At 55.0% G+C, this 69,492-nt stretch overlaps 1 protein-coding gene across 2 annotated transcripts; it reads left to right on the top strand.

The window, feature by feature from the left end:
* Nucleotides 1-13,218: 13,218 nt before the first annotated feature.
* On the top strand, nt 13,219-68,656 carry PCGF3 (polycomb group ring finger 3). Of its 2 annotated transcripts, none has more exons than XM_068975005.1 (11): nt 13,219-13,366; nt 29,538-29,575; nt 29,911-30,058; nt 33,469-33,586; nt 34,438-34,534; nt 35,124-35,179; nt 39,270-39,380; nt 40,202-40,290; nt 54,856-54,993; nt 64,461-64,541; nt 64,931-68,656. In XM_068975005.1, exons 4-11 carry the CDS (start codon nt 33,478-33,480, stop codon nt 64,976-64,978), a joined length of 729 nt encoding a protein of 242 aa, XP_068831106.1. In that variant the 5' UTR covers nt 13,219-13,366; nt 29,538-29,575; nt 29,911-30,058; nt 33,469-33,477; the 3' UTR covers nt 64,979-68,656. The 2 variants fall into 2 exon arrangements, with proteins under 2 accessions (XP_068831106.1, XP_068831105.1); XM_068975004.1 differs by having other exon boundaries at nt 29,434-29,575.
* Nucleotides 68,657-69,492: the final 836 nt, after the last annotated feature.

Genomic DNA, 69,492 nt, shown 5'->3' with positions numbered 1-69,492 from the left:
ATGGTGCTTATTTCACATGCTAGCGAGGTTATGCCCCAAATCTTTCAAGCTAGGCTTCAGCAGTACTTGAATCAAGAACTTCCAGATATACACGCTGGATTTAGAAAAGGCAGAGGAACCAGAGATCAAATTGCCAACATTTGTTGGATCAAAGAGAAAGCAAGGGAATTCCAGAAAAACATCTGTTTCTGATTCATTGATTGTGCTAAAGCTTTTGACTGCGTGGATCACAACAAACTGTAGAAAATTCTTAAAGAGATGGGAATACCAGACCACCTTACCTGCCTTCTGAGAAACTTGTATTCAGGTCAAGAAGCAACAGTTAGAACCAGACTTGGAACAACTGACTGGTTCAAAATTGGAAAGGGAGTAAGACAAGGCTGTATATTGTCACCCTGCTTATTTAAATTACATACAGAGTACATCGTGCAAAATACCTCAGGCTGGATGAATCACAAACTGGAATCCAGATTGCCAGGAGAAATGTCAACAGCCTCAGATATACAGATGCTACCACTCTAATGCCAGAAAGTGAGGAGGAACTAAAGAGCCTCTTGATGAGGGTGAAAGAGGAGAGTGAAAAAGCTGACTTGTAACTCAACAGTCAGAGAACTAAGATCGTGGCGTCTGGTCCCATCGCTTCATGGCAAATAGAAGCAGGAGAATTGGAGACAGTGATAGATTTTATTTTCTTCGGCTCCAAAAATGACTGTGGATGGTGATTGCAGCCACAAAATTAAAGGATGCTTGCTTCTTGGAAGGAAAGCTATGACCAACCTAGACAGCATACGAAAGAGCAGCGACAGAACTTTGCTGGCAAAGGTCCATACAGTCAAAGCTATTTCTGTCCAGTGGTCATGTGCAGATGTGAGAGCTGGACCATAAAGAAAGCTGAGTGCCAAGGAATTGATGCTTTTGAACTGTAGTGCTGAGAAGACTCTTAAGATCTCTTGGACTGCAAGGAGATCCAACCAGTCCATCCTAAAGGAAATCAACCCTGAGTACTCATTGGAAGGATTGATGCTGAAGCCGAAGCTCCAATACTTTGGCCACCTGATGCAAAGAACTGACTCATTGGAAAAGACCCTGCTGCTGGGGAAGATTGAAGGCAGGAGAAGGGGACGACAGAGGAAGAGATGGTCGGATAGAATCATCAACTCAATGGACATGAGTTTGAGTGAACTCCAGGATTTGGTGGAGGACAGGGACGCCTGGTGTGCTGCAGTCCGTGGGGTCACAAAGAGTGGGACAGGACTTAGCAACTGAGCGCCAACAACGAGTGTCTTTTGTGACTGCCCTCCTCACCGAGAGCAATGCTTTCAAGGTTCATCTGTGTTTCTGCATGTTAGTTCTTCCTTCCTTTTTATTGTCAAATGATATTTGATTCATTATGTGGATTTACCACATTATCCATTCATCAGCTGATGGACTGTTTCCACCTTGAGACTTTTATCAATAACAGACACTTACACGTCAGTTTTCGGTGGACATTTGTTTTCATTTCTCTTGGGTCTGTACCTAGGTGTGAAACTGCTGGGTCATATGCTAACTTCACGTTTAATTTTTTTGAGGAACTGCCAGACTGTTTTCCAAAGTGGCTGCACCATTTTACATTCCCATCAACAGTGCCTGAGGATCCCAACTTCTTCACATCCTTGGCAACACTTGTTTTTGCCTGTCTTCCTCTTTTTGGCCTCACCACGCAGCACGTGGGATCTTAGTTCCCCGACTAGGGATCGAGCCTCTCCCCTTCCCACAGTGGAAGCATGGCGTCCTAACCACCAGACCACCAGGTCAGCCCCTTGCCTGTCCCTCTGACTCTAGCCATTCTAGCGGGTGAGAAGTGGAATCTGCGGTTTCGGTTTGCATGTCCCTGTAGGCGGCTGACGTTGGGCATCTTTCCGTGTGCCTATTGGCCGAAGGTGCATCTTCTTAGAGAAATGCCTATCCAGGTAACTTGTTCCCTTTCTGACTGAGTGTCTGTCTTTGTGTTGTTGAGTCACGAGTGTCTATGCATCGTCTGTATTCTTACATATTCTCTTTTTGAGGAAGATGTGTTGATAGTTCTTTATTTTTGGTTGTGTTGCTATGTGCAGGCTTTCTATAGTTGCAGGGAGCAGGGCCTACTCTTCATCGCGGTATGGAGGCTTCTCATTGTGGTGGCTTTTCTTGTGGTGGAGCTCAGGAAGGAAATGCATGAGTTAATGGGCGTTAGCAGCTGTGACAGGTCGGCCCCGTGGCTGTGGCATTCGGGATTAGCTCCCTGCGGCATGTGGGATCTCCCCAGACCAGGTATCTGCCTGCGTCCCTGCACGGCAGGCAGACTCTTACCCACTACGCCACCGGGGAGGTCCTCTTACATACTGCTCATGTGTTCTAGGCACAGAGCTCTGACCAGATTATGATTTCCAAGACTCTGAGCTTCTCTCCACTTTCCTGATGGTGCCCTTTGACACGCACGTCTTTCATTCTGACGATATTCAACTTATCCGTTCTTCCTCGTGTTGTTTGTGCCTGTATCCTGTCTAAGCAACCGTTGCCTAAGCCAGGATTTATACCCATGCTTTTTCCAAGAGTTTGAAAGTTTGAGCTCTCACAGTTAGGCCTTTGGTGTCTTTGAGTTAATTTTTTATACATATGTGATAGCAGTCCAAGTTCATTCTTTTGCATGTGAATATTCAGTTTTCCCAGCGCCATTTCTTAAAAAGACTATGCTTTCTCCATTGACTTGTCTTGGCTTCCTTTTTGAAAACCAGTTGACCACAAATGTGAGGGCTCATTTTTGGACTCTCAGTTCTAGTCCATTGATCTGGATTTCTGTCCTTATGCCAGTACTAACTGTCTTGATTACTGTAGCTTTGTAGTAAATTTTGAAATCAGGAAATGAGAGCACTCCAACTTTGTTCTTCTTTTTCAAGATTGTTTTGGCTATTCTGGGTCTTGTGAATTTCCACACTCATTTTAGGATCACATTATCAATATCTGTGAGGAAGCCATCTGGGTTTTGATACAGGTTGTAGATTAGCTGTGAGAACATTCACATCTTAACAACTTTGTCTCTGAACCTTGAACTGTCTCCACATTCGTTCAGGTCTTCTTCAACTTCCTTCAAAAATGTTTCCTAGCTTTTGGAATATAAGTATCATACTCTCATTACATTGATTAGTAATTTGTTTTTTAATTAACACACTATACTTTTTGGAGCAGACTTAGGTTTACAGAAAAATTGGTCACAAAATACAGAGTTCCCACATGTCCTCTGTCTTCCAGCCGCCACACATTACGTCCCCTATTATTGACATTGGTATGTTTGTTATAATTGCCGAACCAATATCGATACATTGGTATGTACTGGTATATATCAATACTACACAAAGTTCGTAGTTGACACAGCTTACATTCTGTGGGCCTGACAAATGTGTGATGACGTGTGTCTACCATCACAGTCTCACACAGAGCTGTCTCACTGCCCTGAAGGCCATCTGCACTCCACCTGCTCACCCCTCCCCACCCAGACCCCTGGCAACCACTCATCCTTTCTTTATCTCCACAGTTTTGCCTTTTCCAGAATGTCATAAAGTTGTAATCATACAGTATGTAGCCTTTCCCACTGGCATCTTCGACTTAGAAATACACACTCAAGGTTTCTCCATGTCTTTTCAGGGCGGCTCAGAGGGTAAAGAATATGCCTGTCTTTTTATGGCCTGAACTCGTTTCTTTTTAATGCTGAGTCATATTCCATTGTCTGGGTGGATCACACTTTATCCATTTACTGAGGGTATTCTGCTTGCTCCCAGTTTGCGCAGCTGTCATTAAAACTGCTGTAAACATCTCTGTGCGAGTTTCAACCCTTTGGGTAAATGCCAAGGAGCACGACTGCTGAACCTGATGGGAAGAAAACTTATTTTCTCAGAAATTGTCAGGCTGTCTTCCAACGGGACTGCTCCATCCTGCATCCGCACCAGCAGTGACGAGAGTTCCTGGCAGTCCGTGCACTCGCCAGCGATCGGCGCCATCAGCGCTCTGGGTTTTGGCCGCTCGATGAGGTGTGCGGTGGCACCAGGATGCTGCTTCGGTTCGCGTTTCCCTGATGACCTATGATGTGGTCTCTCTTTCCTCATGCGTATTCGCCATTGGTGAGTCACTTGGTGAGGTGTTTGTTCGGGTCTTTTGCCCATCTCCGACTTCGGCTCCCAGAGGTACAGGCCCCCTGCAGCCCCACCACTGGGGGCCTGGCTCCCGCTCAGGAGCTCACGGGGGCTCCTCTTCCCCTTGCTGGAGACAGCCTGGGGCAGAGACTGGACAGACTGTGCTGCCCACTTGAGGGTGCTCATGGGGGTGGTCAGCAGGGGACACACAGGCCTGGGCTGAGGCACAGAACACCTGCTGCAGCTGGATGAAGCTCGGGTTTTTAGGTGACACTGCCTTTGGTCAGGAGGCACGGGTGTCTGGCCATCTCTCTTTGAGGTCGGCACTCCCACCGCTGCTGTTGTTCAATCACTAAGTCACGGCGGACTCTGTGACCCCATGGACTGCAGCATGCGAGGCTTCCCTGTCCTTTATTATCTCCTGGAGTTTGCTCAAACTCATGTCCATTGAACCAATGATGTCATTCAACCATCTCATCCTCTGTCATCCCCTTCTCCTCCTGTCCTCAATCTTTTCCAGCATCAGGGTTTTTTCCAATGAGTCAGTTATTCACATAATGTGGCCAAAGTATTGGTGCTTCAGCTTCAGCATCAGTCATTCCAATGAATATTCAAGACTGATTTCCTTTAGGATTGACTACTTTGATCACATGGTAGTCCAAGGGACTCTCAAGAGTCTTCTCCAACACCACAGTTCAAACGCATCAATTCTTTAGTGCTCAGCCTTCTTTCCGGTCCAGCTCTCACATCTATACATGACCACTGGAAAAACCATAGCTTTGACTGTATGGATCTTTGTCAGCACAGTGATGTCTCTGCTTTTTAATAAGCTGTCTAGGTTTGTCATAGCTCTTCTTCCGAGGAGCAAGCATCCTTTAATTTTGTGCCTCCAATCACTGTCTGTTTTGGAGTTCACGCACATAAAATCTGTCACTGTCTCCACTTTTTCTTCCATCTATTTGCCATGAAGCAATAGGACCAGAGGCCGTGATCTTAGTTCTTTGAATGTTGAGCTTTAAACCAGCTTTTTCACTCTCCTCTCTCACCCTCCTCAAGAGGCTCTTTAGTTCCTCCTCACTTTCTGCCATTAGAGTGGTATCATCCATCCGGTTCTAACTGTTGCTTCCTGAACTGCATACAAGTTCCTCAGGAGGCAGGTAAGGTGGTCTAGTACTCACATTTCTTTAAGAATTCTCCACAGTGTGTTGTGATCCAGACAGGGAACAATGGACCGGTTTCAAATTGGGAAAGGAGTACATCAAGGCTGTATATTGTCGCCCTGCTTATTTAACTTCTATGCAGAGTACATCATGCAAAATGCTGGGCTGGATGAAGCTCAAGCTGGAATCAAGATTGCTAGGAGAAATATCAATAACCTTAGATATGCACATGACACCACCCTTAAGGCAGAAAAGTGAAGAACTAAAGAGTTTCTTGATGACAGTGAATGAGGAGAGTGAAAAAGCTGGCTTAAAACTCAACATTCAAAAAACTAAGATCATGGCATCCGGTCCCATCAGTTCATGGCAAATAGATGGGGAAACAATGGAAACAGTGAGAGACTTAATTTTGGGGGCTCCAAAATTGCTGCAGATAGTGACTGCAGCCATGAAATGAAAAGATGCTTCTTGGAAGAAAAGCTATGACCAACCTAGACAGCATATTAAAAAGCAGAGACATTGCTTTGCCGACAAAGGTCCGTCTAGTCAGAGCTGTGGTTTTTCCAGTGGCCATGTGTGGATGCGAGAGCTGCACTATAAAGAAAGCTGAGCCCTGAAGAATCGACGCTTATGAACTGCGGTTCAAAAAGAGTCTTGAGAGTCCCTTGGACTGCAAGATCCAACCAGTCAGTCCTAAAGGAGATCAGTCCTGAATGCTCATTGGAAGGACTGATGCTCAAGCTGAAGCTCCCATAGTTTGGCCACCTGATGTGAAGAGCTAACTCATTTGAAAAGACCCTGATGCTGGGAAAGATTGAGGGCAGGAGGAGAAGGGGATGACAGAGGATGGGATGGTTGGATGGCATCACCGATTCGATGGACATGAGTTTGGGTGAACTCCAGGAGTTGGTGATGGACAGGGAGGCCTGGCGTGCTGCAGTCCATGGGGTCACAGAGAGTCAGACCTGACTGAGCGACTGAACTGAACTGAACAGCATTGGGAAGTGGCTTCTTTACCACTAGCACCACCTGGGAAGCCCAAAATCTTTGACTGTCTTCAGTTCAGTTCAGTCACTCAGTCATGTCTGACTCTGTGACCCCACGCACTGCAGCACGCCAGGATTTCCTGTCCATCACCAACTCCCAGAGCTTGCTCAAACTCATGTCTGATGCTATCTAATCATCTCACCCTCTGTCTTCCCCTTTTCCTCCTGCCTTCAGTCTTTCCCAGCATCAGAGTCTTTTCCAAAGAGTCAGTTCTTTGCATCAGGTGGCCAAAGGATTGGAGCTTCAGCTTTAGCATCAGTCCTTCCAGTGAATATTCAGGACTGACTTCCTTTAGGATGGACTGGTTGGATCTCCTTGCAGTCCAGGGGACTCTCAAGAGTCTTCTCCAACACCACAGTTCAAAAGCATCAATTCTTCAGTGCTCAGCTTTCTTTATGGTCTCACTCTCACATCCAAACATGACTATTGGAAAAACCATAGGTTTGACTAGATGGACCTTTGTTGGCAAAGTAATGTCTCTGCTATTTAATATGCTGTCTAGGTTGGTCATAACTTTGTGACGCTATGGACTGTAGCCCGCCAGGCTTCTCTCTCCGTGGGCTTTCCCAGGCAAAAATACTGGAGTGGGTTTCCCTATCCTTCGCCAGGGAATCTTCCCGACTCAGAGATAGAATCTCTGTCTCCTGTATTGCCGGTTAGACATTAAAACACACTGGTTCGAACCCTGGGTCAGGAAGATCCCCTGGAGAAGGGAATGGCAATCCACTCTAGTATTCTTGCCTGGAGAATCCCATAGACAGAGGAGCCTGGCAGGCTACAGTTCATAAGGTCACACACGACTGAAGTGGCTTAGCATGGCACGACATAGTCAATGAAGCAGAAGTATATTTTTTTTCTGGAATTCTCTTGCTTTTTCTGTGATATAACAGATTTTGGCAATTTGATTGCTGGTTCCTCTGCCTCTTCTAAATCCAGCTTTTACATCTAGAAGTTTTCAGTTCACATACTGTTAAGCCAGTCTTGAAGGCTTTTGAGCATTACTTTGCTAGCATGTGAAATGAATGCAGTTGTATGGTAGTTTGTGGCAGCATTCCCATTAGGGCTTTGAAATGATAGTATTTTAACTCTGTACTTCTTCATTAATCAGCTGGGATATTCATAAAGAAAACTGATCCCACATCAGGTATTCGGTTACCCTGAGACGCAGTTTGTATGCAAGGCCAGGAAGATAACTGATTTTCTCCCATCATCCCTCAGGTTTGAAAATTATGACTTGGTTCCTCAGGGCCTTACACTACCGCCGTGCTGGGTTTTTAAGGAGCATCATGTATCCATAGTTTAGGTACTGTAACCCGTTGCTGCTATTATTCTTTTTGATGCTCAGTGGCCCACATGTGGCTCTTGGCTCCTGTCCACAGGGGTCTGTGCCACGCCTTTGCTTTCTGGCCCCCTTCATTTCCTGATCCATGCCCAAGAGTGCCCAGCCACCTCCCTGCCTTTGGACACGTGGATAGGGTATAACACCCACGGTAGAGCCTGTTTTCTGGCTCTGGCGCTGGCATCAGCTGCACGTTGGCCCCGGTGATTGGCGCTCTCTGCTGCTCGCTGGCCAACCTGCTGGGCCCGACCCAAGGCGCTGCCCTTGTGGAGTGCTTTCTGCCTGTGCTTTCTCCTCGGCAAGGTCGGACTCTGAGCCCCCTGTTGTTCCCTCCACGCATCTCCGCTGTAGGCTGGTGGGGGCTGCCTTCCTGCTGAGGATTAGGTTGTCTGGCCTGGGGCCTGGCCCGTGAGGGCTCCTGGGCTGGTGGGAGATGCCCCCTGTCATGACCTCCCAGAACATGTCTTGGTGCCTCTCAGAGCTTCTGTGCAGCTCCAGACAGCTTCCTCCACGTGCATCCTCATCAGGGCTCAGCCCAGGAGTCAGGTTCTCCACCCAGTTCTGGAGCGCCCCTCTGCAAGGCCCTCCTCTCCTTTGCCCTCCCCGCAGCCTCGGCACCCTGGCCTCCGAACTGTGGCTTGCCCCATTTGTCCATTTCTCGGGTCACGGCCTGCACTGCCTGGCGTGGCCCCGTTTCCGGTTGTCTCTGGTGGGAGGGTGGCCGCAGTCCCTCCACGCACGTGCTGGCCTTAGGAAGCAAGGCGGGAGGTTGTCTCTACCTGCTTGTCATGGGGCCTCGGGGTCGGTGTTGGCCACCTGACTGTTTCTGGGCTGCTGCACCACCCTATGTTTTATGAGGGGTCCAGGGAGACTGAAGCCCCACTGCCACCACCATCTGCACAGATTTCTAGTCCAGACAGATACGTGGAACAGGCAGTAACCCCCACAGTCTGGGTGCCCTTTTCTCCTGCTTGGCCACCTTAATGCTATGCCCTGGACACCATCCTGGAGGCAACCCCATGACAGCATGCACAGGTATCTGCACCCTTACTGCAGACGCAAGAACCCCTGTGTAGAGGGTAATGGTTGATTAAGTACTTGCATCCATTACGGACTGTTCCAGCTTTTCTGTTATAAACTACGTTGCAGTTAGCAGCCCTGTTGTATCTTTTGTACTTTGTATCTTTGGGACTTCCCAGGTGGCTCAGTGGGTAAAGAATCCCACTGCAATGCAGGAGACACAGACTCAATCTCTGAGTCGGGAAGGTTCCCTAAAGAAGGATAAGGAAACCCACTCCAGTATTTTTGCCTGGGAAACCCCATGGAAAGAGAAGCCTGGAGGGGACAGTACATAGGGTCACAAAGAGTCGGACACCACCGAAGTCCCTGAGCACGTACACACACAGTGTCTCTTTAGGGTATTTTCCCGCCTGGGGCTCTGAGCCAAAGAAGATGCCCACATTGTTCTGCTCAATATTGCCCCTCCCCTCTTTCTTGCCACCAACAATACCTGAGAGGAGAGTCTGCCAACAAGATAAGTTGTCAGGCGCTGTGTTTCTATTGCCAGATTGGTCAAGAGAGGCCTCAGGAGATATCCGAGCACAGGTCTCGGGGCACAGTGCCACTCAGGCCTGGGAGCAGCTCAGCCGTGCCCTTGAGGTGTGAGGGCCCAGCATGTCCCGGAGGGCCAAGGAGGCCAGGCCAGAGTCAGGGCTGGACCCAGGCCCAAGGCAGGACCTCTGGGAGCTGGAGCAGTGACTGGGGCTGAAGAGAGGCCTGGCGCACTCTGACCTGGACGCTGGGGGTCAGCTTGTCGGCTCCTCTGTCCAGGAGAGACCAGGGCTAGTGGGGTATGGCAGCCACGTAGACAGGACAGGTGGGCCCAGGCCAGGAGCCGCGGAGGCTGAGAGCCGTGGAGGCTGAGAGCCGTGGAGGCTGAGAGCCACGGCCGCATCAGGCACATGTGCAGACGGAGCCGAGAGGGCCTCCTCATGAGCCAGGTGTGGGGAAACAGCAGTGGAGGGGTCAGGTGCGAACCCAGGTGCTTGTGCGCCAGTAGCAGAGAAGATGGAGCCCTGCGGGCCGAGATGGGGAAGCTTGCCACCTGCAGTCACCGAGGGACAGGTGGTGCACAGGCCCAGGAGGGTCACGCGCATCGGGACAGAGCTCAAGAGCACGGGGCAGAGTGAAAGCACTGGCCAGTGTGGCCGCAGAGAGAGGAGATGAGGATGGCCAGGGTCCGAGAAGGTGCCAGTTAGAGGGCAGAACGCGGGACGGCCAGCCAAGGGGCTGAGCTTCCAGGAGCAGAGAGCAGCGTGGCGGGTCAGAGGTGCTGGCAGACGTAGCTCACAGAATCTGGGGTGACCTGGGCCACAGCGTTTTTCTGGGGGAGGGCAGAAGCCTGCAGGGTTAAGAGACCAAACAGGAAGGGAAATTGGGTGGGCCAGCGTAGACGGCTCTCCTGAGGAGTTGTGTTACGAAGAGAGCAGAGAAGCGCATGTCAAGAGAGCCCATTTCATTCTGTTCTGTTCTGTTGTTCAGACAGACAGCCTCACTGGGATGGTTCATCAGGGAAGAGGAGGACATTCAAAAGGAAGGGAGCGGGCCAGGGGGAGCCCGGGCGGGCTGTGGAGGACGGGCGTCTCTGGGGGTGGCTGGGAGGCAGAGGAGAGGGGACCGCTCACCTCTGGGCAAAGAGGAGGCATGGGCGAGGTGGGAGGGTGGTCTCCTCTCCCTCCTTGTGTCCTGGCTTCTGGTCCCTTCTTTCTCTTCTGCCCTGTTGAAGCAACCACACAGTGTGAGCCACACATGCCAGTGATTTGTGACCTATGTGCACACTCAGGAGCTCACACCACCATCAACACAACACACAGGGCCTTCACTCTAGGTGTCCTCAGGCCCCGTGACCTCTGCTCTTGTGAGGTCTGCTCTGAGTGAGGCCCCTGGATGGTTTCGGGCAGAGGAGGGGCATTCTGCAGCGAATGTGTTATGAGAGTTACCATTTCGTGTTGAGAATAGATTTGGGGCCTAAAGAAAGAAGCAGAAGGCCAGTCCTGAGATGATACACCAACTGGCGAAGTTGACGGCCTTGGACCAGGGTGGGGCGGGGGGGCTGCAGCAGATTCTGAGGGGTCCACTGACAGCATGTGTCAGGGTGGCAGGAAGGAGCCCACCTGCGATGGGGCTGTGGGAGGGTCAGGTGTGGACCTTCTGCCCTCGGAGCCTGGGCTTCTCAGGCACGGCAGCAGAGATGCGGCTGGGCAGCTAGACACAGGAGCCCAGGGTTCAGGTCAAGGTCTGGGCTGTTGTCATCAAGGAGGTTACCCTGGAGAACAGGCGGGCAGCCCAGATGTCTGGTCTGCACCCTCAGCAAGAGACCCCAGGCCTGGAGCAAATCTGGGACTGTTGCTGTGCCTCACACGCCTGCCACGGGCTCTGCACAGGGTCCGAGGGCGGTCAGATGCCTTGGAGTCGCCTCCCCTCAGTCCAGGGCTGATCCCAGTCTGCTGTCGCCTGGGCCCCCTCTTCCAGCCTGGGTCGACTGAACTCCCATTTCTCGGAAAACAGAAGCATCTAGAATAGACCATGCATTGGGGCAGGGTGTGGACCACCCCCATGTGAAGGGCTGCCAAATGCCCCCACATCCAGGCCCCAGTCCTAGGTGGGGACTGGGGTTCACAGAGCACGCCACTCTCCCCTCTACCCCGTCACCACTGCCGAGGTACCACACCACGCACTGTAGTCACGATCCTCTTGTACCCAATCACTACAACCGAGGTAGGAAACTGTCTTCTCACACAAGTGGTCACTGTCCCCTTGTCTTTTCCTTCTGGCACCCAAACTCCATGTGTGGCTTCAGTCTACAGCCTTGAAAATTTGTCTTTGCCCTCTTCCGTTGAGCAAAGCTTTCCCCAACAATGTGTCCCCACTGCACTGGCCGTGGCCCCAGAAGTGCCTCGCCACCCTCATGCCTCCACCAGCCAGATCACGACACCCACTTGTGGGGGCCTCCTCCTCAGTCTGCCAGACCCCCCAAGTAGGGTTCTTTCTCACTGGCTCCTCCTGGACTCCCTAGTATCTCCACTGGGAGGGCTGCAGGGGGCTTGGTCCCTCGTCCCCACTCACCCCCTTAACCGTTTCCTCATCTCCAGCCGCTGCAAGCTCCGGTTGCACTCCTGTAGCCCCCAGCCTCAGGGCAGTTCCAGCTGGGGTCAAGTGACATCACCCTCCCCAGATGGTCAGCAGCTGTCCATCCCTGCCTCCTCTCATGCCAGCTACCCCAGCAGTCCCACCCACCCTACAGCTCCCCACCTGGTGCGGCACCCTGGCTCTCCCTTGCTCTGCCTCTCACCCCAGCCCCGCCCCCACAGACACAGGGCGGCGGGAGGCCAAGCCCAGGTGGACAGCCCTCTGCTCAGACACGCCAGGAGCCTCTCCATCTGACCTGGTCGCCGACCTGCGCCCTCTATCTCCCTTGGTCTCTGGAAGCATTCTCCACACTCCCTCCCGCCCCGAGGCCTGAGGTTGGCTGGACTCTCCCCGGGCGAGCCGCCCCCAGCCGGTTACTTGCAGGGCTCGCTGCTCCTCAGGACCCTTCCCGTGCCGGTTCACTCTAAGGTAACTATCTCCGGACACCCGCTGCCTGCCCCAATCGGCTTGTTTCCCACAGGACACCATATTTACGCTGTCCTTTGTGATTCTCTCCCCCCACTGCAGTGTGGACCCCACGAAGGCGTGGACGTCATGATCACCGCTTTACAGCTCCAGGGCAGGGCCTGCAGAAAGGCGGACCCACGGACGGGTGGCGGGGTCAGCCTTGCTGCCTACTGTCTGAGAGCCCAGAGGCCGCGTTTCTGTCTGTCCGCGGCTCCCCCGTTCCTGCCTGATTCCCAGGAAAACAGGAATGCAAGAACGAGCCTGCCTTCCTCGGAGGAAACCCTAGGTCCGGGGGCGGGGTCCTAACGCCTGCTGTCTGCAGGACCCAAAGTTCCGCAAGCCGCGCCTCCGCCCCGCGCTGCGCCTGCCGGCCCCGCCCCGCCCTCGGCCCGGCCCCGCCCCGCCCTCGGCCCGGCCCCGCCCCGCCCTCGGCCCGGCCCCCACGCCCAAGCAAGGTCCCGCCCATATCTGGCCCCGCCCCGGCCCCGCCCCTCACCGGGCCTCCCACGCCCCGCCCCACGCCCCTCAAGGCCCCGCCCCATCTCTGGCCCCGCCTTCCCAGCCCCTCAAGCGTCTCACGACCCGGCTTAGTCTCTGCACGGAGCCCGGCCCCGAGGCTCCCTCTGACCCCGCCCTGCGTCCCCACCCACAACCTCTCACCACGCCCCCGTCCTGGGTTCCGCGGCAACCCTCGCCTCTTCAGGCCCCAGAGCCGCTCCAGCCCGGACGCGCCTGCGCCCTCTGGCCCCGCCCTTGCCACGCCCCGTACCGCCCCCTCCAGGCCCCGCCCCTGCCCCGGCCGCCGGGTGGGAGCCGGGCCACGCAATGCGCATGCTCCAGGCGCGGCGCCCCCGACTCTGCGGTCGGCTCCGCTCGGGCATTTCCGCCTCTTTGTTTTAAACTCCGGACGGGTTTTTTTCTCCTGCTCCTGGGGGAGACCCGGAGGGAGCGGCGCCCCCTCCCCCTGCCCGCGCTGGCCCCGCGTGCGCCCAGCTCGCCCGCAGCTGAGACGGCAGGTCAGTGAGTCCGCGCCCCGCCTGGCCTGGCCCGTGGCGCCCGCCCCACAGGCCGCGGCCTCGGCCCGTGTCCGGGCCCGGAAAGCTCCGAACCCCGGCCCGCGCCCCTGCACCCTCGTCGGCCCGGCCTGCGGCGCCCCGACTCCGCTCGGCAGGCCCAGGCCCGGGCCGGACCCACGGGAGCCAGACCTAGGGCAGGGCCCGACCTCGGGACGGGTCTTCGGGGAGCGACCGGGGATGACTGGATCCCAGGACCGGCCACTGGGGGGGGACCAGACCCTTGGACAGGTCACCGGGGAGGACCGGACTCCTGGACGGGCCACCGCAGAGGGGTCAGGGAGTATCTAACCCCAGGGTGGGTCGTCAGGGAGGGCCGGACCTTAGGACCCACCGGGAAAAGACTAGGAAGCACTGGATGCCAAGACAGATCCCTTCTAAGAGAGCCCGACCCCGATGTGGGCCATGGAGGAGGGCTGGGACCTTAAGGCTCAGCAAGAGTCAGCTGGACCCCGGGACAGGTCACCGAGGATGGCCAGGACTTAGGGACAGTTGGGGCTAGGACAAGTCACTGAGGAGCCGTGGACCTTAGGGTGGGTCACCTGGGGGCGTCTGTACCCCAGGACTGGCCCGTGGGAAGATCAGGACTTGAGTAACCCCACTGGAGAGAACTGAGACCCCAGGACCGCTCTCCAGTAGGGCCAGGATTTCGAAACTGGCCTGTGAGCGCTTCTGGGACCCTGGGACAGCCCGTCCTTCCCAGGAGCCAGGACCCTGGGGCTGTGCCACGTGGAGGCCTCTGTCTTGCGACAGGCTGCAGGGATGACCCAGGTAGGTCGTGAAGAAGAGCTGGACGCTGGGCAGTCCTGGAGAAGGCTGGCTCTCAGACAGGACCGGGACTGCGATGAGAGCTGAAACTTGGAGACAGGCCCCCAGGAAGGCTGCGACTCTTGAATGAGTCGCTGAGAAGCACCCAGGCTTCAAGGGTGGTCTTTGAGGAGTGCTGGGACCCCAGGCTGGGCCCCCAGGGGCCTGGGCCCTGGGGCAATTTCCAGAGTGCCTGGAATCCACTCAGCTCACTCGGCTGGACCCCAGCTGCTATAAAGGTCTGGATCCTCAGGGATCCTGGGTATGTAAGCCCCACAGGTGCAAACCAGCCCTCTCTGTGAGGCCCCTGAGCGCCTGGGCCCCACAAACCTTCTGACCTTCAGCAGTTGCTGCCTGGGCTGGCCCCGGGGGTAGGCTGGGTTGAGACTGATGGAGCTCCTACTCCACCCTGCCCCGTGCCCCGAGCCAGCAGGGCGCCCCTCCCCAGACTGAGGAAGCTGCCCCCACGCTGCTCCCCCAGCCTCTCTCCAGGGCTGCCATCTCCTTGCCTGCACCCAGGCCAGTGTCGGTCGTCCGCAATCACTCCTGCCCTCCCTGCCCTCCGGGGGTGTCAGAAGCGCCCCATTCTCCAGGTCTGGAGGTGTTTTTGGTGTCCAGGGGCTTCCAGGAGGGATGGGATCCAGACGGCCGTGTGGGTTGCGGGGAGGGTTTGGGGGCCGTTGGTCCAGTGTGTGTCAGGTGAGCCATCAGGCGCCTTTTCCACTCCAGGAAGAGACCCTGGGGTGGGGTCTCTGCTTCTCCAAAACCTTACGTCTGACCTCACCCAGACCTTGCCTGCGGTGTCCTCTACTTTGAAAGTAGGGATGGAGATGTGCTGCCTTTGGGCCAGGGAAGGCTCCAGAGTGTCCAGTGGATGAGGCTGCCCAGGTGGGCACTGTCTGCTTGGCGTGGGGCCAGCCTGCAGCGAGTACATTCGGAGAGGTTGCCCTGTGTTAGCATGGGGCGTGACTCTGGAACCCAAGGGAGACGCTGGAATGATCAGCTCACTGTTTCATTTTGTGCCGTAGCTTCTCTTCTTGGTTACTTAGGAGAAACCCCCTTTGCGTTTTCAGTGTAACATTTCATAGGACCTAATCTTAAATGGAGTCCATGAATAGTCCAGCCTAGAAAGTTTTATTTGTCAATTGGAGAAGGAAATGGCAACCCACTCCAGTGTTCTTGCCTGGAGAATCCCAGGGACGGGGGAGCCTGGTGGGCTGCCGTCTATGGGGTTGCACGGAGTCGGACACGACTGAAGCGACTCAGCAGCAGCAACCATGCTTGGGACCTTCTTGCTCAGTGCTTGCTTCTGATTTTGTTTGTTTGTTTAAACATACACTTTACTTTTTAAAAAACTTAATTTTCTTTGAAGTTTTGGAAAAGGCTTGTGAAGCTGGGCATTCAAGTTTGAGTAGGCTCTTTATTTTCTCATTTTTGGATTTTTGAAGGTGTGATAGCACTGGATGGTTGTATTATTTATACATTACTGTCCTGCAAGTTACCCCAAAATGTAGTGCCTTAAAACCACATCGGCTATCTCCCTGTCTGAGGTCAGGAGTCTAGGCCCAGCTTAGCTGCATCCCCAGCCTCAAGAGTCTCACAAGGCTGCAGACAGGGTGCTGGCTGGGGCTGTGGTATCTGTCTGTAGGCTCAGCTGGGGGTATCTGCTTCCAGGCTGCTTGCTGGAGACATCCATAGGGCAGCTTGAGGGAGCCAGTGACTGACTGGGAGAGTGAGCAGGAGGCCACAGTGTTCATGACCTAATCTTGGCTGGGATATCCCATCCCTTTTGCCATGTCCTTTGTTACCACGTTCTGTGTTTCTTAGTTGCCAGGCCCTGCCCATGCTTGAGCAGGAGGAACGCCACCGGTGATTCCTGGGAGGGGCTGGGGGCCGCTGGGCCATCCTAATGCCTGGCCTCCATTAGGTGTTAGCTCCTGAGAAGTGCCCTGCAGGGTGAAGGGACAGGACTGTGCGGAGCAGTGAGGTCAGCCCGCGGGCGCAGCAGCTCAGCTGTCTCGAGCTGCCCGGGCTGCTCTCATGTCACCGCTGCACTGCTGGAGCGGTGCTGGAGCTTGCACGTGCTGGGAGAGAAGTTACAAATAGGAGAGATGTCTAGGGTTAGCCTAGAACACGTGCGGCAAACCGTAAGCCCCCACCCCACACCCAGTTAAACTGTAGACATGTGTATCAGAGATGTAGTTTGAAGCTTCAAGGGCAGTGATTTCAGTTGTTTCTAGAACTTTGATTCCTGCCAGTTATTTTGCTCTGTAATTATAAACTGATGTTTCTAAGACATTTTTGAAGTGTGAGGTCCAAGATGTTGTGCATATTTGACCCTCGAAGGGAAGAATGCTCCAGGCACCCGTGTGCTGGAGCCTGGTTCTCAGCCCACACCTCCCCTCCTGGGTGCCTCGACCCCAGTGCCTGGGGCAGCGCCACAGCACTGTGAAGGCTGTGAAGGGCACCCACGTGGGGCCACTGCCCTTGACTGGTCACCATGTGGAGGGGGTGTCCTCTCTGCCACCCTGCTCTCTGGACCTGCTAGGTTTCCACCTGGCTGGGGTGAAGCAGGGTCCTTTCCAGTGATTACACTTACTTATTTGAATTATAACCAAAGTTTGTGTTAGCCTATACTATTACTCTAATTTACTGAATGACAGGATTTGTATTTCATAGTTTCATTTGGTTAATGGTCAGAATCGAACTTGAAGTTGAAAGTTAATTTTCTTTTCTGTTGCAATATGTTGAGGTTTGAGGACAGTTTCTTACTGCCTTTCTGACATTTGCTGTTGCAAACATGCTGCACGGTTCATTGTGCTTCAGAAATGGAGCCATTCTTCCGTTCTGCAAGTTGATAGCTTTTCACTGTTGTAAAAAAGTGCAGTATTTTAAAAGTAACTAGACTGTCTTTAAAAACTAGTTATTAGGCTTATTTTCTTTTTTTGAAGAGAACTTCTCATGCTTAGGTGAATTTAGAGAGTGGAGGTTAACAGGACTTTTTTTTTTTTTGCAAACACATCAATATTTGCTGGACTTTGCCACACTAACAGCAAATTCCAGGCATTTGACACGAAAAAGCAAAGAGTAGGAATGTGTCCACAGACCTCCCTGAAGTTCCTGGCCAACTTGTGGGTCCTCTGTGCGTCTCATGGCAGCCCAGTGGGTTTGGTGGGGGGCGGCAGGGGGGTTTCTTGTCAGCTGCTATGTTTGCTTATTATCAGCAGGGCCTGGCCTGTAGGAGGTGCTCAGCTAACTAAAAGCTGGCCTGCTCCCTTCTGTGGCCCTGTTCCGGAGCTGCTGTGTGCATTAACGCCCTCCATGGATCTCCCAGGAGGACCTGCTTGCTTGCAGCTGCCTGGTGAGAACACGCAGGTGCAGGCGCGGTCACAGGTGGTGAGGGGCCAAGAAGGGTCAGCCTCTTCTGCTCTTGTTTTAAGTGATTTAGTTTTACTTTAAAAAAAAAAAGTATATATTTACAGCTGTACTGGGTCTTTGTTGCTGCGCAGGCTGTTCTCTGGTTGTAAACGGGGCCCCCTCTCCCGTCGTGGAGATTGAAGACCACTCTCCCAGCGTAGGGCTCGGGGCCCGCTCTCCCGTCATGGGGTGGGGCTTCTCCATGCAGGGGCCTCTCGTTGCAGGCCGTCATCTCCAGCGCGCAGGTGCAGCAGTTGTGGCCCACGGGCTTATTTGCTCCGGGGTGTGTGGAATCCTCCCGAATAAAGGATCAACCCTATGTCTCCTGCGGTGGCAGGTAGATTCTTTACCACTGAGCCACCAGCAAAGCAACTTTAATTTTTAACAAAGTTTCTGAGGAAGAAAGAAACACAGTGGAGAAAGAACGAATGAGACAATGAGCTCCCTTCTACCCTAACCATTATACCCTAACCTTAACCCTAACCCTAACCCTAACCTTTCTACCCTAACCATTCTACCCTAACCCTAACCCTAACCCTAAACCCTAACCCTAACCCTAACCATTATACCCTAACCCCTAACCCTAACCCTAGCCCTTGCTCTACCCTAACCCTTCTACCCTAGCCCTAACCCTAACCCTAACCCTAACCCTAACCATTATACCCTAACCTTAACCCTAACCCTAACCCTAACCTTTCTACCCTAACCATTCTACCCTAACCCTAACCCTAACCCTAAACCCTAACCCTAACCCTAACCATTATACCCTAACACCTAACCCTAACCCCTAGCCCTAGCCCTAACCCTAACCCTAACCCTAACCCTAACCCAACCACTAATCCTAACCCCTAGCCCTAACCCTAGCCCTAGCTCTACCCTAGCCCTTCTACAGTAGCCCTAACCCTAACCCTAACCCTTCTACCCTAGCCCTAACCCTTCTACCCTAGCCCTAGCCCTAACCCTAACCCTTCTACCCTAGCTCTAGCCCTAACCCTAACCCTTCTACCCTAGCTCTAGCCCTAACCCTAACCCTTCTACCCTAGCCCTAGCCCTAACCCTAACCCTTCTACCCTAGCTCTAGCCCTAACCCTAACCCTTCTACCCTAACCCTAGCCCTAACCCTAACCCTTCTACTCTAGCCCTAGCCCTAACCCTAACCCTGACCCTAACCCTAGGCTCAACAATTACATATGTTTTGCCACATTTGCTTATCAGTTTCTCTAAACACAGTTATTGTTGAATCATCTGATGGCTCAGATGGCAAAGAATCTGCCTGCAATGCAGGAGACCTGGGTTCGATCCCTGGGTTGGGAAGGTCCCCTGAAGGAGTGCTTTGGCCTGGAGAGTCCCGTGGACGGAGGAGCCCGGCAGGTGCTCACAGCAAGCGCCCTGCTCCCCTGACCCCAGGCCCAGCGGTCATGTATGTTTTGCCACATGTGCTTGTTGGTTTCTCTAAACACAGTTTCTGTTGAATCATCTGAAGTAGCTGCAGACCGTCTGCCTCGCTGCTCAGGTGACTCACAGCACAGGACGCTGGTGAGAAGATGGTCTCCACGCAGCTGCGGCATCGCGGTCACACCGAGAAGTGGACGCCATTCCGCGTACCGGCTCGCTTCCTGTCCCCTCTCAGCTCTCCCCGCGTGGCTCAGGAAGGTCTTCCTGAGCGTTTTCCGTCTGGGAGGCGGGTAGCTCCCCGCGTGGCACTGGGGTCCTCCCACCCTTTCGGGCTCCCCACGGCACAGACTTTTCCAGCCCACCCATCACTTGTGAGTTTTCCTGGTTCTTCACTCAGGGTGCCATCCACCTTTTCTGTGTCCCCTGTTCACCCCGAGGACGGGGCCTGGGCCCCTCCTGGGTTGAGAGGTGCCTCGCGGAGGCTGTGGGGACTCCGTGCCGTGCTGGCGGGCCGTGCGTCCCGCACTCAGCGCCGCCGGCACTCCTGTGCCCGTGGACGGGGCCGAGCTCTGCCCTGGGAGCGGCACCCGCTCGTGCCTGGGGGGCTGCCTCGGCCGCCCCGTCTGTGTCTGACGGAGGTGTCCAGGCACGTTTTGTCGCCGTCACGGGCGCACGGTGGCGAGTCCCACTCGGGTCAGCTGTGTTGCTTTTAGCAGACTTTATGAAAGGTTTAGTGGGTGGAAGGTTTTTGAAATCGTCAGGGGAAATATGAGTTTTGCCATGGAGGAGCGCTTCCTCTGGGTGGAATAACTTCCTCCGTACCCTGGAGATGGGAACTGCGAGAGGCAATTGTCTTCCCTGTTTCACAGCAGCCGCCCCAAGAAGGAACTGGGAGACAGGGTCTCCACACCGCTGCCGGGATGAGACCCATCAGACAGGGTGGTTCAGGGAGGCTGAGGTCCAAGCTCAGGGTGCCAGTGGGCTTGGTTCCTGGCCTGGATGGGCCTTCTCGCCCTCACAGGCAGACTGGCAGCAGGCTGGCCCCTTCCCGGCAGGATGCTCACCCGTCAGCCCCGACTCATGAGTCAGCCTCACAGAGGCCCCACGTGTGGAGACGGGATTGGGGCTTTAACACATGAGCTTGAGGGGCACAGTTCAGCCCACACCACGGGGCTCTCGCCTCTTCCGCTTGTTTACTAACCTGGTTCTCGTCTCTGGAGCTGGGAGAACGGGTGCCGGCTGAGAGCATTCCCAGAGGTGGTGGCTCCTTTGATTTTCATGTGTGTGGGCAACTCGCCCTTTCTGCTGGAGGCTAGCAGCTGTCATTTCTCCAGACCCTACTGTCTCATTTTCTATTGCTGGAAAACCAATTGCCACGAACTTAATGGCTTGAAAGGGCACCCACTCAGGTGTCACGGCTCCCTGGGTCAGAAGTCCGGCAGCACGCCGCTGACTCCACTGCCCAGGGCCCAGGCCGAGGTCGGTGTGCGGGGCGGCCCTTGTCAGGGACTCACCAGCAGGCCCGCCCTGGCCCGAGGCCCCGCGGTCCTTTGCCTGGGGGCCGAGGGTTGCCAGTGCGTGCTGCCGTGACCTGCCCTTCTGCCACTAGCTGAGAAAACTCGGCTCTGAAAGACGGCGCGGTTTGATCAGGCTTCTGGGTACTTGCCCTGTTGTAAGGTCAGCTGATCTGAGGCCTTAATTACATCTTCAGAAACCCCTTTAGCAGTAGGTGGGATAATTAGAGCAGAGGTGTGTGTCTCGTGGGGCCCAGGATCTTGCGACCATCTCAGAATTCTGCCTTTCATAGCCTTCCCTCTGGCCCCCCAAAATTCATACTCCCCAAATGTGAAACCCACTTGCCACTCCCTTCCAAGGCTCCCAGAGTCTCAGCCCCTGAATCCCCTGTCTGGTGTGACCCACCAAGGGCACCTGTGAACCGAGTGAGGTGGTGTTCTCCCTGGGGCTTCCCGGCACCTCGGGCAGGCCGGCTGGCCGTTGTAGCTCAGACGTGGGCTGGGGTGACGAGGAGTCGTGTTGAGGCACAGGTCTGAGACCCCATGGGGAGCTCAGCCCGGTCCCTGATTCCGCCTGAGGCGGTCTCTTTGGTGGAGGGGTCGCGTGTCTGCCCCTGAGCCGGGTTTGCCCAGCCGCCTGCCGGTGGGGTCTTGGGGCCTCAGCCCTGAGCCGTGCTTTCTGTGCTCCTGTGAAACTTGGACCTGAGTGGGCGGCGGGCGAGACTGTGAGCCAGGTCGACCCTCTGGCTGCACCTCCCTCCTGCCCCATTTTGCCTGCTGTCCCTGTCCTGGCCCACGTTCTCGAGGGTCCGGCCCGTGCCCTGCGCCCTCCTTGGTCCCCTGTCCGCATCCCTGGTCCCAGCTGGAGGCCGCATGCTGGGCTTGTGGGGCCCCTGCCCGTCTGCACGGCTCCGCCTGCCCAGGTCGGAGCGGGGACGTCTCTCCACACGCCGTTCCTCGGTCACCGCCAGAGCGGCCGGCCTGCCAGCGCCCCGGCGCTCCCTGCACTTCTGCTGCCACGCAAGCCCCTGCTGGCTCATGCCGTGCTTCAGGGCGCCCTGTGCACGCTCCTGAGGCCTCTGTCAGCCAGCGGGGTTAGTCGTGGCTGACTGGATGTAGAATTCTACGTCCCAAGTGTCTTTCCTTGGACTCCTTGGAGTCGGGCGCTGCAGGTGAGGAGGCTGGTGCCGGCGATCCCTCCTCCCGGCTCCTCCTGTCCCAGCGCCTTCAGCACTCTCCCTCGCGCCCTCGATGTCTTCAGGTTCGGGGACCTGCGTGCACGTGGGCAGCACCGGGGCCCTTGCCGTCTGACTCTCCCAGCTAGGGAGACACGCGAATCATTTTCTCCAGGTCGTGAAGTGTCGCCTGTGAGTGAGTGCGCGGATGACCTAGGAACGTGCGTGCTCCCGGCTCCAGACTGTCAGAGCTTCTTGTCTGTTCCCCTTTTCTGGAGCACCTGTTGGTTGGACGTGGCAGTCCTTCTATATCCCGTCTTTTCTACCCTTCGGACAGATTTTCTCAATTTCATCATACAGCCTGTCTGTTGAATTTTCAGCGTTCCTGGTCACGTGCCTGACAGTGTAATCTAGGTGTGAGTAATAGCAAAGTGGTCAGTTGAAGGTTGGAGGGGTAAGGCTCGGAGTCATTCGTGTGGGTGTGGATCTTAGGATGGTCTCGAAGAGCTTACTGGGGAGGGGATGCTCAAGACAAGACTTGCTGGGAGTGAGCCAGCACGTGGGCCCTGGAGCGGGAATATTCCGGCTGAGATTGCAGTCCTGCAAGGACCCCAGGCGGGACTGCAGGTAGAGTGTCCTAGAACTGCAGGGGCCCGCGGGGCTGTGGAGCTCCCTGAGCTTCGCAGGACTTCACCGTGGAGGTCCCCCGAGCCGCGCTGAGGGGGGCACAGCCAGCGTGGACGACCTGGGCAAGCAGGGCTGCTGTGAGTGCACAGCCCTGGGCTGGCCGTCCTACGGGACTCCCGCAGACGCCTTGCTGCCGCCAGACAGCGTTTGGGTCCCATGACCAGACATGTGCTTGCCTGGTGACAGTTGTGTGAGTGAGGTCACCGGGGCCCGGCGTGGACAGGCCAGCCGTGGGGAGAAGGCCTTGGGGGACCCGACAGAGCAGGGCTTTTCCCAGGCACGTGCTGGGGACTCGGTGCAGGCGGCCTGGCCTGCTCCCCCAGGCGGAGGGGTGGGAGCTGAGTATAGGGCTCCGCTTGGCGTGGCTGTTCAGGAGAAGAGGGCATGTGCAGGGAGCAGGGGCCACACTTGGTCAGCTCTGCGTGAAGATAAACGGATAGGTTTCCTGGAGTTCTTAGAGGGCGTCAGGAGTATTTCAGGCTGACTGGACACCGGCTCTGGGGCGGGCTCCCTGCTGGACGTGGCGTGCTGCGGTAAGGAACACACCCCTGTGGGGTCACAGGGCACAGACCTTGGGAAGCTGACAGCAGGGGGACGAGATGACACACGGGCTCAGCCTCGAGCGTGGGTGGCCCGTCCCAAAGCCTCGCTGCTCTCTGATGGCCCTTTGAGGGTGGACTCCCGGGCATGCACACAGCTGAGAGGTGGGCGAGGCCACTGGGGACGGAGCTGGACACGGGTGGGCCCCGACGTGGATGGAGGCCCTGGCGTGAACGGGGAGACTGACAGGGAGCGTGGGGAGGGCTTGGCTCATCCGCAGTCGGGCTCCTGCGATTGGTTTCTGGGGGGCATCGGGGTTGCTTTTCTGAGGTTGTCAAGCGTGCCTGTGGAGAAAGAATTGGTGGTACACGTGGTTGGGGGCGTTCTGGTGGCTCTGCCGTCCATTTGGGAGCCACAGTGATGTCCAGGGAAGGCCCGTGGGCACAGAGGCTGGTGGGGGCTCTGGTGTTGGGATGAGGATGAAGTGAAGGGGCGGAAGACTGGCCCCCCAGCGCAATGGAGGCTCGGACAGGGCAAGCGGGCACAGGTGACGTCCTCAGTGGGTGTTTCCCCAGCGGGCCATCCACACAGAGCTGTGGCCACTGCTCCTCACGGCACCCTTGGTCCCACACCCCCGAGGGACAAGGGCAGGTGTCTGTGGGCAAGGGGGCTGAGAGTCGGGGTGGGCACCACTCACAACAGAAAGGGTGAGCTGCCCATCCATGTGGCTGCTCGGTGAGTCTCAGGAGGCTGCCTGGCCCTGTCTACACAGCGTTCAGAACCAGGGCCCACGGGGCCCTTTAAAGTATGTGTCACTTGTCAGACATTTCCCAGGGAAGCTGTTTTATACATTTTCAGGCTACTCTGAGCAATTCTGTGACAATAAATTTGATGACCAGTTTCCTAGGAAAGTAAAGCTTAGCAGCACTAACTGCAAAATAAATTAAAAAACAGTAAGGTTCTCATAAGGTATGTCAATAGAAGGCAGCATGACCAGGGTGGGCTTGTATGGGGAGGTGGTTCTTTCTCGGGGGTCCTGAGGGCAGGGAGCAGGGTCCGGCTGTGGCCAGAGCCTCCAGGAGAAGCCATGGGAGGCCCCTGGTCACACCCGGCCACAGACACAGTCAGAGAGCCTGGACTGTGCTTGTCTTGGCACTGGTGTGGGGAGGCATCCTCACAGCAAAGAGGGTCTGAGGATGCCTGTGAGTGTGGATGAGGCTGTGTGTGTTTGCAGTGTCGGCAGAAGTGAGGATGAGGGTGTGTGTGTTTGCAGTGTCAGGCGGAAGTGAGCACGAGGGTGTGTGTGTGTTTAAGGTGTCAGGCGGAAGTGAGCACGAGGGTGTGTGTGTGTGTAGTGGAAGTGAGGGTGAGGGTGTGTGTGTGCAGTGTCAGGCGGAAGTGAGCACGATGGTGTGTGTGTGTTTGCAGTGTCAGGCGGAAGTGAGCACGAGGGGGGGTGTGTGTTTGCGGTGTCAGGCGGAAGTGAGCACGAGGGTGTGTGTGTGTGTGCAGTGTCAGTGGAAGTGAGGCTGAGGGTGTGTGCTTACAGTGTCAGGTGGAAGTGCGGATGGGGGTGTGTGTGTACAGTGTCAGTGGAAGTGAGGATGAGGGTGTGTGTGTTTGTGGTGTCAGTGGAACTGAGCATGAGGAGGTGTGTGTGTGTTTGCAGTGTCAGGCGGAAGTGAGGATGAGGGTGTGTGCTTACAGTGTCAGGTGGAAGTGCGGATGGGGGTGTGTGTGTACAGTGTCAGGCAGAAGTGAGGATGAGGGTGTGTGTGTTTGTGGTGTCAGGCGGAAGCGAGGATGAGGGTGTGTGTGTTTGCGGTGTCAGGCGGAAGTGAGCACGAGGGGGGGGGTGTTTGCAGTGTCAGGCGGAAGTGAGGATGAGGGTGTGTGTGTGTGTGCAGTGTCAGTGGAAGTGAGGGTGAGGGTGTGTGTTTGTGGTGTCAGGCGGAAGCGAGGATGAGGGTGTGTGTGTTTGCAGTGTCAGGCGGAAGTGAGGATGAGGGTGTGTGTGTGTGCAGTGTCAGTGGAAGTGAGGATGAGGGTGTGTGTTTGCAGTGTCAGGCGGAAGTGAGGATGAGGGTGTGTGTGTTTGCGGTGTCAGGCGGAAGTGAGCACGAGGCTGTGTGTGTGCAGTGTCAGGCGGAAGTGAGGATGAGGGTGTGTGTGTTTGCGGCGTCAGTGGAAGTGAGGATGAGGGGGTGTGTGTGTGCGGTGTCAGGCAGAAGTGAGGATGAGGGTGTGTGTGTGCGGTGTCAGGCGGAAGCGAGCACAAGGCTGTGTGTTTGCAGTGTCAGGCGGAAGTGAGGATGAGGGTGTGTGTGTGCAGTGTCAGGCGGAAGTGAGGATGAGGGTGTGTGTGTTTGCCGCGTCAGTGGAAGTGAGGATGAGGGTGTGTGTGTTTGCGGCGTCAGTGGAAGTGAGGATGAGGGGGTGTGTGTGTGCGGTGTCAGGCGGAAGTGAGGATGAGGGTGTGTGTGTTTGCGGTGTCAGTGGAAGTGAGGGTGAGGGTGTGTGTGTGCGTGGTGTCAGGCGGAAGTGAGGATGAGGGTGGGTGTGTTTGCGGCGTCAGTGGAAGTGAGGATGAGGGGGTGTGTGTGTGCGGTGTCAGGCGGAAGTGAGGATGAGGGTGTGTGTGTTTGCGGTGTCAGTGGAAGTGAGGGTGAGGGTGTGTGTGTGTGGTGTCAGGCGGAAGTGAGGATGAGGGTGTGTGTTTGCGGTGTCAGGCGGAAGCGAGCACAAGGCTGTGCGTGTGCAGTGTCAGGCGGAAGTGAGCACGATTGTGTGTGTGTGTGCAGTGTCAGGAGGAAGTGAGCGCGAGGCTGTGTGTGTGCGGTGTCAGGCGGAAGTGAGGATGAGGGTGTGTGTGTGCGGTGTCAGGCGGAAGTGAGGATGAGGGTGTGTGTGTTTGCGGTGTCAGTGGAAGTGAGGGTGAGGGTGTGTGTGTGTGGTGTCAGGCGGAAGTGAGGATGAGGGTGTGTGTGTGCGGTGTCAGGCGGAAGCGAGCACAAGGCTGTGTGTGTGCAGTGTCAGGCGGAAGTGAGCACGATTGTGTGTGTGTGTGCAGTGTCAGGAGGAAGTGAGCGCAAGGCTGTGTGTGTGCGGTGTCAGTGGAAGTGAGGCCAGTGGATGTGCCTGGCATGCCGGGAGCAGCAACGAGTGCTGCCGGTTAAGACTAGGAGGGCTTTCTCCTGAACTACACTCAGTGAAGAGCTCCAAGCTGTGGCTAGTGGCTGTGCTTGCTGCTTCCATGCTGCACGACAAGCCTGGTGTGTTTTCCTGGAGGAGGAAAGGGGCTATGTGTGTCACACAGGCGTATCGTGGGGCTGTGGCGTCCGGGGTGTTGCAGACGGGTGGACAGGTCTGGGCAAGGCAGTGGTCCGAGGTGCGTGGTCAGAAGAAGGGCCTCTTCGTGCAGGAGTGACTGCTGCTGAGCTCTGGAGTGGCCGAGAGGTGTGCGGCGTGCGGCCTGGCCCTTCCGCAGTGTCCGGGGCTGAGGCCAGCGGCTGGCCCCTGCTGCTTCCCCCGGTGGCAGGAGCCGTATGGGAGGGGTCAGTGGCTGCAGGTGGGCAGTGGCCTTATATCCTGGGGGGCTGGCGATGTCCTTGTCGCCGGGACTTTGTGGAGTAGAGGACAGAAGCCTGGGCGGGGAGTGACTGAGTCATGGGGTGGGGTGTCCTGTGGAGGCAGGTTCTGTCAGGAGGGAGGTGTGGAAGGTTCCAGATGAGAAGGGCTTGCTGGGACCGTCAGAGCCCTTGAGAAGCAGGAGGGTGGGGCCTGGATCAGCCTGGAGCCCAGGGAAGGGGGTAGAGGTGCCACCGTGCCCTGGGGGAGCAGCCGAGGGGATGAGGCCACAGCAGGATCAGGGCCCCGGGGGCAGCCAGGCCTCAGCCACCGTCTCCAGCCTGGACGGGCTTGTCTGGGCAGACACGTAGACGCTCGGCAGGCCCGGGGCGTTGAGAGGCTGAGGGGTGTGCCCCAGGTGTGCAGACACACGGATGGACTCCTCAGGCGCAGGGCTGTGGGTTATTTCAGCCAAAGGTCACAGCAGAATCTGTGGAGGAAGCGGCAGATGGGACGAGCCTTAGGGGACCCGGCACCGCGTCCAGAGCCCTCTCCCCAAGTAGTCAGGATGGACGTGCTCAGCGACGGGAAGGGCTGTCGCCCCAGAGACCAGGGCCCACGAGCTCTCACGGAGGCACCTGCTTGGCAGGCCCTCAGCTCCCGAGGACCCCGCTGAGCTTTCAGGGAAGCTTTAAGTCACTGGTGGAAACTGTCACCAGCCAGGTTCCCAGGTGCCAGCCACGGCCGTCCCCACTGGCCTCTCCCTGCCGAGCCTCAGCGGTCAGCCTGGGAGCGATACGAGTCAGTGCCCCGGCCACGCTGCCTCCGCTCGGGACAGCCCAGCGGACGGCGCCGGTGTCGAGGGTCATGGGGCCAGAGGACGGCGCCCCGGGGCCCCTGGCTCGAGGAGGGGCAACCGACGGCCTGAAGTGTTGCACTGTCGTTTGGTTTCATTTTATAAAGCTAAAGATCTTGTGTTCACACATATCGAGAAGGCGATGGCACCCCACTCCAGGGTTCTTGCCTGGAGAATCCCAGGGACGGGGGAGCCTGGTGGGCTGCCGTCTATGGGGTCGCACAGAGTCGGACACGACTGGAGTGACTCAGCAGCAGCAGCACACAGACAAGGCACTGTATCTGCCACTCGGGACACCCTGACACAGCGGACTCAGGAGGTGTCAGCAAGACGGGTCGGGGCAGGGACCCGTGCGCCGCGGCGGAGCTGCCCGGCGGGACGGCAGAGCTGGGGTCGGCCAGGCAGGGCGCGTGTGTCCTCCCCAGCTCGCGTCGTGCCTCACATGTCTGGTCTCCATCCGCCTGGAGTCGGCTGTTCGGGGATGCTTGTCAGGAGATGCCTGGGATAAGGGAGAATTCTCACCACGAGGAGTGATGCTTGTGTTCGGTGGGTTTTTGGAAAAGTGTGCTTTTCAGGGTGGCGGTCACCGCACTGAAGTGCCCGGTTTCATGGTGCAGTTGCTGTCTTGGAGCACCTGTCCGGTCATGCATCCTGCTGGCGCTGACCTCGGGTTGCCGCTGCGTCGAGGAGACACACAGCTGCAGCTGCTCCCCACAGGCGGCTGCTGGGAAGAGCACTCTGCAGTCAGACATGACCCTTCCAGTGGATGGAAGTGTTAGTGTCACTTAGATGGAGAGCTTTGTTCTGGCGGGGAAGTTCCTTCTGCTCTTAACTTGCGGAGAGTGTGTGTCTCTGGGGAGATCTTAGCATCTCACTCCTTTTAGCTTTTGTCAAGGATGGCATTTGTTTCTTACACGGAGCCCCTCAGGTTCCAGGGCGCCCCCCCACACTCTGCAGGCGATGCTGCTGCTGCCGGTGGCCTGTGCCCCCCAGGGCCCTGGCCTGTGCTGTGCAGCCTCGCCCCCAGTCGGGAACACCACCCGCTGTGTGCTCGGGCGGGTCCTATCTGGGGCAGGCTGCCGCACGCAGGTTTGGCGGAACCCGCCTGGCTCAGCGTCCTTAGGGGTCCAGAACTCTCAATTCTGTTTCCATTCACCTCAGTTCTGGTGAGCTGTTTTCAAGCAACTTGTCAAATTCCTCAGGTGTCTTCACCTCTGTTAGCGTGAAGGTATTCCTGACATTCTAACGTTGCTCAGAGGTGACTGTAGGGAGGTGTTCTGGACCCCCGTTCTCCCGACCTCCTCCGCTGCTCGGTTTGTCCTGTTTGTCACCTGCGGTGTCTGAACGGTGTGCCTGCTCGTGGCGTTCATCACTTACTGTCCACCTTCTCGAGAATGTCGGCTCTGGGGATCTGTGTCCCTTGCCCACTGACCTCTGAGGTCGCACGTGCAGCGTCCGCGCCTGTGTCACTGGCCGCGTCTAAGCGACGCTAAGTGCAGGCCCCCTCCCTGCCTCCCCCCAGAGCTCCGGGAACGACTCCGGCCTCCTGGCCCTTCAGCTCCGTCTCCCCGACGGTGGCTGCATCCTGCAGGGCCTGATTGCCCGCTTCTCTGCTGCCGCTTGCCCCAGCCCCCACTGTGCTCGCTGTCCGTGGGCCTGGCGCCACCGTCCGCACACACACGTGCCCGTTGGCATGTCTGTCCCCTGCGGTGACCCAGAACCCACGTGGAGCCTGTGGGCATCCTCGTGTGGCTTCCCCGGGTGAGCCGCCCTGGGGACACCTTCCGGGGCGGGAACTGCGAAAGCAGCCGAGGAGTCACATGGCTGCTCTCCCAGCCTCCCGCCAGGTCACCCAAAGCCCACCGCCTCCCCGGGAGCGTCTCTGGGCCCCCGGGCACATGGGGCAGCCCCAGCTGTCCCCGGCCTCCCCACCACCACCAGCCCCCAGGCCTCGAGCTGCCAGGCTCCTCCCGGGGCCTGCCCGCGTCTCCGTGGTTCCTGCGGTGCTGGGCCGTCCACCAAGCTTGCTTTTCTTTCTGTTGCTCCAAGCAGGTAAAGGAGAGACCTGTTGGCCTGAGCCGCTGAAGCTGCCTGTGCGGGGCCAGGCTCCGTGGAACGGCGCACGTGGGTGACGCCCCATCCCTGTGTCTCCACAGGCTTCAGAATGTAGCAGAAGACCTGGCTCTGTGTGCAGGTAACGCTGTGTGAGCTCTGAGCCTTTGTGTTCAGTGCGTGTGAGTTGATTAAGCTAACCTCGAATTACACTTTGTTTTCCACTTACTCTATTGTAGCCGTAGAAAAAGTCAGTGCCTTGTAGCTCCTTTAAATTTCGTCTCTGACGGCTCCAGAGCAGGTTCGAACACAGTGACTCACATACATTCCAGTTTTTTCTGATCAGTATTTCTGATCAGCTCCGTTTTGCTGTCTGCTGTGGGGCTCTTCATAGCTTCCGCCAGAAACGTAACTGCAGGGCTGCGTACGTCGCATAAGTGACGTGACCTTGAACAGCAGGTGCCATTTCTATGCTAGAAAATGGAAACCCCGCAAGAGACGCAAGGAAGGCGCAGACGTGAGGAGCCACAGCGCGGAGGGCGCGGCGGACAAGGCGTGAGCGCGGCGCACCCGTAGGCGCACCAGCCGATGCAGAGGCAGCAGGAGGGACAACGGCCTCGAGGAGGTGGGCACGGGCCTCCCGCGCGGGCCCCCGGGTCCTGGCCGAGGCGGGGCGGCCGCGGGCGTTGGCTGCTCGGGAGTGTGGCTGGCCACGCACCTCACTGGCGTGGGGGGCCGCAGGGGCAGAGCTGGAGGCCGGGCCCCTCGTGGGGCTCAGGCTCTGGTAGGGGCCTGTCAGACCTGATGCCAGGGGCGCCGCTGCAGGGGGGTCCTCGCCGGGGTGTCACCCGTCACGCCTTCGGGGACACACAGGGCTCTCTTCCTGAGGACCCTGCCCTCCTCGGGGGCTGCTGAGTGTTGGGAGGCCTCATGTGCCTTCGCCCCCTCGGTGGAGCCGTCCCCCCCTCGGTGGAGCCGTCCCCCGCTGGCCCCGCTGAGGCTTCCTGAGTCAGTGTCCCTGCAGTTGTCCTCGGGTGGCGACCCTCACTGCCAGGCTGCCTCCCACTTACCAGCTCACGTTCTGTGAGGAAGTGCGCCCCTCCCTTGCCTGTCTGTCCGTGTGGCCTCACAGGCTCCGGCAGTGCTCCGCTGGCCACCAGCAGTGATGGTTGCTGTCCCGGCTGTAAGCACAGGCCCATCAGTTCCTCGCCCACCCGGGCCGGCGGAGCGTCCAGGGGCACTGGCTCCTGTGGCAGAGGCAGGGTGGGCCCTAGGCCCAGGGCTGCCCCGCCGCGGTCACTCCCGGGGGGGCGGGGCTGAGGGCGAGTGGGCGTGTCCACGCATGCGCACACGTCTGTAAACTGGGCATGCCCACACTCGTGCACACACGTCTGTAAAGTGGGCATGTAGAGCAAGTAGGCATGTCCACACTCATGCACACATATCTGTAGAGTGGGCGTGTCCACACACACACATCTGTAGAGTGGGCGTGTCCACATACACACATCTGTAGAGTGGGCGTGCACACACACGCACACACGTTTATAGTATGGGTGTGTCCACACTTGTGCACACGTCTGTAGAGTGAGTGGGTGTGTCCACACTCGTGCACACACGTCTGTAAAGTTTGCGCGCCCACACTCATGCACTTACGTCTGTAGAGCGGGCGTGCACACACACGCACACACGTTTGTAGTATGGGTGTGTCCACACCTGTGCACACGTCTGTAGAGTGAGTGGGTGTGTCCACACTCGTGCACACGCGTCTGTATCTGTTTGCCTGCTGCCGCTAAAGATGAGTTCACGCCGACCTTGACCCTGGTCTGTGTGACTTGGAGCCGGTTTTGGCCTGGCTGTCGGGCTGGGGGCACGTGTGAGCCTGTCAGGCGTGTGAACAGTGCCCAGTGAGTCAGAATGCTGTGCTGGGTTTGGTCAGGCAGGTGGTAGACTGCACCCCGGGACCCGGCGTCCAGCGGAGTTCTCAGTCGGTGCCTTCCTGTCTCTGCTTCGCTTTGCTGGGCAACGAATCTGGTTCCTCCCACCTTGCGTTACCACCCGTTTCTTCCAGCCACACGGGCCTTTCTTCATGGAGCCGGTCTCAGCAGGTCCGAGCAGTCAGGCAGGCTCCGCTCAGCACCTGGTGACTGTGACACCGAGTGCCTCGCCCCTCAGACTTCGGTTTGCTTCCTGGGGCCCACGGAGCCCCTGTGGGAATGACCCTTGTCTCTCCTGACAGCTCGGAACCACTCGGGGCTGCGGGAGAGGGCTCGCTGGTGGGGACCCCATGCTGGCTCTCGCCTGCGAGCCTCCTGTCCTACATGCTGTGACGATCATGGGCGTCCTTGCTGGTGCAGCAGGCCTCGTGTTTCCAGGTGGCCTGTGCCCGGTGCCCCAGGCTGTGTCGATGGTTGCTTCTGGGCCTGGTGTAAGGTGACGGTTTAGTCTGGTCGGGGCCTCCCCAGGGTCCAATGTGGCCTCATCTGCCCACCCAGCTGTCTCCTTCCCTCTGCCTGTCCTCAGACAGCGCTGAGCCGGGAACATCTGCACGGGAGCCAGGAGCCGTGTGCTCTCGTCTGCAGGTGAGGCCTCGCTGTGCCAGGCCAGCTCAGTGCCCAAGGCTGCCATGGGCCTCCTGGGCCTTGGCCTCCATCTCCCAGGGTGTTTCTGCCTCTGGGCAGAGTTGTCAGTGATCCTAGTTGTGGAAGCTCCTTGCACCCTGCACAGCATAGCATCCAGATGAGTGTCCTGCTCGAACCACAGCGAGTGTCCCGGAAGCTGGCGGCTGAGTGAAGCCTCAGGGTCTCAAGCTGGCTGGTGCTATCGCCTGGACACCCAGGGCTGCAGTCCAGGCGTGGGCGGCGCTGCTCGTGTCAGAGCTTCCGCTCCTGGAAGCCGCTTCCCACTCACAGCCTGCAGGCGGCTTCTCCCACATCTCCTCTGAGGCTTTTGCGCCCCAGAAGGGCCCCGTGGCAACACGGTCGCCTGGGGATTCCAAGGGGGATCCCGTCTCAGGAGCCCTTTGCTCTGTGAGGTGACACACAGGTTTGGGGAGGACATCGTGTCTTCAGGGCTGTTTCTCCCACGCAGCCTGCTGTCAGGGCGGCGATGACAGACCCTGCCCTCGCGAGCCGGTGGTCTGAGAGGGGAGCCAGTCAGAGCCGCTGCGGCGCTGGGGTGGAGCGGCGCGTCCTCACCCCGACACGGTCACGCGCGTTTGGACTTAGGATGCTGTCGTGTGCTGTGCTTCCTTGGGTGGGGCACGGGCCCCGACCGCTCACCTGTATCATCTTATCGGAGGAGCCAGAGCTCCAGACGGACCCTGTCCTGCCCCGCACAGCCCGCCAGCTCCCTGGCCTCCCCTCCCGCAGCTCCAGAAACCTCTCCTGCGCCACCTCACCAGCTGACCTCGCGGGTTCCGAGCAGGAGGAGCGGTCGGGCGGCCTGGAAGGAGGGGAGGAGCACGTGTGCGGCCTGGTGCTGCCCCAGGAGGGGGGACCTGGCCCACTGGGGGCGACTGCCTGTCTCATGGCGGAAGCAGGGTTGCAGGGTGCGGCCCTGGCCTAGTGGGAGCAGGGGGACCTGACCTGGTGGGAACAGGGGGACCTGGCCTGGTGGGAGCGGGGGGCGGGACCTGGCCTGGTGGGAGCCAGTCGGGGGGGGACCTGGCCTGGTGGGGGCCGGGGGGCTGGACCTGGCCTGGTGGGAGCCAGTCGGGGGAGACCTGGCCTGGTGGGAGCGGGGGGCGGGACCTGGCCTGGTGGGAGCCAGTCGGGGGGGGACCTGGCCTGGTGGGAGCCGTGGGAGCCAGTTGAGGGGGACCTGGCCTGGTGGGGGTGGGGGGGGACCTGGCCTGGTGGGAGCCGGGGTTGGGGGGACCTGGCCTGGCGGGAACCGGGGTGGGGGGGACCTGTCCTCAGCCCTCCTCATGCTGAGCTCCTCCTGGCCACACTGGAGCTGGATTTACGTTGAACCTGAACCTTTGATGAAACATCAGACTACACCATACTTTGGTTAATATGCTTTTTTCTGTTGCAGAAGCCAAAGATGCTGACCAGAAAGATTAAACTCTGGGACATAAACGCCCACATCACCTGCCGCCTGTGTGGGGGATACCTCATCGACGCGACCACGGTGACCGAGTGTCTGCACACATGTGCGTGCAGAGCGTTCCGTCCTCTAACACTTGGGCTTCTTTCCCCAGAGCATTTACTCAAGCACAGAGCAAGACCCGGCAGCAGAAATAAAGGAGACCCTGAAAATGAATGAGAAGAGTTATCTGAAGTTAAAACACTGGGGGTAGTTTCAGTATAAGAGGTATCATTTGAGAAAGCTAAATAAAAGCAAGGGAAACTCAGTTGTTTGTATGTAACAGCTAAAGCACTACGTGTGGTGTGGCAGAATATCGGTCTCTAGTGGCCCAGAGTGTTTATTTTTGCCGTTTGCAAACGAATTCCTTAAACCTTGTGCTCCCTGCCCACCACGGCCGCTGGCCTGTTGCAGGCTTTAGCTTGCAGCTGGTGCTGAACTTGGGTGTCCTCCTCCTTCAAGCGCCGCCCCTCTCCCCCCGCCCCACCAGTCTTTACCAGCAGGCTGGGTCCTGGAGGGCTGGCCCAGGGTGCTGAGGGCACTTCCTAAGGTTAAGCGAATCCTCTGACAGTGAGGATCTTTGATCTTGTATTTCTCACTTTAGAAGATGCTTGCCAGTTTTGATAAAAATTTTATTTTAAAGGTAATTGTATTTTAGATATTGGCTTACAGTGCTTTATGTTACATTCACTGAATCTCATCCCATTTGGTCACGCAGAGAAGTTCTGGTGCTCTCTTAGGCTAACGTAGAATTTACCTGTTCCCTGCTGTGACGGGCGCCCCGTGATGGGCATGAGGGCGCCTTCCCCCTCCGGTCTGTGTCCTCCGTGGGAGGTGGGCCCAGGTGACGGGTGGCCCGGGACAGGGGGCCAGTGGGAGGAGGGCCCCCGCCCACTGCGGACGCCCGCCCCCCCGCAGTCTGCCGCAGCTGCCTGGTGAAGTACCTGGAGGAGAACAACACCTGCCCCACATGCAGGATCGTCATCCACCAGAGCCACCCCCTGCAGTACATAGGGTGAGCGCCTCGGGGCGGGGGGCCGTGCCGGAGGGGCTCTGCAGGAGGCGCGCCGGGCCCATTCCGCCCCCGTCCTGTCCTTGCGGCTCCACAGAGCTTTAGGAGAAGGCGGGGGGTCGGGGAGTAGGAGGTGCAGAGGATGTCGTGGGTGCTGGAGGCTGGCTCTGGGGTGTGTGTGTGTGTGTGGTCCACACGTTCACATCAACAGGAGGGTCCAGATGGGAGAGGTGCTCCTTGCACAGGTCCTGGCCAGGGACGTTTGAGAAAGCCCCCCTGGTCTGGCACAGCCCGAGACTGCCTGACCCCTGCAGGGCTTGAGAAGCCAGCGGGTGGGGGCGCTGGTCGCCAGTGGGTCCTGCCTGTGTCCTTCTCTGAGTGTTCTCAGCATCTGGAGTCCACACTCTGGTGTGTCAGCTTGGACCCAGTGTCACTCTTGCTGGCACAGACATTCTATGAGTGCAAACTAGAAGCAGAATTCAACTGAAGTTCCAGTTTGTGATTGCGGAGTGTGTTATTGTTACATGGAAAAGGTTTGAGAATTGGAGGATTGACGTTTCTGGCTAACCCACCTGTTCTGTTCTTTTGCCAGTCATGACAGAACCATGCAGGACATTGTTTACAAATTGGTCCCAGGCCTCCAAGAGGGTAAGTGTCAGAACCCCCCCCTGGACCCCCGTGTCCTCAGTAGGGCCTCCAAGGGCCTTTTCACTTGGGGGTCCTGGCTTTGGACGTCTTGCTTGGCCTGGCCTGAGCTCCCTGCCATCTGCTCGCTCGTCTCGTCCACCCTCGCTCACGCGTCTCTCTGCGTTTGGGGGGCACCCAGTGCCCGGCATGTGTGCAGCCCTGGCCAGGCCCGGAGGTGCAGAGCGGGGGGCGCCTCCTGCTTGTGCTGCCCAGAGGTGAAGCCAGGAGCCCTGTGTCAGCCAAGTTTAACAGGATTTAAACGTTAAATACAAGCTTTAAGTCAATCTTACGAGACTTGAAATACTATGTGGTATAAGTACCCTGAGAGTGGGAATGGATATTCTCTCCACAGTTCTGAGCCCTGAGACTGTCCTGTCCTGGGTGAAGGGTGGTCCACTCAGAGTGGGTGCTGGCTGGTGGGGCGGTGCCAGCTGATAAAACCTAGCTTTCTTTCCAGATACGAGGCAGCGGTTCATTAGGGAGTGCTTTCTCACCGTTGTGTTTCAGAAGGTTATAATTTAAAGAACAGGCTTCCTCTGTTAGCTCAGTAGATGTCACATCTGACTTTTAAGACACAACTTAGGAAGCAATACTGTTAGAGTTTTCTTCCACTGTTCGCAGAATTCATTCAGGAAAGAACTTAAGTTTTCTGAGTAAATATTTTTAGAAACTGTCATCTTTTTGATATTTGAAGGGTTTTCTACTTCCATGGTGCCTCAGATGGTAAGGAATCTGCCTGCAATGCAGGAGACCCGGTTCCGATCCCTGGATCAGGAAGGTCACCTGGAGAAGGGGATGGCTACCCACTCCAGTGTTCTTGCCTGGAGAATCCCATGGACAGAGGAGCCTGGCAGCTGCAGTCCATAAGATCACAAAGAGTCGGACATGACTGAGCAACTAACACTTTCTTTTCTAGTGCTGGGGAAAGGCAAAGAATACATGAAAATAAAATACTGATAGTGTTAAAAATTATTCTAGGGTGTCTTAAACACGCTAAGGTCTCATAAAGCACCCGGTGTGCTTACGACCTGGAGTCCAGAGCTGCCGGCTTGGCCCTTCTCCCTGTTGTTTCATCTAGAGAGGTTGCCATTTGTTCCCCAGAGAGGAGTCTTCTTGAAGCAGCACCTCTGTAAGCTGGGAGAGTGGTGCTGACTCCGTGTCAGCGTCAGGAGCTCGTGGGCGTGGCCGTCCTGTCTCTCACGGTTTGGCTGATCCCAGGCCCTCGGTCCCCAGCTTCCCGTGTGCGGGTGGGATGGAGAGGCCCCTCCCAGGGGGGACAGTCCACAGGACTTCACGGGTGTGGTCCTGCGGAGCTGCAGCTCATGAGCCCCGGTTTCTCAGTGTGTGTCCCTGCGTGTGTCCCAGAGTCTGTCCTAGGGTGCGTCCCAGCATGTGTCCTTGCATGTCACTGGTGTGTGTCCCTGCGTGTGTCCCTGCATGTCACCACCGTGTGTCCCTGTGTGTCCCAGCGTGTGTCACCTGCATGTCATCGGCATGTGTCCCTGCGTGTCACCTGCGTGTGTCCCCGTGTGTGTCCCTGCGTGTGTCCCCGTGTGTGTCCCTGCGTGTGTCCCCGCGTGTGTCCCCGTGTGTGTCCCTGCGTGTGTCCCCGCGTGTGTCCCTGCATGTGTTACCGGTGTGTGTCCCTGCATGTGTCTCCGGCGTATGTCCCTGCGTGTGTCCCCACGTGTGTCCCTGCGTGTGTTACCGGTGTGTGTCCCTGCGTGTCTCTGGTGTATGTCCCTGTGTGTCACTGGCGTGTGTCCCCGCATGTGTCCCTGCATGTGTTTCAGCGTGTGTCCCTGCGTGTGTTACCGGTGCGTGTCCCTGCGTGTGACTCTGGTGTATGTCCCTGCGTGTCACCAGCGTATGTCGCTGCGTGTGTCTCTGGTGTATGTCCCTGTGTGTGTCCCTGCGTGTCACCAGCATGTGTCCCTGCATTTGTTACCGGTACGTGTCCCTACATGTGACTCTGGTGTATGTCCCTGCGTGTGTCCCTGCGTGTCACCAGCATGTGTCGCTGCGTGTGTCCCCGCGTGTGTCCCCGTGTGTCCCCACATGTGTCCCTGCGTGTGTTTCAGCGTGTATCCCTGCGTGTGTTACCGGTGCGTGTCCCTGTGTGTGTCTCTGGTGTATGTCCCTGTGTGTGTCCCTGCGTGTCACCAGCATGTGTCCCTGCGTGTGTCCCCGCGTGTGTCCCCACATGTGTCCCTGCGTGTGTTTCAGCGTGTGTCCCTGCGTGTGTTACCGGTGCGTGTCCCTGCATGTGTCTCTGGTGTATGTCCCTGTGTGTGTCCCTGCGTGTCACCAGCATGTGTCCCTGCGTGTGTCCCCGCATGTGTCGCTGCATGTGTCCCAGCACAGCAGTTAGGTTAGATTTCTCTTGTGCTTCCGCGATTGGGAGGGGTGGTGGTGTCTCACGTGTGCTGTTGAGCGGGGTTCTGAGGCTCTACGGTCCCCCTGGACATGTCTGCTGCACAGGAGGAGGCTGGCAGGGAGGCACGCTTCTGATTGGCCTAGCCCACATTACCCGGTGCTACGCATGCAGGTGGTTTCTGATACTTCAGTGTTGGAAATAGGCTTTATCTCCTTAGGCACTTACCTGATTATTTCTTTGGGATACATTACTAGCAGTTTATGTAAGTCACCTTGATTCTGGGAAATATTGAGGGCAGGAGGAGAAGGGGGTGACAGAGGATGAGATGGTTGGATGCCATCACCGACTCAATGGACATGAGTTTGAGCAAGCTCCAGGAGGCAGTGAAGGACGGGAAGCCCGCAGGCTGCAGTCCATGGGGTCATAAACAGTTGCACACAGGTTAGCTACTGAACAACAACCTTCCTGAAAAGTTACCCCAATAGACATTTCTATACCTGTGTGTATCTGACATCGAGTCTTGTTATTTTCAATTCTTTTTCATTTAGATAGGTAAAAATTAAATAGGAATTAAAACCAGGTACAGACAGACCTCAGAAATACCGCAGGTTCAGCTTCAGACCATTGCGATAAAGCAAGCATCGCAATAGGGTGAATCACATCAATCTTTTGGTTTCCCAATGCATATAAAAGTTATGTTCACATTATACTGTGGGCTACTGAGTGTACAATAGCATTATGGCTAAAAAGTAGTGTACATCTCTTAGTTTAAAACACAAAACGAAAAAAACTAAAATAATAGCATCAAAGTCCCGATCACCGCTATCATAACAAATATTATCACAATGAAAAAGTGTAAAATACTGTGAGTGTTACCAACGTGGTGCAGACTGGGTTTTGTGTGTTTGGTCCCGGTGCCCCCCCGCTCTGCGCTGGCCCTCACGCGTCAGTCAGTTCTGAGAGGCCTCCCTGCTGCCGTCTTAGCCCGCTGCCGCACACGTTCGTGTTTTTCCTGCACAGTCAGGTGTTTTGCAGCGTCTGCCTGGCTCTAGGACGTGACCAGGGCATGTTCCTGGCCCTCACAGAGCTTGTGGTATTTAGGGAGAGAGACGTATAGTGACTTGAGCTCTACTGGGTCACCGGCCCGTAGGTCTTTTCCACAGTGCGCCTTGCGGTTACCGGTCTGGGTTAGATGTCCTTTGCTCCCTGCCACATGGCCCTGAGCAGCGGCTGCCGCTTTGTTACCTGGGTGTGACCCGCCCCTCAGTAGCCGCCTGTGTCAGAGTCGGCCCTTCCCAGGGGCGTGCGAGGACTCAGCCTGGACAGCTGTCCTCTCGCCGCCCGGCCCCACTCGTGTCTGAGGCCGCCGGGCAGGAGGCTGTGTGCTGCCCGCCTCCATCGCCTCCATCCAGTGGAGACTCCTCCCCTGTGGGGGGCGGCTCAGGCACACCTGGAGGCCTGTCCTGGGGGAGCCAGTGGCACCTACACTCACGGGGCCCGGGCCACACAGCTGGCAGCCTTCCTGGGGCACGGTCTAAAGTCGTCATTTCTCATGGGTAGCAGCCTTCAGACCTTTTCATCCAAACCTGCCCTTTTTTCATGTGATTGTGTGCAGAATTTTAATATAATCCATCACCTGCCTAAGATTAAGGATTACATGTTGACTTTTCATAGCGGAAATGAGAAAGCAGAGGGAATTCTACCACAAGTTAGGCCTGGAAGTGCCTGGAGATGTCAAGGGGGAGGCGTGCTCTGCAAAGCAGCACCTGGACCCCCACCGGAACGGTGAGTGCCTGTCTCCCCTGCACGCGCCCCTGCAGGCTGCTGACGGGCGCGCTGGCACCAGCGCCCGCGCGGCGCTGACGGGCGTGGGGGCCGCTGAGAGGCGGGCGCCCGGTCCCAGGGCTTATGTGCTGGGCCGCAGCGGGGACCTGCGGGGGCCCCGGCGCTGCCTGGAGGTGGGGTGTACGGGACCACATGAGCACGACGGGCCCCCAGGGCTCTCTCCCGGTTTGCCTGTTTGCTTGCAGAAAGGCCAGCTTCTCCTTGGCTTTGACAGAAAATTAATGGTGCATTGAATCTGTACGTATTGTAACAGTTTCTTCAAACCTTTGACTCCATGGGCCGCACAGGTGCCTAAGCACTGTGGTCTCTTCTGTGCACCTCTGAACACCTGAGAAGGGGAGGCCTTGGCTGCTGACCCAGAGGAGCGGGCGCTGCGCACCTGCAGGCTCGGGGCCCGGGGGTGAGGCCCCGAGGCAGCTCGGGGGCCAGGAATCCCATCTTTGCCGAGCTGGAGGCCAGACTTTTAAAGCCGTGCGGGACCAGCGTGAGCTCTGGGAGCCGTGCTGTTGGGCAGAGGTGAGAGGCGCCGCCCGGGTGGTGCCCGGCCGCCAGCACCCTGCCCAGGAGCCCCGGCCGCGCCTGCCCCCGCCGCAGCCTCGCGAGCGCGGCGACTGAAGCCCTGCCGACCGGCGCTCCTCCGACTCGGGCGCGCGTGCCTCCCGTCCCCGTGGGGCTTCACAGCGCGTGAGCGTTCTGTCGGGAAAAGCAACAGTTTACCACTTTGCATGTTCTGATTCAGTCTTTTCTGTTTCTGCTGAAAGGAGAAACCAAAGCGGATGACAGTTCGAACAAAGAAGCAGCAGAGGAGAAGCAGGAGGAAGACGGTGATTACCACCGGAGCGACGAGCAGGTGGGCGCGCGGCCCGGCCTCGGGGGCTCCCCTGACAGGCAGGGCCGGGAGGAAGGGAGCCGGCGGGCTCCCCTGACAGGCAGGGCCGGGAGGAAGGGAGCCGGCGGGCTCTCCTGACAGGCAGGGCCGGGAGGAAGGGAGCCGGCGGGCTCTCTCCTGACAGGAAGGGCCGCGAGGAAGGGAGCCGGCGGGCTCTCCTGACAGGAAGGGCCACGAGGAAGGGAGCCGGCGGGCTCCCCTGACAGGCAGGGCCGAGAGGAAGGGAGCCGGCGGGCTCTCCTGACAGGCAGGGCCGGGAGGAAGGGAGCCGCCGCCTCTCTCCTGACAGGAAGGGCCGGGAGGAAGGGAGCCGGCGGGCTCTCCTGACAGGAAGGGCCACGAGGAAGGGAGCCGGCGGGCTCTCCTGACAGGCAGGGCCGGGAGGAAGGGAGCCGGCGGGCTCTCCTGACAGGCAGGGCCGGGAGGAAGGGAGCCGGCGGGCTCTCCTGACAGGCAGGGCCGGGAGGAAGGGAGCCGGCGGGCTCTCCTGACAGGCAGGGCCGGGAGGAAGGGAGCCGGCGGGCTCTCCTGACAGGAAGGGCCGGGAGGAAGGGAGCCCGCGGGCTCTCTCCTGACAGGAAGGGCCGGGAGGAAGGGAGCCAGCGGGCTCTCCTGAGGGGCAGGGCCGGGAGGAAGGGAGCCGGCGGGCTCTCCCCTGACATGCTCTCCCCTGACAGGAAGGGCCGCGAGGAAGGGAGCCGGCGGGCTCTCCCCTGACAGGAAGGGCCGAGAGGAAGGGAGCCGGCGGGCTCTCCCCTGACAGGAAGGGCTGAGAGGAAGGGAGCCGGCGGGCTCTCCTGAGGGGCAGGGCCGGGAGGAAGGGAGCCGGCGGGCTCTCCCCTGACAGGAAGGGCCGGGAGGAAGGGAGCCGGCGGGCTCTCCCCTGACAGGCAGGGCCGGGAGGAAGGGAGCCGGCGGGCTCTCCTGACAGGCAGGGCCGGGAGGAAGGGAGCCCGCGGGCTCTCCTGACAGGCAGGGCCGGGAGGAAGGGAGCCGGCGGGCTCTCCTGACAGGCAGGGCCGGGAGGAAGGGAGCCGGCGGGCTCTCCTGACAGGAAGGGCCGGGAGGAAGGGAGCCGCCGCCTCTCCCCTGACAAGAAGGGCCGGGAGGAAGGGAGCCGGCGGGCTCTCTCCTGACAGGAAGGGCCGCGAGGAAGGGAGCCGGCGGGCTCTCCTGACAGGAAGGGCCACGAGGAAGGGAGCCGGCGGGCTCCCCTGACAGGCAGGGCCGAGAGGAAGGGAGCCGGCGGGCTCTCCTGACAGGCAGGGCCGGGAGGAAGGGAGCCGCCGCCTCTCTCCTGACAGGAAGGGCCGGGAGGAAGGGAGCCGGCGGGCTCTCCTGACAGGAAGGGCCACGAGGAAGGGAGCCGGCGGGCTCTCCTGACAGGCAGGGCCGGGAGGAAGGGAGCCGGCGGGCTCTCCTGACAGGCAGGGCCGGGAGGAAGGGAGCCGGCGGGCTCTCCTGACAGGAAGGGCCGGGAGGAAGGGAGCCGGCGGGCTCTCCCCTGACAAGAAGGGCCGGGAGGAAGGGAGCCGGCGGGCTCTCCTGACAGGCAGGGCCGGGAGGAAGGGAGCCGGGGGGCTCTCCTGACAGGCAGGGCCGGGAGGAAGGGAGCCCGCGGGCTCTCTCCTGACAGGAAGGGCCGGGAGGAAGGGAGCCAGCGGGCTCTCCTGAGGGGCAGGGCCGGGAGGAAGGGAGCCGGCGGGCTCTCCCCTGACATGCTCTCCCCTGACAGGAAGGGCCGCGAGGAAGGGAGCCGGCGGGCTCTCCCCTGACAGGAAGGGCCGAGAGGAAGGGAGCCGGCGAGCTCTCCCCTGACAGGAAGGGCTGAGAGGAAGGGAGCCGGCGGGCTCTCCTGAGGGGCAGGGCCAGGAGGAAGGGAGCCGGCGGGCTCTCCCCTGACAGGAAGGGCCGGGAGGAAGGGAGCCGGCGGGCTCTCCCCTGACAGGCAGGGCCGGGAGGAAGGGAGCCGGCGGGCTCTCCTGACAGGCAGGGCCGGGAGGAAGGGAGCCCGCGGGCTCTCCTGACAGGCAGGGCCGGGAGGAAGGGAGCCGGCGGGCTCTCCTGACAGGCAGGGCCGGGAGGAAGGGAGCCGGCGGGCTCTCCTGACAGGAAGGGCCGGGAGGAAGGGAGCCGCCGCCTCTCCCCTGACAAGAAGGGCCGGGAGGAAGGGAGCCGGCGGGCTCTCCTGACAGGCAGGGCCGGGAGGAAGGGAGCCGGGGGGCTCCCCTGACAGGCAGGGCCGGGAGGAAGGGAGCCGGCGGGCTCCCCTGACAGGCAGGGCCGGGAGGAAGGGAGCCGGCGGGCTCTCCTGACAGGCAGGGCCGGGAGGAAGGGAGCAGATGGGCGCATGGCCCGGGCCTCGGCCGGCTCTCCCCTCAGAGAGACGGGCCGGGAGGAAGGCACAGCAGAGATGGTGGTGTGCCAGTGGTTCTCCGAGTCTCCCCCCGACCATCCTCCTCCTCCCCTTTCTCCTCCTTCTCCGTTTGGCTGCACAGCTTGTGGGATCTTAGTTTCTAGGGGCTGAACCCGCGCCCTCAGCAATGAGAGCACCGCCTTGCAACCGCTGGACGGCCGGGCACGTCCCTTCTATGGCTAATTGCCAGAGTGACCCCTGCCCACTGCAGAATGCTTTAGGAACGAAACAGTTAAAGCAGATGTCTTCAGTGGGGAGTGGGGGGATGGCGTCTTCCACACAAACTGCAGTGAAAATAGCCAGGACACAGCCTGCTGCTGGTGGCACTCACTGCCAGGGGTCAAGCGAGAATCACGGGGCCCTCCCGGCGATCCTGGTGGGAGCGTGACGGTGTCGCACCTTCCCGTCGCGGGCTTCTCTTAGCGCACCTTGACTTGGCGCCTCCAGTGGTCCTCACACGCCCTGATGGAACAGTTGTCTCATCAGCGTCAGAATAAGAAAATGTCAGCCCTCACTGTCCCTCAGCGTGATTTGGGAGGTCCCGGCCCCAACAGTGAGGAGACGGGAACGTGAGCTGGGCGTGCTGTGACTCTCGGGCGCACACCTGTGACTCAGCTCCTCGAGGTGCTGAGACCCCTTTTCCAGTGGTAGGACCAGCGTGTCAGAGTCAGAGGGTGGGTGGCTTTGTTCAGAAAATTAATAAGAACTTTAATGCAGCCTAGCAATAAATGTGAGAGACCAAAACAAAGATGCCAGAACCTTCTGGAAGAACACAGAGAGAATTGCATAACTGGGTGTTCCTGGATGGAAGGTTGACCTTAGGATTCGAGTTCTCCCGAAATTAATCTCAGTGGTTGTGATTGTAATCAGTTTTATAAATAAGAATGTAACCAACTGCTTCTGAAGCTCATCTGAAAGAGGAGAAAGTCAGCAATCGCCATGAGAACTTAGGGTCTTGGCTGTAGCAGAATATATGTGTAACATATCCGCACACACACATTTATACATATAGGCTCCTTAGGAGACACTGAGATTCAGCTCCAGACCATTGTAGTAAAACAAATCATGAGTTTTTTTATTTCCCAGTGCTTATAAAAGTTATGCTTCCACCGTATTGTGGTCTGTCAAGCGTGAGGTTTTGTTATATCTAAAAAACGTTGTTTAGTCGCTAAGTTGTGCCCGAGTCTTTTGCAACCCCATGGACTGTAACCCTCAAGGCTCCTCTGTCCATAGGATCTCCCAAGCACAAATACTGCAGCCAGTTGCCGTCTCCTTCTCCAGGGGATCTTCCCAACCCAGGGATCGAGCCCACGTCTCGTGCATCTCCTGCATTACAGGCGGATTCTTTACCACTGAGCCACCCAGGAAGCCCTCAGTTCAGCTCAGTGCAGTGCAGTCGCTCAGTCGCGTCCAACTCTGTGCGACCCCATGAACCGCAGCACGCCAGGCCTCCCTGTCCATCACCAACGCCCAGAGTTCACTCAGACTCACGTCCATTGAGTCAGTGATGCCATCCAGCCATCTCATCCTCGGTCGTCCCCTTCTCCTTCTGCCCCCAATCCCTCCCAGCATCAGAGTCTTTGCCAATGAGTCAACTCTTGGCATGAGGTGGCCAAAGTACTGGAGTTTCAGCTTCAGCATCATTCCTTCCAAAGAAATCCCAGGGCTGATCTCCTTTAGAATGGACTGGTTGGATCTCCTTGCAGTCCAAGGGACTCTCAAGAGTCTTCTCCAATGCCACATTTCAAAAGCATCAGTTCTTCGGCGCTCAGCCTTCTTCACAGTCCAACTCTCACATCCATACATGACCACAGGAAAAACCATAGCCTTGACTAGACGGACCTTAGTCGGCAAAGTAATGTCTCTGCTTTTGAATATGCTATCTAGGTTGGTCATAACTTTCCTTCCAAGGAGTAAGTGTCTTTTAATTTCATGGCTGCAGTCACCATCTGCAGTGATTTTGGAGCCCAAAAAAATAAAGTCTGACATTTTCTGCTGTTTCCCCATCTATTTCCCATGAAATGATGGGACCAGATGCCATGATCTTCGTTTTCTGAATGTTGAGCTTTAAGCCAACTTTTTCACTCTCCACTTTCACTTTCATCAAGAGGCTTTTTAGTTCCTCTTCGCTTTCTGCCATAAGGGTGGTCTCATCTGTATATCTGAGGTTATTGATATTTCTCCCGGCAATCTTGATTCCAGCTTGTGGTTCTTCCAGTCCAGCATTTCTCATGATGTACTCTGCATAGAAGTTAAATAAGCAGGGTGACAATATACAGCCTTGACATACTCCTTTTCCTATTTGGAAGCAGTCTGTTGTTCCATGTCCAGTTCTAACTGTTGCTTCCTGACCTGCATACAGATTTCTCAAGAGGCAGGTCAGGTGGTCTGGTATTCCCATCTCTCTCAGAATTTTCCACAGTTAATTGTGATCCACACAGTCAAAGGCTTTGGCATAGTCAATAAAGCAGAAATAGATGTTTTTCTGGAACTCTCTTGCTTTTTCCATGATCCAGCAGATGTTGGCAATTTGATCTCTGGTTCCTCTGCCTTTTCTAAAACCAGCTTGAACATCAGGAGGTTCATGGTTCACGTACTGCTGAAGCCTGGCTTGGAGAATTTTGAGCATTACTTTACTAGCATGTGAGATGAGTGCAGGGAAGCCCTCAGGGGAAAAAAAAAATTAGGTACATTCCTTAATTAAAAGATACTTTATTGCCAAACAATGCTAGCCATCATCTACGACAAACATTCAATTCATAAAAAACGCAGTATCTGTGAAGTGCAATAAAGCAAAGTCTGCCTATATATATTTTCTGTCATTTCGCAGCTCAGTGGTAAAGAACCTGTCTGCAGTGCAGGAGATACACAAGACGTGGGTTTGATCCCTGGCCTGGGAAGAGCCCCTGGAGAAGGAAATGGCAACTCACTCCAGTATTCTTGCCTGGAAAATCCCATGGACAGAGGAGCCTGGCAGGCTACACTCTATAGGGTTGAAGAGAGTCGGATACTACTGAGCAACTAGACACACATACGTATATAAACACTGGGGTGCGGGACACCTCCCGGGGGTCCACGTCTCCGCCTTTCTGGGCTCTGAGAGTTACTTCCTGTTGGACTCAGAGGTCTTGCTGTGGTCTGGGTCAGGCTGCTGACCCAGCCTCTTCAGGTGCAGGGTGGGCCATCTTGTTAACCCCTGTTCTGTCAGTTTTAAACCTCCAGTGTTTATCTTTATTGTTACTAAATTTTGCCTTTTTTATCACAAACATGCCAAAAAGGTGTCTGTGTGATCGGCTGCTTTCAGAAGAGCCAGCAGGCTGTCTCGGGAACGGGGGAACGGGCCCCACTGCGCCCCTTGGAGGCCACAAGTCCACGCCAGCCTGAGCCTTGTGCACTGGTCTGTTGCTCGCCCCAAGAAACGTAGGGCGGGGGTGGCCTTGGCCCCAGACGGGCCTGCTGGGGCCCCCAGGTGTGAGGAGCAGGGGGGGGCGGGCCCCCCAGGCGGGAGGAGCAGGGGGTGGGGCGGGCCCCCAGGTGTGAGGAGCAGGGGCGGGGTGGGCCCCCAGGTGTGAGGAGCAGGGGCGGGGTGGGCCCCCAGGTGTGAGGAGCAGGGGGGGGCGGGTCCCCAGGTGTGAGGAGCAGGGGGGGGCGGGTCCCCAGGTGTGAGGAGCAGGGGCGGGGTGGGCCCCCAGGTGTGAGGAGCAGGGGGGGGCGGGTCCCCAGGTGTGAGGAGCAGGGGGGGGCGGGTCCCCAGGTGTGAGGAGCAGGGGCGGGGCAGGGTCCCCAGGTGTGAGGAGCAGGGGCGGGGTGGGCCCCCAGGTGTGAGGAGCAGGGGGGGGCGGGTCCCCAGGTGTGAGGAGCAGGGGGGGGCGGGTCCCCAGGTGTGAGGAGCAGGGGGGGGCGGGTCCCCCAGGTGTGAGGAGCAGGGGCGGGGCAGGGTCCCCAGGTGTGAGGAGCAGGGGCGGGGTGGGCCCCCAGGTGTGAGGAGCAGGGGCGAGGCGGGCCCCCAGGTGTGAGGAGCGGGGGGGGCGGGCCCCCCAGGCGGGAGGAGCAGGGGGCGGGGCGGGTCCCCAGGTGTGAGGAGCAGGGGTGCGGGTCCCCCAGGTGTGAGGAGCAGGGGGGGCGGGCCCCCCAGGTGTGAGGAGCAGGGGGTGGGGCGGGCCCCCAGGTGTGAGGAGCAGGGGGTGGGGCGGGCCCCCAGGTGTGAGGAGCAGGGGGGGGCGGGCCCCCAGGTGTGAGGAGCAGGGGGTGGGGCGGGCCCCCAGGTGTGAGGAGCAGGGGGGCGGGCCCCCAGGTGTGAGGAGCAGGGGGGGCGGGTCCCCCAGGTGTGAGGAGCAGGGGGGGCGGGTCCCCAGGCGGGAGGAGCAGGGGCGGGGTGGGGCGGCCAGGCTGGAGCCTGGGATGGGCGGGGACCGGGCGGCAGGGCTTTGGGCAGGTGGAGGTGCAGGTGCCCAGGGACGCACTCCAAGGCAAACCTGGGGGACTTGCTGAGCTCTACCGACCCGGGCCCTGAGTCTCCATGTTTATGATGTAGCCACAAACCACAGACACTGAAAAACAGGCGTCTTTGCGCAGCCTCCTTTCCTCAGTTAAAAATGCCTTCTGAGGTGGTTTTTGAGGTGCGCCATGTGGCCACTTCCTCCAGTTGCCGTGGTACGTGGCGCCGCGGTGGGCCCCGTGGTGTGTCCTGGGCACTTGCGTGGCTCAGGCCTCGGAACAAGGATTCTGCTGTTTCCTGTCTGGTGTTCTGACTATTCCAGTCCTCACAGACTCCTGGGTGCTGGCCTTGGTCTTCCTGGCACATCTCCACGCTCTGTTCATGCCAGACTCCAGGGTCTGTGATCTGTTTCATTGCCCGTCCGCCTCCAGCTCCTGGGGCGGCCCTTGGTTCCTTCACACGCAGATTCTTGCCGTGTTCATGGGTGTGTGTTGCATGTTCTGATGTAGTCATTTCACAGGAACTGTATGTATCTGTTTAGCTTTGGTATCAAGGGGAGAAGTCTCAGAGCTGAAGATAGTCTCTCTGTCCCATTTTTATTCTCTAGGAAAGTTTGTATAAGATTGAGAACATCCATTTTATTGAATATTTTGCTTAAGCTTCCCGTGAAGCCACCAGATCTTAGCTGTGAAAAGAAGAGAAGTGAAAAGCAAAGGAGAAAAAGAAGCATCTGAATGCAGAGTTCCAAAGAATAGCAAGGAGAGATAAGAAAGCCTTCCTCAGCGATCAATGCAAAGAAATAGATGAAAACAACAGAATGGGAAAGACTAGAGATCTCTTCAAGAAAATTAGAGATACCAAGGGAACATTTCATGCAAAATTGGGCTTGATAAAGGGCAGAAATGGTCTGGACCTAACAGAAGCAGAAGATATTAAGAAAAGGTGGCAAGAATACACAGAAGAACTGTACAAAAAAGATCTTCACAACCAAGATAATCACAATGGTATGATCACTCACCTAGAGACAGACATCCTGGAGTGTGAAATCAAGTGGGCCTTAGAAAGCATCACTGCGAACAAAGCTAGTGGAGGTGATGGAATTCCAGTTGAGCTATTTCAAATCCTGAAAGATGATGCTATGAAAGTGCTGCACTCAATATGCCAGCAAATTTGGAAAACTCAGCTGTGGCCACAGGACTGGAAAAGGTCAGTTTTCATTCCAGCCCCAAAGAAAGGCAATGCCAAAGAATGCTCAAACTACCGCACAATTGCACTCATCTCACATGCTAGTAAAGTAATGCTCAAAGTTCTCCAAGCCAGGCTTCAGCAGTACGTGAACCATGAACCTCCTGATGTTCAAGCTGGTTTTAGAAAAGGCAGAGGAACCAGAGATCAAATTGCCAACATCTGCTGGATCATGGAAAAAGCAAGAGAGTTCCAGAAAAACATCTATTTCTGCTTTATTGACTATGCCAAAGCCTTTGACTGTGTGGATCACAATTAACTGTGGAAAATTCTGAGAGAGATGGGAATACCAGACCACCTGACCTGCCTCTTGAGAAATCTGTATGCAGGTCAGGAAGCAACAGTTAGAACTGGACATGGAACAACAGACTGCTTCCAAATAGGAAAAGGAGTATGTCAAGGCTGTATATTGTCACCCTGCTTATTTAACTTCTATGCAGAGTACATCATGAGAAATGCTGGACTGGAAGAACCACAAGCTGGAATCAAGATTGCCGGGAGAAATATCAATAACCTCAGATATGCAGATGAGACCACCCTTATGGCAGAAAGTGAAGAGGAACTAAAAAGCCTCTTGATGAAAGTGAAAGAGGAGAGTGAAAAAGTTGGCTTAAAGCTCAACATTCAGAAAACGAAGATCATGGCATCTGGTCCCATCACTTCATGGGAAATAGATGGGGAAACCGTGGAAACAGTGTCAGACTTTATTTTGGGGGGGGTTCCAAAATCACTGCAGATGGTGACTGCAGCCATGAAATTAAAAGACACTTACTCCTTGGAAGGAAAGTTATGACCAACCTAGATAGCATATTCAAAAGCAGAGACATTACTTTGCTGACTAAGGTCCGTCTAGTCAAGGCTATGGTTTTTCCTGTGGTCACGTATGGATGTGAGAGTTGGACTGTGAAGAAGGCTGAGCACCAAAGAATTGATGCTTTTGAAGTGTGGTGTTGGAGAAGACTCTTGAGAGTCCCTTGGACTGCAAGGAGATCCAACCAGTCCATCCTAAAGGAGATCAGCCCTGGGTGTTCTTTGGAAGTAATGATGCTAAAGCTGAAACTCCAGTACTTTGGTCACTTCATGCGAAGAGTTGACTCATTGGAAAAGACTTTGATGCTGGGAGGGATTGGGGGCAGGAGGAAAAGAGGACGACAGAGGATGAGATGGCTGGGTGGCTTCACGGACTCGATGGACGTGAGTCTGAGTGAACTCCGGGAGATGGTGATGGACAGGGAGGCCTGGCATGCTGCAGTTCGTGGGGTCGCAAAGAGTCAGACACGACTGAGTGACTGAACTAACTAGGAAGATTTTAAATTATGTTAAATTTGCTTAATGATTTTAATCCTACTCGAATCTTTTCTTTTTAAGATTATTTGATAAGTTATATTTTTTCTAGGAAAGTTTGTACTTGGACTTAGGTTTTCACAGAATTCTTTTGTCTGTCGTTGGGCTTTGCAAGTGCCTGGTTATTTCTCCATTGCTCTTCCTAGTATCCCACTGGTGTCTTCTGCTTTTTTGGTCGTTCTTGCCAGAGATGGAGCCACATTCTTTTCTGTTAATCATTTCTTTCTGCTCTGTGTTCTCTCTTGTTCCTTCTCTACTTTCTTGAGTTGAACATTCTTATATGCATTGGAAATTTTGAACATCAAATCTTAGAAACAAGGTGGCAGTAATCAAAACATTGTGTTGCAGGTGTTAAGGTAGATTTTTTAATCATTGTGGAGTGTGAAAATAAGCCCTTAGATTCAAGGTCATTTGGTTCCAGCACAGGTGCCATGGCCCTTCCTGAGGAAAGAACAGTGTCTTGGATGGTGCTGGGACAGCTGGACACCGGCATGCAGAAGACTCCCCCACGCCCCGGCCTCTCATGATGTGGAAAGAAAGTGAAAGTCGTGCAGAAGATTCCCCCACGCCCCCGCCTCTCGCGACGTGGAAAGTGAAAGTGAAAGTCGTGCAGAAGATTCCCTCACGCCCCCGCCTCTCGCGACGTGGAAAGTGAAAGTGAAAGTCGTGCAGAAGATTCCCCCATGCCCCCGCCTCTCGCGACGTGGAAAGTGAAAGTCGTGCAGAAGATTCCCCCACGCCCCGGCCTCTCATGACGTGGAAAGAAAGTGAAAGTCGTGCAGAAGACTCCCCCACGCCCCCGCCTCTTGCGACGTGGAAAGTGAAAGTCGTGCAGAAGATTCCCCCACGCCCCGGCCTCTCATGACGTGGAAAGAAAGTGAAAGTCGTGCAGAAGACTCCCCCACGCCCCCGCCTCTCGCGACGTGGAAAGTGAAAGTCGTGCAGAAGATTCCCCCACGCCCCCGCCTCTTGCGACCTGGATAGAAAGTGAAAGTCATGCAGAAGATTCCCCCACGCCCCCGCCTCTCGCGACGTGGAAAGTGAAAGTCGTGCAGGAGATTCCCCCACGCCCCCGCCTCTCGCGACCTGGATAGAAAGTGAAAGTCATGCAGAAGATTCCCTCACGCCCCCGCCTCTCGCGACGTGGAAAGTGAAAGTCGTGCAGAAGATTCCCCCACGCCCCCGCCTCTTGCGACCTGGATAGAAAGTGAAAGTCATGCAGAAGATTCCCCCACGCCCCCGCCTCTCGCGACGTGGAAAGTGAAAGTCGTGCAGAAGATTCCCCCACGCCCCCGCCTCTTGCGACCTGGATAGAAAGTGAAAGTCATGCAGAAGATTCCCTCACGCCCCCGCCTCTTGCGACCTGGATAGAAAGTGAAAGTCGTGCAGAAGATTCCCCCACGCCCCCGCCTCTCGCGACGTGGAAAGTGAAAGTGAAAGTCGTGCAGAAGATTCCCTCACGCCCCCGCCTCTTGCGACCTGGATAGAAAGTGAAAGTCGTGCAGAAGATTCCCCCACGCCCCGGCCTCTCGCGACGTGGAAAGTGAAAGTGAAAGTCGCTCAGTTGCACCCAACTCTTTGGGACCCCATGGACTATACAGTCTGTGGAATTCTCCAGGCCAGAAAACTGGAATGGTTAGCCTTTTCCTTTTCCTTTTCCAGGGGATCTTCCCAACTCAGGGATCGAACCCAGGTCTCCTGCATTGCAGGTGGATTCTTTCCCAACTGATCTATCAGGGAAGCCCAAGTTAACTCAAAATGTAAGGGCTCAAACCTGGAAACCTTGCAGGAAAACACGAGAGAAACTCCTTAGCTTCTTGGGTTAGGCTTGTAGTTCTCAAATCCAAAGCCAAGAACACAACTTCAGGAAAGAAAACTGATGAAAGAAAATTCATCAGATGAAGAAATACTGCTCCTGGGACTCCCTGGCAGACCAGTGGCTAAGATTCTGTGTTTCCCCTGTGAGGCACAGGTCAGCTACTGGTCAGGGAGCTGAGATCCCTCAAGCCATATGGTGCAGCCAAAAGGAGTTGCTGCTCTTCAGAAGACACTACCGAGAAAAATTTTAAAAGCCACAGACTGGGAGAAAATACTAGCAAAGGACATTCCTGAAAAGGACTTTTATCTAGAATATGCAGCTCTTAACTCAGTAAGAAGATGAACAGTCCAGTTACCAAAGTGGCAGACATTTCATCAGAGAACAGATACAAGTGTTTAATAGTTACATTCCCTGGTGGCTCAGCTGGTAAAGAATCTGCCTGCAGTGTGGGAGACCTCGGTTCCATCCCTGGGTTGGGAAGATCCCCTGGAGAAGGGAAGGGCTACCCAGTCCAGTATTCAGGCCTGGAGGATTCCATGGACAGAGGAGCCTGGCAGGCTACAGTCCATGGGGTCTCAAAGAGTCAGATTTGACTGAGCAGCTTTCACTAATAGTCACAAGAAAATGTGTTCAACATCATTAGTCATTAGGAAAATACAAATTAAAACCATAATGAAATAGCATTTTACACTCACCAAGATGGCTGTAATCCAAAAAGTGGTGACAGGTGTTAGCAAGGAGGCGGAGAAGTGGGTCAGCAATGTAAGGTGCTGCCGTGCACTTGAGTCTCCGCACTTGACCGTGTGGAAGAAGTCAGATGGGGGGACTGTGCTGCGTGATCCCATCTGTAGACCATCCAGGAGAGGCTGGTCCACAAACGCAGGCAGGGGTGGCTGGGGCGGACTGACCGCCAAAGCCGCGAGGGTCTTTATGAGGTGATGGGTCTGACCTCAGACTGGGTGGCGTGGTGGTTGCACAACTCTTAAGTTGACTAAAAATTACTGAATTGTATACTTAAAACATACATGTAAATTGTACTGCAATGAAGCCGTTAAAAAATTACAGACGTGCTTTTAACTTAGTGTATTTAAATAGGTAATACATTTGGGGACTTCCTCGTGGTTCAGTGGCTACGACTCCCCTGCAGGGGGCCTGGGTTCAATCCCTGGTCTGGGAAATAAGGTCCTGCATGTGGTCCAGTTTGGTCGTACGGTCCAGAGGGCAGTGTTGCGTGAGAGGGTTATGTGTTACTGTCCCGAATCCCGCTTCATAGGGGTGCGCTTTGTGGCCACGCCCGTGTTTGCACAGCCCGGGCTTCCCAGAGCTCTGTGCAGCTCTGCGCCCCCTCCTCCCTGGGGGCCCACCCCACGGCCTCCTGCTCCTGCTGTTGGGGGGCCTGTGCCTGCTTTCTCTGGCCGACCTCTGCATTTTTTAAAAGTCCAGAATCAATGCGAGTCTCCTGCCGCCTGGGCGCCTCCTTAGCCCCAGCCAGGCCGTCTGCGTCCGGCTCTTTCTTCCTGGGCTGCCGCTTCTCGTCTCTCATGCTTCTGCTCTGCCTTCGTTTGCGGGTGACTTCACCGCGCTTCCTCTCTGAGTGCGTGCACTTCTTGTCTGAATGCGTGCTCGTGCTCTGCCTTCGTTTGCGGGCGGCGTCGCCCCGCTTCCTCTCTCAGCTAGCGTAGCTCTCCCTCTGGCGGCGTGGTGTGAAGCCCCGTGGCCGGGCTCAGCGCCTGAGCGCTGGCCCCTCATGCAGGCACGCCCAGCCCCTGGGCCTGGGTCCCCTGTGCGCCAAGGGGTGCAGGTCCCCTCTGACTTCCTTCCTGGAGTTGAGGGTTTAACGTCTTGCATCATTTGGGGGACCCTTCTGCCTTTAGTTTCTCGTTCTCCCCTGGTCTCTGGCGATTTTCAGACTCTGGTCTGCCTTCGTGCGTCTCACCTCTCCTTTATTTTCCTATTTCAGTTGACGCCTTGGTGTCTGCGCTTCTTTTGGGTCGTTTGCTCGCATTGATCTTTCAGAACATTGGTCTGCGTTCAGCTGAAACTAACCTGTGGTTTGACCGTCCATTGAGTTTTTAATTTGAATGAATGTGTTTTTTATTTTTAGAAGTTATATTTGAATATCTTTCATACCTGCCTGTTCTTTATTCATGGTGTTATATTTTTAATTCCTTCTTTCATATCTAATAATTTTAGCCGTGTATATTTCAGTTATTAATGACTCTCTTGTTTGAGTCTGGGGGGTCTGGTTTTCCGGCACACCCTAACCATTCCTGGAGGAAGCCTCACCCCTGAGCGAGGCGAGGCGTCTCAGGTGGGGCCAGCTCAGCAGTGCAGCGTGGCCAGGCTGTCCCTCCACTGCGTCTGCGTCCGGAGTCCCCTTGCTTAGTTTGTTGTCTTGAAGTTCCTTGTCACACGCTGAGGACTCTGGCCCACTGAACTCTTGATCTCCTGAAAGGCAGCCGTGAGCTTGAGACTCTGACCCACTGAACTCTTGATCTCCTGAAAGGCAGCCGTGAGCTTGAGACTCTGACCCACTGAACTCTTGATCTCCTGAGGGGTAGCTGGCCGAGCATGCTGCCTCCTGGTGACCCGCCCTGGATGTGGGGTCCGTGGTGCCGCCGTGTGTGATGTCTTTGCTGAGTCCCCCGCCTTCTAGTGAGCTGGATGAGCGTGATGGGCCCCTTGGTGGCCCTTCTGGGCGTGGGCCGTGGTGCCTGCCTTGTGATGTCTCTCCTCGTCGTTCCTGCGGAACACTTGGCCTCTGTGGCGCCGCGTGTGTGTCCCGCCGGCTAGAGCTTTGACAACAGGACTTCCGCCTTTCTCAGCTCATCTCTGAGGCCAGCGTGCACTGCCACGCTAAGCAAACAATTCTCGGGCTCCCTTTGCTTATTTCCTTATTTATTTTGTTCTCCCGTTTCTTCTATTTATTTGTTTTTTTAATTTTTATTTTCACTTTTATTTTACTTTACAATACTGTATCGGTCCTGCCATACATCGACATGAATCCGCCACGGGTATACATGATGGGGTTTACTTTAAAGAACTGTATTAATAAAACAATTAATAATGTTAGATTGTTTTTCACAAAGTGGCAAAAAAAAACAGATTTTAAGGTAGTGTGTTTAGGTCAAAACAGATTTATGATTTCCAAAACGTCTGCAGTCTTAGACTGAACGGGATCGGTAGATGGCTGAGAGAGCCTCCAGGGAGCAGCCCTGTGGAGACCCTCAGTGCACCTCCCCAGCTGAGCCCTCTCTCTTGCAGGTGAGCATCTGTCTGGAGTGCAACAGTAGCAAACTGCGGGGCTTAAAGCGAAAATGGATCCGCTGCTCAGCCCAGGCCACAGTCCTGCATCTGAAGAAGTTCATTGCCAAAAAACTTAACCTCTCGTCTTTCAACGAGGTAAACAGGAACTGTGACGAGTCACTTCTTATCTGTAGAAGCGACCCTTCAGAAGTTCTTTGGGTTTGTTTGCTTTTTACAGTTTTGCTTGGAGATTTTCAAGCAGGAAAAACAGTCTTGTCTGTTTCCTACTCCCAGTTAGTGTGATAGTAGATAGTGGTTAGGGCAGTGGAGGCCCAGAGCCCATGAATGTGGAGGCTACGGCTAAGAGAAGAGGAAGTGCCATCGGGGTGGCAGGGAGATACGTTACAGGTGCTCACCACAAGAGAGAGTCTGGACTTTAATTTCACAAACAGATGGATGAGAGTGGATAGAATGGGTGGGTTGACAGAGGATACTTCCAAGTTCTGATGAATGCTGAGACTAAAAGAAAACCTGTGCTTTAGTGTGCAGAGCAGGGCGGTCCCAGAGGGAGAGCGAGCATGCTCGCTAGAGGTGTCGGACGCCCTCCTGAGGGCATTCGCTTCTGCTCTAGCGTGGCTTGTCCGCAGGAGCTGGCCGTGCAGAAGCGTCATGAAAAGGCACCGTGGGATGTAAAGCCAGGGACTCGTGATGAAAACAGCCCTCAGGCTGCGAGGAAAGTGGTGTCACAGTCCAGAAAAAGAGGCAGGAGAGGCCAGTTGGGGAGAGTCTGGCAGAAGCCCCAGGAGAGCAGGCCAGTGAGGACAGAGAGAGGAGGCCAGCTCCTGAGATGTGTGTCAGAGAAGAGTGGGGTGGACGTGGCGCCCATGGAGCTGTGTCCACACCCCAACCCCACAACCTGTAATCGTGATCTATTAGGAAAAAAGGTCTTTCGAGATGCAATGAAGTTAAGGGTCTTTAGATGGAATACTCCTGGATTGACCCTAAACCCGATGGCATGTGCCCGTACAAATGTGAGGCAGGGGGGAGTACGAGACACGCAAAGAGGAGAAGGCGGTATGAAGATGGAGATGAGGTCGGGGTGATGTGACCACGAGCCGAGGGAGGCCTGGAGGCCCCAGAAGCTGGTCTAGTTTCTTCTTGGTGCCTATAACAAAATGTTAGAGGAGAGGGATGAGTTCAAGAATGAGCTGCCAAACAAAGAGGAGCCTACAGCCCATTGAGTCTGTAAAAAGACAGTAATATTAGAAATCTGACTGTTAGAAAACACTCCAGAGAGAAGGCCAAGTGTGTAGCTGCTCACCCTTTCGCTAAAGGGTTTAGTTGCTTGACTCACGGCGGCTCAGCTGTCTCATGGGAGGAGTAGAGAGAGGAGTTATCCGCGAGAGATCCACAAAGGATTTTCATGTCAGTGGCCTGGATCTGGGACATACCCGGAAGACCCACAGTGTTTTTAAGAACGTGGTATCAGCAGAACCACCACCAACTTGGGCTGAAGGGGACAGAAACAGGAAGAAATGAGAGAAGGCTATCAGACTTCCAAAATCCTACCAGTAGGAAATAGGCTGGTAAGAGCTGCTCAGCTGCCAAGGTGAGCAACCCCAGAGGGTAAGGCCAACACGGGCCCAAGAGAGCAGAACCTCGACCCGCAGTGATGTGTTCTCAGATCTTGAGACCAAATGGAATTTCCATTCTGGATTTCAAATGTTATGGAGACCAGTGATGTCTTTATGCCTTCTAATATCTCTCTCTTTTGGACTAAGAATACCTATCCTGTCCCCCACTTGGATTTTGGAAGCAAATAATGTGTTTTCTAGTTTCACAGACTCACAGCTAGAGAGGAATTTTTCCTCAGGATGAATCATACTCAGAGTCTCACCCATAGCTGATTCCTGTGATGTAGAAAATAAGCCCTGAGACTTTGGACTGATGGTGTGAAGATGAGATTTGGGGATCTGGAGTTGATGCTAGAGTGGCTTGAGCCTCTTTGAGCTAAAAAAAATGCATGCAGGGTGGATGTGGGTTTTATGGGGTCAGAGGGCAGACTTGTAGTAGGTTAAGTGGTAACCCTGCAAAATACATTCCCTCTGTAACCCTGAGGGCATCTGAATACATCTTTATTTGAAAAAAGGTCTTTGTAGACATGCAAAGGATGTTGGAGTGAAGAGACCTCCTGGATTATCCAGGCAGGCCGTAAATCCAGGGATGGTGCCCTTAGAAGAGCAGACACAAATTGTCTCAGTAGATTTTAAAGGATGTTACACAAAGTGTCTTCTCATACCACAGCTGCATGAGGTTGGAAATCAATAACCAAAGGAAAGCTAGGAAATTCACAAAATTGTGGAAATTAAGCAACCAGTGGATCAAAGGAGAAATCAAAGAGTGATTAGAAAATATTAGAGACAAAAAAAATAAGAATCCAACACACCAAAACTAATGATGCGTTGGAAGCAGTGCTACGGGGGAGGCTTATAGCTGTAAACACAGTGAAGCCAACGAAGATCTCAAATCAACAGCCTCAGTTTACAACGTAAGGGTCTAGAAGACTAAGCTAACCCTAAAGCTAGCAGAGAGAAAAGTAAAGAAGGATTAGAGCAGAAATAAAATAGAGAATAAACGACAGAGAAGACCAACAGCTTCTCCAAAAGATCGACAGTATTGACAGACTCTGAGCTAGAGGGACTGAGACAGAGGGCTTGAGTCATGTCAGCTGAAACAGAAGTCGGGACATCACTGCTGCTGAGTCTTCAGATACAGATTTTCAGAGAGCACTCTGAGCAGTTGTATGCCAGCAGATTGGATGACCTAGATGAGATGGACAGATGCCTAGAAACACAAAGCCTACCACGACAGTCACAAAGAAATAAGAAATTTGAATAGACCTGTAACTGGTAAGGAGATTGAATCACCAGTCAGAAAATCTTGCAACAACAAAAAAAGTCCTGGACCTGATGGCGTCCCTGAATTCTACCAAGCATTTAAAAAGCTACTATCAATCCTTCTCAAACTTTTCTAAAAGGTTGAGGAGGAGGACCACTTCCTAACTCATTTCATGATTTCAGCATAACCCTGAGAAAGCCAGATAAAGACACTACGAGGAAACTGCACAGAATCCCTTGTTAACACTGATGCAAAAAATCCTCCACAAAATAGTAATAAACAGAATTCAACATATTAAAAGGATTTACACACCATACCTAAGTGGGCTTCAAGGGATTAGGTCTGATAGAGTACCTGAAGAACTATGGATGGAGGTTTGTGACATTGTATAGGAGGCAGTGATCAAGACCATCCGCAAGAAAAAGGAATGTAAAAAGGCAAAATGACTGTCTAAGGAGGCCTTACAAATAGCTATGAAAAGAAGAGAGGCTAAAGGCAAAGAAGAAAAGGAAAGATATACCCATCTGAATGCAGAGTTCCAAAGAATAGCAAGGAGAGATAAGAAAGCCTTTCTCAGTGATCAATGCAAAGAAAAAGAGGAAAACAATAGACTGGGAAAGACTAGAGATCTGTTCAAGAAAATTAGAGATACCAAGGGAACATTTCATGTAAAGACGGGCATGATCAAGGACAGAAATGGTATGGACCAAACAGAAGCAGAAGGTATTAAGCAGAGGTGGCAAGAACACACAGAAGAACTGTACAACAAAGATCTTCATGACCCAGATAACCACAAAGGTGTAATCACTCACCTAGAGCCAGATATCCTGGAATGCAGAGTCAAGTGGGCCTTAGGAAGCACAAACAAAGCACGGACAAACCTAGTGGAGGTGATGGAATTCCAGCTGAGGCATTTCAGGCCCTGAAAGACTGGCTGTGAGTGCTGCACTCAACATGCCAGAAATTTTGGAAAACTCAGCAGTGGCCACAGGACTGGAAAAGGTCAGTTTTCATTCCAGTCCCAAAGAAAGGCAGTGCCAAAGGATGCTCAAACTACCGCACAATTGTACTCATCTCATAGGCTAGCAAAGTAATGCTCAAAATTCTCCAAGCCAGGCTTCAACAGTACATGATCCATGAACTTCCAGATGTTCAAGCTGGATTTAGAAAAGGCAGAGGAACCAGAGTTCAAATTGCCAACATCCCTTGGATCATCAAGAAAGCAAGAGAATTTCAGAAAAAAAAAATCTGCTTTGTTGAGTACACCAAAGCCTTTGACTGTGTGGATCACAACAAAATGTGGAAAATTCTTCAAGAGATGGGAATACCAGACCACCTTACCTGCCTCCTGAGAAATCGGAATGCAGGTCAAGAAGCAACAATTAGAACCGGGCATGGAACAAAGAACTGGTTCCACACTGGGAAAGAAGTACATCAAGGCTGTATATTATCACCCAGCTTATTTAACTTATATGCAGAGTATATCATGAGAAACGCTGGGCTGGATGAAACACAAGCTGGAATCAGGTTGCCAGGAGACACATCAGTAACCTCAGATACGCAGATGACACCACCCTTATGGCAGAGTGAAGAAGAACTAAAGAGCCTCTTGATGAAAGTGAAAGAGGAGAGTGAAAAACCTGGCTTAAAACTCAACATTCAGAAAACTAAGATCATGGCCTCTGGTCCCATCACTTCATGGCAAATAGACAGGGAAACAGTGGACACAATGAGAGACTTTATCTTCTTGGGCTCCAAAATCACTGCAGATGGTGACTGCAGCCACGAAATTAAAAGATGCTTGCTCCTTGGAAGAAAAGCTATGATGAACCTAGACAGCATATTAAAAAGCAGAGACATTACTTTGCCGACAAAGGTCCGTCTAGTCAAAGCTGTGGTTTTTCCTGTGGTCATGTATGGATGTAAGAGTTGGACTGTAAAGAAAGCTGAGCGCCCAAGAATTGATGCTTTTGAAGTGTGGTGTTGGAGAAGACTCTTAAGAGTCCCTTGGACTGCAAGGAGATCCAACCAGTCCATCCTAAAGGAAATAGGTCCTGAATATTCACTGCAGGGACTAATGCTGAAGCTGAAATTCCAATACTTTGGCCACCTGATACGAAGAACTGACTCATTTGAAAAGACTCCGATACTGGGAGGGATTGAAGGCAGGAAGAGCAGGGGACAACAGAGGATGAGACGGTTGGATGGCATCACCGACGCAATGGACATGAGTTTGAGTGAACTCCAGGAGCTGGCTGATGGACAGGGAAGCCTGGCCTGCTACAGTCCATGGGGTTGCAAAGAGTCATACACGACTGAGCGACTGAACTGAAGAGCGAGGAAGAAGAATATGTAGAAAACTCTAAAACTTCCACAGAAAGACCCTGTCAGAACGAACCGCAAGGCAGCAAGATGCAAAGTGAGCAGAGAAGGCAGACGCATTTTTGTACATGAGCAATGAACAAGCTGAAAAGCAGATCATAAAACCAAATACATTTATAATAGCATCAAAGAGAATAATATACTTAGCCATAAAAAGAAATAAAATTAGGTCATTTGTAGAGACGTGGATAGACTTAAAGACTGTCATACAAAGTGAAGTGTCAGAGAAAACAAATATATTACCACACGTGTGTGTGGAATGTAGACGGTTTCGATGATGTTATCATGTGCAGAGCAGAAATAGAGACACAAACACAGAGAACAAGCAAGGACATCACGAGAGGAAAGCTGGGGGATGGCGTGAATTGGGAGACTGAGCTGGACACTCGTGCACCGTGGACGCTGCATGGGAAGTAAGCAACTGATGAGGACGCTCTGTGCAGCTCAGAGAACGGTGCTCACTGCTCTGTGGCGACATAAATGGGAAGGAAGTCCAAAACAGAGCAGACATGCACGTGTGCAGCTTATGCACTTTGCTGTACAGTAGAAACTAACACACCATTATAAAGTGACTACAGCCCAATAAAAATAGGTTTTAAAAATGAAATACTTAGGAATTAAGTTAACGAAGGGAGTGAAAGGCTCGTACAGTGAAAATTACAGAAAATGCTGAAAAAAGGAAAGACGAGCAAGTGGGAACGTGTACCACACTCATGGACTAGAAGACTCACTGTCTGAAATGCCAGCGCCACCCAGATGGACTACAGATTCAGTAGGGTTCCTGTCAAGATCCCAAAGATATTTCTTGCAGAAATAAAAATGCATCCTAATTTTTTTATGGATTCTTAAAGAACCCAGATGGTGACTGCAGCCATGAAATTAAAAGACACTTACTTGTTGGAAGGAAAGTTATGACCAACCTAGACAGCATATTCAAAAGCAGAGACATTACTTTGCCGACTAAGGTCCGTCTAGTCAAGGCTATGGTTTTTCCTGTGGTCATGTATGGATTTGAGAGTTGGACTGTGATGAGGGCTGAGCACCGAAGAATTGATGCTTTTGAAGTGTGGTGTTGGAGAAGACTCTTGAGAGTCCCTTGGACTGCAAGGAGATCCAACCAGTCCATCCTAAAGGAGACCAGCCCTGGGATTTCTTTGGAAGGACTGATGCTAAAGCTGAAGCTCCAGTACTTTGGCCACCTCATGCCAAGAGTTGACTCATTGGCAAAGACTCTGATGCTGGGAGGGATTGGGGGCAGGAGGAGAAGGGGACGACAGAGGATGAGATGGCTGGATGGCATCACTGACTCGATGGATGCAAGTCTGAGTGAACTCCGGGAGATGGTGATGGACAGGGAGGCCTGGCGTGCTGCGATTCATGGGGTCACAAAGAGTCGGACACGACTGAGCGACTGAACTGAACTGAAAGAACCCAAATAGCCAAAACAACCTTGAAAAAGAACAAAACTGGAGGACTCGGCGCTTCCCGGTGCACTAGAGAGAGACACTGACCAAAACCGTGGTGCTGGCACCGAGGCAGACAGAGTGATGGAGCAGAGTGGAATAGATCCTCACACACCTGGTCCACTGACAAGGCCCTAAGACCCTCTGATGAGGAGAGGACAGCCTTTCAGCAGACGGTGCTGCAAAAACTGGATTCCCACGTACAAAAGAATGAAATTTGACCCTTACCTGACACAGCATTCAAAACTCAACTCAAAGTGTATCAGGGACATAAATGTAAGCCCTGAAACAATAAAGCTCTTGAAACATAGGACAGAAACTTGGCACTGGATTTGGCACTGATTGCTCGGATGGAATACCCAAGGAGCAGGAAACAAAAGAAAAATTAGACAATTTGAACTTCGTTGAATTGAAAAAAAAAAAATTGTATGGAATGGAAGGAAATATTTATAAATCATATATCTGACAAGTCTGTCCAGAATAGATGGACTATTTCTAAAGCTGAACACAAAAAACTCAGTTACACAATGAGCAGTGGACTTGGGTAGACATTTCTCCAGAGATGCACAAACGCCAGTAAGCACAGGAAGACATACTTGCCATCACTAATCACGGGAGAAACGCAAGCCGGAACTGCGATGAGACCTACCTCAAACCCCGTAGGGTGGCTGCTGCAAAAATAAGGAGCAAGTGCTGGTGAGGATGTGGAGAAATCGGGACACTTGTGCCCTGTTGATGGGGCATGAACTGGTGCACCACTGTGGAAAACACTGCGGATTTCTCAAAAAACTAAACAGGTCTAGCGTGAGATCCAGCAGCGCCACTCTGGGGAGCACCCAAAAGAAGTGAGAACAGGATCCCGAGGGAGTGTCTGTACCCCCACGCTCACAGCAGCGCTGTCGACAGCGGGCGAAAGGTGGAGGCAACCAAGTGTCCATCAGTGGGTGATGGATAAGCAGAATGTGGTCCGTCCATGCAGTGGAATATTCTGCCTTGGACAGGAAGGAAATTCTAACACCTGCTACAACATAGATGGATCTCGAGCAACTGTGCTAAATGAAGTAAGCCAAACACAGAAGGACAAATACTGTCCAGTTTCACTCATACTGGGTCCCCAGAGGCATCGGAATCATACAGACAGAAAGTACGACAGGAGTTGCCGGTGCTGGCCAGGGGACGGGCGGTTACTGACTAAGCGGGCAGTTACAGGCTTACCCACGCAGAGCCCGTGGATGGGCATGGTGGCAGCTGCACACCGTGGAGGTAGTAACGCCACTGAGCTGTGCACTTAGAAATGGCTAGGCTGGTAAATTTCACTTGCATCTTACCCCAGTTACTTTAACAGTAAATAAGAGTGAACTGTTGGTGCACACAGAGGAGAGAGAGTTGGGGCCACCTCGGGACGGAAGCAGGGTTGGAAGGATGCCGCCCTGTGCCAGGGAGTCCTGGCGCCTCCAGAGGGCCTGAGCCTGCGGGCTCCCAGACAGAGCTCTGAGGACTGCGCTCCTGGCGTTCTCCGTCCTGACCCGCAGTTGTGCTGTCTCCACGGCAGACACAGGGAGCACACGTCGGGACCCTTCCTCCCCTGCCTTGAGAGAGAAGTTTAGAAGACCATCTGGGAATTCCTGGTGGCCCAGTGGTTAAGACTCGGTGCTTTCACTGCAGTGGCCTGGGTTCAGTACCCTGTTCAGGAAACTACAGTCCTGTGGACTGCATGGCACTGCCAAAAATAATACTAATAAAAAGACCACCCAGGTCAACACCATTTGTCGTCAGGGAAACGCAGATTGAAACACTCCACACCTGCAGAATGTCCAAAACCTAGGGCCCCAACACCACCACATGCTGGCAGGGACGTGGAGCAGCAGAAGCTCTTCACTGCCAGTGGAAACGCAAGGTGGTGCAGCCACTTAGGAAAGCAGTTCGGCAGTCAAGCCCCTTGGTACTTAACCAACGGGGCTGAAAACTTAGGTCCACGAGAAGATTTATACACGGATGTTTATAGCAGCTTAGTCATAGTTGCCAAAACTTGGAACCCAAGGCATCCTTCAGAGGTAAATGGATAAGCAAACTGTGGCCTATCCAGACAGTGGAATGTCACTCGGCCAAGAGAAAAGAGCTAACAGCGTGAGAGACGCGGAGGAGCCTTCAGTGCATATGACAGTGGAAGAAGGCAATCCAGACAGCCTGCATGCTGCGACCCGCGCCTGCGACGTCGGGAAGACCCGTGGAGACGGCGCAAGGAGCCGGGGCGGAGGGCGAGAGGGGCGGGCCCCCCAAGGAGCCCTAGGGCCGCGAGCCTGCTCGGAGTGACTCGTCTCTGTGTCCGTCCAGGCCCCCAGGAGGCACAGCACCGGCCCTGAGCCTGGCGGGGGCTGTGGTTGTGGGAGGTGAGGAGGTGTTGGCTGAGGCTCATCAGGTGTAACATGTTCACATCAGGGGTGCTGCTGGCGGGGAGAGGCTGTGGGGCGGGGCCAGGAGATGGGTGAGGGCTCTGTACCTTCTGCTAAATTTTCCTGTGACCCGAAAACTGCTCTGAAAGGTCTTTATGAAAAGAAAGGGAAGAACTGTCTGTGGAGCCCATAACCTTTCTCCACTGAGGTGAGAGGGACAAGCCTGGCCAAGATGGGCTGGAGCTGGGGCACGAGGCGCTTCTTGGTGACAGTAGCCTGGAGGCTGCCGTCCCACAGCAGGGCTGCCACCTTGCCGTGTGTGGACAGAGGCCCCTGAGTGCTCTCCACCCTCGGCGGGGGCGGGGGGCGGCCTTCCAGGCTGCTTCCCGCCGGTGCTGCCCCAGAAGGAAGGCAGGTGGCTCTTCCCTGACGGGCGTGACCGCCTGCACCAGAGGCCCCGCTGACTGAGGTCTTGTTCTTCCGGCAGCTGGACATTTTATGCAACGAGGAGATCCTTGGCAAGGACCATACACTCAAATTTGTCGTCGTCACGAGGTGGAGATTCAAGGTGAGACTTTGCTGTGATTTTGTGTGGCTTATTTCAGAGCTTAGGAGTAACAGCCCACCACGGGACTGTCGGCAGTGCAGTCGCTCTGAAGTCGTCAGCCCCAGGGGGCCAAGGGTAGTGCAGTCCCCAGGCCCCCACTTGTCTCATCTCTCCTGGTCAAGGTGACTGACGTCCTGGGGAGGGAGGGGCCACTGCAACCAGAAGGCACGCTTCCAGCCACGCTGCCTCTCTGGAGCAGGAAGCAGACGGGCGTGACCCCCAGGGTCTGCCTGAGAGCAGGGCAGAGACAGGCTGGCCGACCACTTCCTGGGGCCGGGGCAGGGGCAGGCGGGGGCTCCCTCCGCAGCTGAGCCCCGCGGGGTCCCGGCCCCTCCCTCCTTGTCTTGCAGAAGGCACCTCTCCTGTTGCACTACAGACCCAAGATGGACCTGCTATGAGCACCGCGGAGACGAGGCACCCAGGCGCCTGAGGGCACGCGCCAGGCGGGGCCAGAGCACGCGGGTGCTGCCCCGGGTGCCGTGTGGACCAGGCCTCGAACAGAGAGTATTTATCACTTTTGTACGAGAGAGAATTCACACGTGACGAGACGCTCGGCACAGGGTTACAGACGTGATGCGCGGGGACCAGCGTGAGGACGACGAGGTGGCAGCCTTCATTCCAACACGTGACCTTTGCTTGCTTTCCAGGTCTTGAAAATCTCAGTCACTTCCATTCAGTTTATGGATTAGGTTTCACGATAGCCCCAAATACTTGTACGTTTATTGAATCCTTCCTAAGTTATTGGAAAAAATGTCTTTTCATGGTGAATGATGATATTTATGTTGCCTTTAGCTTCCTGAAGACTTAGAAGATATATAAAAATTTAATTTAAAAGCAACCAAAAGAGGTTTCCATGAGTATCGTGAGTTAACCATGGTATTTCACTTTCCACGTTAGGGAATGTGAAGCCGGGGGCCTCTGACCCCCGGGGGATCCAGAGCCCAGGGCAGGGTGCTGCCCCCCAGCACCAGTGCAGCTTCTCAGCAGAGCGGACGGGACCAGTCAGCGCTGGTTCTCAGAACAGCTCTTCTTCTGAAAACTTGCTTTTATTAAATAGGGCACAAGTTGCTCAGTGCCACTGGTTAACTTCACGCTGATTCTTTCCCTTTTTCGTTTTGCTGAAGGAATTGATGGTGGTTGCGGGGGTGGGGCTGGCGCCCAGGGGTATGTCTCCACTGAAGCCCCAGGCGTGCAGACCCCAGGGCCCGCCCGGTCCACCCTCAGCAGTGGGCACGTCCGCCCTGCCCACCGCCCTCTCCCAGAGCAGACGGCGGGGCCGGCGGGGTCCTGTGCGTCAGAAGCTGCTGTCCTCAGTTACTTAGGACCTAAAACCCAGCAAAGGCAGCACGCTCTCTGTTAACCTTTCTCCTCCCAAATGTTCGTATTTTTGTGGAATTCGAGAATAAACTCTTTGCCAGCACATCCATCTTTGTTCTTTCAAGATCGTAGTTTGGAATGTGTGGAGGCAGGAGCGAGGCGAGGGCCCCTCTGGGTGTGAGCTCATCCCGGCTGCATGTCTGTCCCCGTGCGCGTCCAGCGGCTTTTGCCTGCGCTTCGGGCTCTTCCCTGCCGTCCCCTCGGCTCCCTGGGGTCCTGGGGCCACCTCGTTCAGTAGGTAGACTTGATGGTCTCCTGAGAGCTGGGTTTTCCGTGAAGAACGTCACCTTGGGGACTGGAATTTTTCTTGAACTTGCTTTGGCAGAGGTGGTCAGGCTCATCGACACTCAAGTTTGTCTATTTTCTTTCACTTCCTGTTTCATATGCATAAACGTCAGAAGCAGCTCCTTAGTGATGAGTAAAACAGAGTAACTCAGTCCAAGTGATTTTAATCTGAGGCCTTTCAGAAACCTAAAGCCAAGTTTTCCCTGGGAGTCGGTCACAGTCCGCCTCTTTATTTAAGCCCATTACTCCCAGACTGTTTGAATTATTAGTTTCCTAAGCCCATTTTTCATGCAAATCATTTTTAAGAGTTCCTATTCAAGGGTCTAATGAGTAGATGTGTATGAGTAAATATTACCTGTCTACCTCAGATACACATTTCTCTGAAACGTTCTGTAAAACCATGTGTTCTCAACGCAGTTGAAGCATAAGACTAGAATGTAGGCATTCTGTGTGGTCAAGGTAAGGAAAGATTAAACAGGATGAGCGTCGAAGTTCACATACCATTAATTCAGGGTCAGACTAACAGGAGCCTGACTGTGTGGTCTCATAGTGTGTGCCTGTAACCTTGCGCTGTCTTTGCGATCACTTGAATTTGCTATGGTGCTAAGTTGATGTACTTCATACACAGAGAGGTGGAGGCGGGTGAGCCGGTGCCACCGTCCCCCTGGGCCCCGACCACCCTGGGTCCTGCGTGTGTAGCGTGTGGTCCTGATGAAACCTCAGCAGCAGAAGTACCTGTTTTTCTAAGACGTCCCCGTGCAGACTGTCTTCACTGCAGGAGAGCCCGGTCCTGCCACCTCTGGTCCGACGCAGCCTTAAGGGCCGGCTGGGGCCCTTGCAGCAGAGGGAAGCCTGCCCTGTCCTCACGCGTCTGCTTAACATCGAAGGGAGACTCTCATCTTTTCCAGCATGAAAGCCGGGATCAGTTAGTGATTGGATCCTGTCACTTTTTTGTTTTTCTTAAACAGATGGAGTTACTGTGAAGTAGTTTTCACAACTGTTTATGCTGGTAAAACAAACACTGTCAGCAGCAGCAGCAGCAGCAGCAGCAGCAGCGAGCTTGTCACCAGTGCAGGGCCTCACTAGACACAGGCGTCAGGAAAATAGAAGATTCAGATAGAATATATAATATTGAATTTAAGATTTGGGGGGTGAAAAAGAAGAAAACTTAACTTTATAAAATTATTTATTCTATTTTAAGCCCTTTATCATATTTTTCCCATCCAATTGTTTGTTTTCAGTGGCCCAGCTTTATTTACAGGCATATAAAATGAAATTGTGAGGTGTTTTGCAAGCTTCTTCTTTTTACTTTGAGTAGCTTTAATCTGTGTGTTTTGTTTCTCACGGACGAAGTAGGCTCCAGCGCGCTCCTAGAGTCAGGTTGAGTGGCCCGCAGCATCTGTTCTGCTGACTTGAAGAAGGTGCAGGGACCCCTCCGAACGTGTACACGCAGCTCAGATTCTTGTCCGTTGTGGTCCTCACAAGAATGCTGTTGTCGGGAGTGTGTGGGGGCCTGCATGGGGGTGTCGGCCATGGGTGAGAGTAAGGGACCACGTGGCCGAGACCGGCCTCATGCCTTGGGCCCGCGTGCTGGCGGCCCAGGACACACCCCCTGCTGACCACAGCTGTGACGGTGCTTCTTCCTGGGCTCCAGAGCCCTGCAGGGCTTGTGGCCTCCACGCCCCCTCGTGATATTAGCAGTCTTTAGAAGTTCATTTGTTTTTTTCTCAAAGCCCACAGGATGTATTTTACAGTGATTTTGAAATGTGTCATTGGACTGAATATCCTAGGAACGAGCCAACTGATTTCTTCTTTGCACGTGAATATTTGATGCGCTCTCAGAACACTGAAAATACATCTAGTGCAGATAAATCACGAAAAGCTCAGCTCCTCTTTCCTCAGGAAATCATTTACACTCCAGCACATCATGTGTGACCTTCACGTGATATACCAACATGTTTCTTGCCTTGGTGTTTAAACTAAATAGGTTGGGATAAGTTGTTAGGAAACGATTCGGACAACACTGAAGTCACCACTGAGATTCTGCCCCTGCTGGGGAGCTGCCCGCCTCATCAGCTCACAAGTCTCCACATCTGGGGCGCGTCTGAGGGCCTGAAATTTTGCGTGTCCCTGAACACGTGTGTAACGTTCGTGTAAATGTCTATTCCAACAGCTTCGTCAGGTGCAAGAAAACCGATTTTCCTGAAAGATGTAGCATTCGGGGGCGAGAGCCCTTGCCTACGCTGGTGTCCCACGTGGAGCTCGGGCTGGGGGGCTGTGGAGGGGACGCTGCACACACGTGTTTCTGACTGTTTAGTTTGGAAGTTTACATTTTTTATGCTTTGTGTTGGTGTGAAATTTTTTTGTACTATTGGTGGCTAGATTTTAATCTAAAAATCTTTTTTGGAATATTGCTTAAATGTTTTGATTTTATGATAGTGAAGCTTGTATTCAGTGTTTTGCCAATTGATATTATATGCTTGTAATAAAAGCAAAAGGAAAACCTACCTAGTTCTTTGAAGCTGGATATTTGTTACCTAAGATGTTTGTAGAAGTGTAAGATAGGTGCCCTGTTAGGGTGATCCAGTACCCTGTGTATCGGTGAAGACGAGCGCACACCGCGCCAGACCCACCCTCCCAGCCTGGACCCTCTGCCCCACGTGGCACCTGCGGCTATGACCTTGGATGCAGGCTTCATTGAGCTGGTCTGGTGTTTGGCACCAGAGGTTTGATGGGGACTCTGGGAGCCCACGCTTGTCTGTTTGCCTGGAGAGGGAACTGTTTGGAGCTGTGTGTGCCAGGGGAGCTGTGTTAAAGAAAACCTGATTCCTGTTACCGGCAGACCGCCAGCAGACTGGCACCCTCTTCTCGTGTTAGCTGGGCTTCCCCAGAGAGCAGGCCGCACAGGACACGTGCGCACGCAGGTTTCTTGTGAGGAGGCCCTCGGGGGGCTGAGTGATGCCCATCCCCATGGGAGGACGCAGACTGCCCATTCTGAGGCACGCTCACCTGAGGTACCCTCACACACACACCAGAATAATCTTAACTTGGGCACTGGGGCCCCGCCAGGTGGACACAAAATCAGCCATCGCAGACAGTTCAAGGGAAAAAGTACTATGCCCGAAACGTAGTTTCCAAAGGCTGAGTAATTCACAGCAACCTTGAAAATCGGAGAAAGCTAGAATTGAAAAAAAAAGGGAATATATTGACCAAAGTTATACTCCTTGAGTTTCAGATCCGTAAACTCTGT

This window comes from Capricornis sumatraensis, chromosome 7 (assembly GCF_032405125.1).
Source record: "Capricornis sumatraensis isolate serow.1 chromosome 7, serow.2, whole genome shotgun sequence".
Classification (NCBI taxonomy): Eukaryota; Metazoa; Chordata; class Mammalia; order Artiodactyla; family Bovidae; genus Capricornis; species Capricornis sumatraensis.
The sequence above is the reverse complement of the archived record's forward strand: the minus strand, read 5'-3'. Positions and strand labels throughout refer to the sequence as shown.

What these genes read in the sequence shown, in the direction of transcription:
- PCGF3 (XM_068975005.1), top strand. Translation starts at nt 33,478, where the DNA reads ATGCTGACCAGAAAGATTAAACTCTGGGACATAAACGCCCACATCACC. An exon ending in CACCCCCTGCAGTACATAGG is followed by an intron (nt 34,535 to 35,123) that starts GTGAGCGCCTCG and finishes TTCTTTTGCCAG; the next exon opens with TCATGACAGAACCATGCAGG. An exon ending in GGTCCCAGGCCTCCAAGAGG is followed by an intron (nt 35,180 to 39,269) that starts GTAAGTGTCAGA and finishes GACTTTTCATAG; the next exon opens with CGGAAATGAGAAAGCAGAGG.